At 42.7% G+C, this 71,515-nt stretch overlaps 2 protein-coding genes, 1 long non-coding RNA gene, 1 other non-coding gene and 2 pseudogenes across 4 annotated transcripts; 1 reads left to right on the top strand and 5 right to left on the bottom strand.

Moving 5' to 3' along the window:
* Positions 1–818: 818 nt before the first annotated feature.
* LOC110147643 (mitochondrial carrier homolog 1 pseudogene) lies at positions 819–3,497 on the bottom strand (annotated as a pseudogene).
* Positions 3,498–4,191: 694 nt separating this feature from the next.
* On the bottom strand, positions 4,192–6,302 carry LOC139032243 (high mobility group protein B1 pseudogene; annotated as a pseudogene).
* Positions 6,303–14,463: 8,161 nt separating this feature from the next.
* Positions 14,464–32,567, bottom strand: PPP1R8 (protein phosphatase 1 regulatory subunit 8). Its single transcript, XM_020909121.2, has 7 exons — positions 32,430–32,567; positions 30,412–30,472; positions 25,237–25,390; positions 23,728–23,948; positions 22,043–22,187; positions 17,131–17,195; positions 14,464–15,910 (listed from the first exon to the last, which is right to left on the bottom strand). Exons 1-7 carry the CDS (start codon positions 32,483–32,485, stop codon positions 15,557–15,559), a joined length of 1,056 nt encoding a protein of 351 aa, XP_020764780.1. The 5' UTR covers positions 32,486–32,567; the 3' UTR covers positions 14,464–15,556.
* LOC139032267 (small Cajal body-specific RNA 1) lies at positions 28,676–28,841 on the bottom strand. The gene has a single exon (XR_011484804.1). It is a non-coding gene; the product is annotated as a small Cajal body-specific RNA 1 (non-coding RNA).
* Positions 31,932–40,375, top strand: LOC139032242 (uncharacterized). The gene is made up of 2 exons (XR_011484776.1): positions 31,932–32,145; positions 39,928–40,375. It is a non-coding gene; the product is annotated as an uncharacterized lncRNA (long non-coding RNA).
* STX12 (syntaxin 12) lies at positions 37,259–68,917 on the bottom strand. Its single transcript, XM_020909127.2, has 9 exons — positions 68,668–68,917; positions 57,173–57,242; positions 55,177–55,276; positions 49,749–49,886; positions 47,020–47,063; positions 45,311–45,416; positions 40,863–40,935; positions 40,097–40,179; positions 37,259–38,786 (listed from the first exon to the last, which is right to left on the bottom strand). The coding sequence occupies exons 1-9, from the start codon at positions 68,783–68,785 to the stop codon at positions 38,694–38,696; spliced, it is 825 nt and encodes a 274-aa protein (XP_020764786.1). The 5' UTR covers positions 68,786–68,917; the 3' UTR covers positions 37,259–38,693.
* Between the last annotated feature and the right edge of the window lie 2,598 nt (positions 68,918–71,515).

The raw sequence follows: 71,515 nt of genomic DNA, 5'->3' as shown, positions 1-71,515 counted from the left end.
TTTCTTTTTTTTCCCCAAATCACCACCAATGCATTTATTTGCAGGAGAAAGGGTCAGATCTTATTAGGTACTTTAAACTGGATACAACTAGAGACATTGATCGGTCTAACATCTGAGTGTTCATGATTGCACAGACAACCATATCCCGCACGCGAGGCATCACCATTAAACTGAGGAGCCTCTTTTTTTAAACTGAGGAGCCTTTGACTTGACCAGGGTGGGGTAGGGGCGAGGGGGGGAATACCTTCTGAGCAGTCACACGATTTCCCATTTAGAAGGTGCTGTCTTCTCAGACAAGTAGTGTTGAGAAAAACAAAGATAACCTCCTAGCCAAGGCCTGGACGTGACGGTGGCCTGGTGAAAGGGGATCACAACCTATTTACAAAGCAAGAGTGCGAAACTCCCAGCTGAGCTGCGTGATGCCAGCAGGGGGTAACTTGAAGGGTGTGAGTGGGGGGTGGGACCTGAACTCATGAGCCTCTGCCCATGCAACGTGGGCCTCCACAAGCCCATCTCTGGCTCCCTGCACGAGGCAGACTCAGGAAATCTGCAGAGTAAGGGGATTGAGACCCCGTTCCCCAGCTCCACCCCACCTTCCCCGGGTCTAAGAGTGCCCAGTCCACCGGACGCAGCCTCACCCCCACCCAGTCCCTGCTTCTGGACAGATGTATGGGAAATATGTAAACTGATGTCCAGCCGTGCTAGAGCACCTGGAGGTGATGCTGGGGTGGTTGTCTGACAGGAGCCCCGAGATGATCAGGCTTCACTCGCGGTGGCCAGGCTGAGACAGCGTGGTTTGTTTTTTCAGGTGATTCGACTTACTCCAGGGCAAACCACGCTCCTGATGACACCCGGTGGAAAAGCGGTCTGGAGCCTCGGAAGAGCTGGCCCTGCACACTCAGGTTCTTCCAGCAGTGGATCCAAGATTTGAACACTGGAGACTAAGGAGGGAGCCCGGCCTGCAGCCCACAGTCATTCACAGCCAAGAAATCACTGACCAGCAGGAAGGAGGAGGTGAGCAGGCTCATCTCAATCCCCATCACAAATTTGGTGTCGGCCCGGATGACCAGCGCCTGACTAAACTGGGAACCTAGATTCTGGTCGTTCCCCATCCTGGGGCATCACTCACGCTGTCATCTACCAGGCAGGCATTGATGAAGTGGGCCAGCAGGTTACAGCCCCACAAGAAAATCTCCCAGGAGGTGGGGGGTTAAGCCCATAAAGAATCCCAGCAGGCCCTCTTCTTTGAAAATCTTCCCAATGGAGGTCAACACACCTCTGGACTTGGCTTCCCATCCCACAAACTGGACCGTGCTGCGTGCTGAGATGACTTGCCGGGGGAGGGCCAGCATGCGCGACCACCCATGGCATCATCATCACGTAGGAGGTCTCCTTCACCACCTTCATCAGAGACGTCTTCATGTCATCCTTGTTGGAAACCTGCTGGATCTCATCTGGTACCTTCTTCCTGCTGCCCTGGGTCACCGTGGAGAGGGCATTGGACGCCAGCCTGGGGGCTCAGGCTTGGAGCAGCCCTGTCTGTCCGTCCACTCGCATCGTGCTTGGCGTGCGAGGTAGAGGACCTTCCTCCCCAGCACTTTGGTCCCAGTGCGGGGGTGGAGGGGGGGCCTCATCTCATGACCCACCTGGGTGAGCAGCAGTCACGCTCAGTGGTGACTGAGCCCCATCACTCCTGCACCCAGAGCTACGAAAAGAGCCTCAGTGGTCAGGGCGCTGTCCCCGGAGCCCAAGCCCTCAGAGGCGCCATCCATCCTGCGGGCGGAGGGCTGCGCTGCAGGCTGAGGGCGGCACGGAGGTGCAGGCAGTGGATCTCCGAGCTGGGGCCTCAACTCCCTCCACGGGCTCGGGCTCCAGCTGTGGCTCTTGCCCTCCCCGCAGCACCGCTGGGAGTTATTCTTTGACTAAGTTATTCTTTGACTAATTTTTCCACAGACAAAAGGCAGGCCAAGGACCTGGGGGAGGACCATAGCATCCAGGTGCCTTTCAGTGATTATCCTGGCTCAAATGATCAGTTAAAGTAGCCAGCTGCCATCCCAGTCTTAAGTCGGAAATTTAAAAGCTACTTGCACAGAATGTTGAACAATCTGAAGCCTGGCTGTCTTTTAAGACTGCAAAGAGCTCTTCCCAGGACTGATGTGCATGAACAGAGCTAACACACTTCTCATGCATAGCCCCACAGTCTCTCCAGCTCAGTTCAGTCGCTCAGTCGTGTCTGACTCTTTGCAACCCCACGGACCGCAGCACGCCAGGCCTCCCTGTCCATCACCAACTCCCCAAGTTTGCTCAAACTCACGTCCATCAGGTCGGTGATGCCATCCAACCATCTCATCCTCTGTCCTTCCTTTCTCCTCTTGCCTTCAATCTTTCTAAGACATTGGACAGGAAAACAATTTGGACATGCTCATGAAATTTCTTGCTTTCACCTTTATCATGTCTGATCCTTAAATTCATTTTTATGATGGAGTATAGTAAGTATTTCTGTTTCTACAGGTACTTCAGGGGAGAAAAGACAGGTCCTCCCCATCTTTCTGAGGCTTGTTTTTATAGAAGTTGAGATTTTCATTCTTAGAGCCAGGCACTGGAATTTTGTTAGTTAATGCAGTGAGAAAGAGCAAGGCTGAGGAGGCTGAATTCTAAAGCTAGAGAAAAAAAAAATTGTTTAATAACTATTATTTAACCATACTGGAATCTAGAGTATTTGGTTGTTTTCTACAATATTTTAGTTTGAGGTCAGAAATATCTTCTTAGAAGATGGAGTTCTTATTTCTTGTTCTCCTTAGTGTGTGTGGGTGTGTGTGTGTGTGTTGGGGGGCAGGGGGATTTTCAAGAAGAAAAGGGGAAGAAGATGTCTTCAACCCACTAACTTGAAAAGACAAACTTGGAGCACTTCCTCCCACCACAGGACTTTGCATATACCACTCCCTCTGCCTGGAATACACTCCACGCTCTTGCCTGGATAACCGTGTCGGGAAAAGCCCTATCTTCCTAGGGAATTTCCCCCATGCCAAGTAATTCTCTGTGATCCCAACTAGAATTGTGCCCTAGAATTCAACTGCATTGTGACACTATCACCCCAGAGATATAATCAGACTCTACAGGTTAAGGGCTCAGTCCCATAAGACTGCCCATCTCCACACACTTCAGAGGCTAGTCTGACCAGCCGTCTACACCTCAACAGTTTCAATGACCCCCTCCTAGGGTTCGATCCATTTGTTAGAGTGACTCACAGAACTCAGGGAAGCACTTACTTACCTTTAGTAGGTTATTAAAGGTTACGACAAAGGATGCAGATGAACAACCGGATGAAGAGACACATAGCGCGCGATCTGGAAAGGTCTCTAGCACCGGAGCCTCTGCCCCGTGGCACTGGGCTGAGCCACCCTCCCACAGTGTGGATGTGTTGGCTCATCTAGAAGCTGCCCAGAACCCATGCTCTGGGGATCTTTATGTGGACATAACCAACTACTAACCTCCATTTCCAGCCCTCTCCCTGGAGAAGTTGGCATGGGGTGTGTATGTGTGTGTGTGAAAATTCCAAGCTTACAATCACGGCTAGTCTTCCTGGTGACCAGCCCCCAGCCAGGATCCCAGCCCCCCACTCCCAACAAGTGACTACAGTAAAATGAAAGATGCTCCTAGTGTTCACATCAGTCAGGAAATTACAAGCTTATAGGAACTCTGTGCCAGGAGCCAGGGGTGGATATCAATATCGATATATAATTATTATCTCACAATGACCTTTTTCTTTTTTTTAAATAAAAAAAAATGTATTTACTTAGAAGCATTCAGAATGTCAACAAAACAGCTGCAACTTTTTTTCTTTTTCTTTTGCAATTACAGAGTGGTATTCAGTTAACAGAACAACAATTATTCGTATAAGCTGTATCAGAGACAACTGAAGATGAAAAAACTACCGTCCCCATATATAACTAATTTGTGCTGTGCACCAACAAGAACCTGCTCTAAATTTCCATGCCAAAAAAAAAAAAAAAAATTTCCATGCCAATTTAAAACCCCCATACTGTACCAGGCAAGGTTAGTGGCTATTGAAAATACCACCAGGACAGGGCTATCTGAAGACACATTCGGTAGTGTGTTAACTATACAAAAAAAGACACTCTACAGTTTATTTTATTTTTTTTTATTTTTTTCACTCTACAGTTTAAAAACAAATCTTACGCAGCCTTACATTTCAATTCTTTTTCTTTAAAAGGAGTGAGTTGTGTACAGGGGGGTTAAATGCTTTATAGACAAGAAAAAAAAACTGCGCTAGAACCAACTTATTCATCATCATCATCTTCTTCCTCCTCCTCCTCTTCATCTTCCTCATCTTCCTCCTCTTCCTTCTTTTTCTTGCTTTTTTCGGCCTTGACAACTCCCTTTTTTGCTGCATCAGGCTTCCCTTTAGCTCGGTACGCAGCAATATCCTTTTCATACTTTTCCTTCAGCTTAGCAGCCTTCTTCTCGTAAGGCTGCTTGTCATCCACAGCAGTGTTATTCCACATCTCTCCCAGTTTCTTTGCAACATCACCAATGGACAGGCCAGGATGTTCGCCTTTGATTTTGGACGATACTCAGAAAAAAAACAAGAAAAAGGCCAAAGGAGGCCTCTTGGGTGCATTGGGATCCTTAAACTTCTTTTTTGTTTCCCCTTTAGGAGGGATATAAGTTTTCATTTCTCCTTCATAACGGACTTTGTCCGCCTTTGCCATGTCTTCAAATTTGCCTTTCTCTTTAGCAGACCTGCTCTTCCACCTCTCTGAGCACTTCTTAGAAAACTCTGAGAAGCTGACTGAAGCATCCGGGTGCTTCTTCTTGTGCTTCTCCCGGCAAGTTTGCACAAAGAATGCATATGATGACATTTTGCCTCTCAGCTTCTTAGGATCTCCTTTGCCCATGTTTAATTATTTTTCCTCCGCGAAGCACAGAGTCGCCCAGTGCCCGTCTGGCTCTCACTTGCCCCGGCGCTGTCTCTATGGAGCTCAATGTACTGCAATGGCTGTGAGAGCGGGAGCCACACAATGACCTTTTTCATCCTGAGTTTCAACTTAAGAATCACATCCTCAAAAGACCTTCCTGATCCCACAGAGGGTGCATCCTCCCTAGCTACACTCCTGCACACATCCATGAAATCCTTCTCCACAGCCCTCTTTACAGTCACACTGTAATATTTACTTGTGATTTCTTTTCTTAGCATCTCTTCCCTAGTTGGCTATATGCTCCCTGAGAGCTGGCTGTGTCTATATCTCTCCTGTTTTCACAGAACCTGGTGTTTGTTGAGCGGATGATGGGAAGATGCGGGAATGTGGGATCTACCCTCACTCCCTGACCTCACTGGGGTAGAAAAAAGGGTCCCAGGGAGTTGGCAGCCCTGAGTCCCTGGCTTGTCACAACCTTTCTTGTGACCTTTGCCTTATTTATCTGTTTATTTTGGGCCGTGCTGGGTCTTTGTTGCTGCGTGTGGGTTTTCTCTAGTGCCGGTGAGCTGGAGCTACTCTTCGTTGTGGTGTGCGGGCTTCTCTTTGCGGTGTCTTTTCATGGCAAGCACAGGCTCTAAGGTACATGGGCTTCAGTGGCCGTGGATGCATGGGCTTAGTTGCTCCGCAGCATGTGGAATCTTCGTGGACTAGGGATCAAACCCATGTCTCCTGCATTAGCAGATGGATACTTAGCCACTGGACCACCAGGAAAGTCCTTTCTTGTGATCTCGAGCCAAATAATTGTCTGCGTCTAAAGCATGTGCCCTCAAAGCCTACATTCAGTGAGGCAGGTTCAGGAGAACTGCAGTACCAACCTTGGCTCCAGGTAACACTCCGACAGCAACTCCTACCACCTCTCAGCCTCAGTTTCCCCAGCTGCGATGACAGGGTGTTGAAGGAGGCCACAGGTCCCCCCGCTTCCTTCTGTTAGGATTTTCAGATCTTCCTCAGCCCTGGGGCGCTGTCCCATATCCCCTAGTCAACACATCTGCCCTGATGTCCTCTGTCCCCTCTGCTGGGTCTGGCTCAGCCATCCTCGGCCTGGATGCGGCACACACATGAATTTTCATGCGCAGGAAGGTGATGGGAAGGCCTGGGAAGGAGAACTTGGCTTCCCATGCACCAGGCGCCGTGCCAAAGGCTCTTGGTGCATGACTTCGCTCAGCTTACCATTCCCAAGACAGCGTTATCTGGTGCTTTCTATTTTGCAGGGGAAAGGTAAGCAGTGTGCCTGAGGTCTGCTGCTAGGAAGGGATGCAACCAGGTTCCCAGGATCCAGCAGCTCCTCTGCTGTTCGCTCTTCCAGGCAGGAAGCCCCAGGCAAGTTTCCTTTCTCAGGGGCCCTCTGGAGCTCTCCCACAGAAACTCTCGGTCTATCTCATTACCCTCACTTCCTCTAACGGACTGGGAACTTTGATGAAACGTGACTTCAGTTGCTGGTGTCTCCTCCCAATACCCTGCCAGGTCACAGAGTTCAGGGCTGAGACCCTCCGGGTGGCACTGGAGGGGTGGCAGTCTCTGGACTTGGCTGCCGCTTGTTGCTGGCATGTAGGGTAACACCGCCTGCTGACCCGATCTAGTGGGGAAGGACCCAAGGATCTGGGGAGGGGAGAAGGTGGAAGCACTTCATGATACATTTTCGTTCAATGCCATCCCTATTGGCTGGCCAACTGTGGGTTTGCTGGGAAACTGTGGTCAATACCACAGACCCAGACTCTGCCTTCCAGAAACCCTGGTGGAAAAAACCCAGATAATGAAGTTTATTCAAGCTGACCTTCCTCCAGCAACCTGGGGACCAAAGAAGGTCATTCAGAGGAAGTGATGCAAGCCAAGGGTGAGTGGGAAACGAAGTGGGAGGGCACGAGGGAAGATGCACACTGAGGAACTGACTATAAAAATGTGTCAAGTGGGAGCCTGGGAGGCCCCAGGAGAGTTTGGTCTCTGATCCAAAAGCTTTGGGGACAAGTCCCTGCTTGAGGGACATCAGAATGAGGAGTGATGTGCTGTGAACTGTATTTTGAGAAGACCCCAGAGGAGGTGTGGAACATGGCTTGGTAGGCAGGGAGGGCCACTCAGGGCTGCAGATGCTGGTGCTCCAGGAGGTAGGAGGGAAGACCTGCCCCGCTGGTGGGCAGATGGCAGGGGGAGGCAGAAGGAAGTGGGATGGAGCCTAGGGAGCCTGGGTTAAGCCTTTCCATCTGAACAAGTCTGCCTTCAGCTCTAGTCAGAGTCTCGGGGGCAGGGGGCTGGGGCCGTTGGGGTGGGAAGGGAGTGTGCCAGCCTGTGCCAGACTTGCCTCCCAGCCCTGCTGTCTGGGAGCTGCTGACGGTGCCGTTGCGCCCAGACTGCCTCTGCTTGACCCCTGACGTGGCCCCACTTCTGAACTTTCCCAGAATAATGAGGGCTTGAGTCCCAGGGCGGTCCGGGCTGCCATCTCCGCCCCCAGGAGGAGCTTTGGTTCCAGAGCAGCTACTGCTTCGGCGGTGGCCATGTGTGCTGTGTCCCACACAGAGCCTCTCCCATTCCCTCCTAAACAAGCCAGGGACGGTGAATTATTAGGAGAGATTCTTCTGTCCTAGCAAGTGATTCCAGGCATGGGGGCCAGGGGGCTCCAGGGAGCAAAGTGAGACCTAGAGACCCCCAGAGAGAGTGGAAAAGGGGTGGGGGTGTGGGTCTGCGTCCACCTTTCCTGACAGCCTGCCTGCCCTGAGCCCCCGGGGCTGCGGCTCCTCAGGCAGAAGTCTTCAGAAATCTCCACCAAGGCTTCAGTCCCACTGCGGCCGTCTTCCAAGCTGGAGTCTCCAGTCCGACCTTGAGCTCCAGGTATACAACAGCCCACCTGACTTCTCCCCTGATGTTCCCCTGAAGGCGGTCACACTCAGCCCCTTCCCGAAACCCGTTCCTCCATGCCCCCCTCCACAGTGAATGGCACCTCTGAACGGCCGGATGCCCAGGCCAAGGGTCTTCCTTCTCCCAGGACTCCACCCCCTCTCTGCAGCTGCCACTTCGACCCAGGTGGTGTTATCTCACCTTCCTTCAGTCTTGTCACACTGGTCTTCCCACCTCCAGCCTCACCTCTTTGTCAGCACCGTCCTGCCATCTGCCCTTTAAATGCTGCCTTCTGGACTTCTCTGGTAGTCCAGATTAAGAATACACCTGCCAGTTCAGGGGACATGGGTTGATCCCTGGTTCAGGAAGATTCCACGTGCTGCGGAGCAGCTAAGCTCGTGCACCACAACTACTGAGGCCGCGCTCCAGAGCCCACGTGCCTCACCAAGCGGAGGCCCTGCTCCCTGTGACCCTCAGGGTGAAGTCTGAGCTCCCAATGATCCAGCTCTTCTGGCCCCTGACAACTTTGCAACCTCATCTCTTGCCCTCCCCTTCTAGAACTCCCCCTTCAGCCTTTGAAGCGCTTGCACTCCATCAGTCCTGAAATACCCCCTCACTTCCCCAGGCCTTTTGCACCTGCTGGGAAAGCTCCTCCCCACTTTCATGCAAGATCACCTTTATTCCCCCATCAGATCCCAGCCTTCACACCCCATTTCCAGGGAAGCCTTCCTGATGGCCAAGTTGGTTAGGAGTGCCTGTCCTAGCAATGGTTCTTTCATTCAACAAATATTTACTGCTTGTTTAGATGAGCTAATCCCTGTCCCAGCCATTTTGAATACATCCGGAAACAATCCCGACAACCATCCATGCCCCTAGTGGAGATCACATTCAAATGGGGTTGGGGATGGGTGAGACAGGCCATAAACAATACAAAGTGAATAAGCAATTGATCCAGTGTGGGTGAAGGCAATGGGTGCCGCAAAGAAAATGGAGCAAGGGAAGCGGGAGGTAGAAGAGAGGTGGGGCGACTGCAGTCTTCACTGGAGATGGTAACCTTTGGGTGAAGACATTGTCAACAACCTCCAGCCAAAGACCAGCAGGAAGACAGGGATAGTTATCACTGTCTGACTCGTAGTAAGGGACAGCACCCTCCGTGGGGCCCATGAGGACCGTGGGGCCACTCAGAGAGTGTTAGAAAGGACTTACTCTAGGATTTGGACTCGGGTTAGATGATTTAGGAGGGCTTCAGGAAGCAGGACTTTCCTCTGGATTGGATGATGTCAAGAGGGGGCAATTCTATGACTGGGGATCTTAATGAACCTTAATGAGGAGGGAAGACCAGATCCAGGTTACTGCTATCATTAGCATGACACAAGTTTTCCTTATGAACCATAGGGGGATGGCCATACCAGATTACCACAAACTTGGTGGCTTAACAGAAATTTACTCTCACGGTTCCAGAGGCCAGAAGTTTGCAATCAAGATGTTGGCAGGGTTGGTTCCTTCTGGAGGCTATTTCATGCCTCACTCCTCACTTTTGGTGGCTGATGGCAGCCCTTGGTGTTCCTGGGCTTCTAGATGCAACATTCCAGTCTCTGCCCGCTTCTTCAAAAATTTCCCCTCTGTGTCTTGATGTCTTTCCCTGTCTCTTACAAGGACAATTATCATTGGACCTAGGGCCCACTCTTATCTAAGATGATTGCATTTCAAGATGCTTACCGTAATTATATCTTATTATTTAGAATAAGATATATTTAGAATTATATATATATATAGAATTATATATATTTAGAATTAGATATATCTTATTCTAAATAAGGTCACATTCTGAAGTTACAAGTGGATGTACCTTTTGGGGTCACGACTAGTCAACCCACTACAGGGATGGCTGGTCCTTTTTGCGGTTCGGATGCCTTGTCCTGAAAATACCAATTAAATCTAACCATTCTATTCTATCATTTAGGATCTCTGTTGCCTTACTGATTTTCTGTCTAGAAGATCTGTCCACTGATGTGAGGTGTTAAAGTCTCTTACCATCATTGTTTTCCCATCAGTTTCAACCTTTAGGTCTTAGTATTTGTTTTAGATATTTGGGTGCTTCCGTATTAGGTGCCTATATGTTGATGAGTGTAAAATCCTTTTCTTGTATTGTTCCTTTTACCATTATACACTGTCCTTCCTTATCTTTCCTTAATAGCCTTTGCTTTAAAGTCTATTTTGTCTGACTCGAGTATTGCAACTCCAGCTTTCATTTGTTTCCATGAAATATCCTTTTCCATCCCCTCACTTTCAATCTGTGTGGGTCCTTTGCCCTAAGGTGGGTCTCCTGTAGGTAGCATATTCCTAGGCTCTTGTTTTTTCATCCTGTCTGCCACTCTGTCTTTTGATTGGAGCATTCAGTCCATTGACATTTAAGGTAATTATTCCTTTTTGTAGTTTGGATAATGTTCACGTTTTGTCTGTGTTCAGACATGACTGTCTTGACCCATCATGGTTAGAGTGGTCTTGTCTGGACACTGATGTTCTGTGAAACTGTTTATGTGCAGGAGGAGAATATCAAGGCCTAGCTGTGGGAGCCAGGCCAGCCACTGGAGGCCAGGGCCTGCTGTCCTCTTCAACTTGAAGGCAATGAGGAAGAGAGCCATCTTGGGGAAGAGTTCCAGCCACAAGGGCAGGATGGGAGTGTGCCTTGAAGGGCCAGCTAGTCCCTAGGGTGGCTGCGGCAGAGGGAGCAAGGGGGAGAGGGGCTGGGGGACAGAGAGGCAATGGGAGGTGGTGCAGAGCAGTATACCCACTGCAGGAAGTAAGGGGCCTCGGGAATGCTCTGAGCAGAGCAGTGAACGCCAGGACTGGAGTCATCAGCAGGCATGGTTTTGTTGGAGCGTTAGGACAAAAGCCTGACTGAAGTGGATTTGAGTGCGTGTGGAGGAGAGTGAAGGCACAAGATGAGACAACTCTTTCCAGAAGTTGTACTGAAAAGTGGAGCAGAGAAACAGGAAGTGGCTGGTGAGAAAGTGGAATCAAGAGAAGGTTTTTTGCTTTGTTTCTCTTTGAAAGCAGTGATGGTGCATCTGAACGCTGCTGGGAAAAGTCTGGAGGAGAATCCGTCTTGACGGTGTCAGCTGGAGCAGGCATAACCGGAGGGAAGGGAAGACAGGCTCCAAGGGCAGGTGGTGGCCTGGCTGTGGAAGAAGACCAGGGTAATGAGGACAGGGGTGGATTGGGGCTGCTGAGGCAGGCCGGCTGGCTGGAGACTTCGTCAGCAGAGGCTCTCTGTGGAAAGCCTCCCTCCACATCTCAGCTGCACTTCCTGTCAGTAACCTTGCCCCCAGGCCACGAGTATAGTAATAGTGTCTGCAGGGACCTTTAGACATCCCCACCTGGCCCAGCTGTGGAGACAGCACTTGAAGCTCCATAGACCCCAAAGGGGACCAGAGACGGAGACAGAAGGGTAGGAAACTGAGAAAGAGAAAAACCAGAGAGGGATCAAAATTCAGCCCAGTCTCCCACAGACCCCAGGCACAGGCAGGGGCCGCAACCTGAGTCAGGAGCTACCCTGTGCTGTTCAGAGCCCTAAGCATCCGGGCCAGGTTTGAATTGCTAAGAAATTCACTTGCCAAGCTGAGCATTTTCTGCGAGCCTCAAGTTCCCAGTTATAAAGGGGGGAACACCACCAACCTCCTCTTGGGTCTTCTGGGAGAATTTAGGGGTTATAAAACACATAAAAGTACCATCAGGGTGCCCGACAAGGAGCCAGATTTTTTTTCCTTCTCCCCTCTCATCTCCCACCCTGGGGGGCCGTCCTACGTCTTCACACCGGTTCCTACAGCAGCTCCGAGAATGGAAGCAGGGCCCCGCCTGCTGGCTGACTCTGGAACTGCTCCTCTGCCCCGGTTCAGAGGCAGAGACTGCACATCCAATTCTTCCAGCAATTTCACTCCATGGCAGCAGATACCATGCAACTTCGGTAGGTGAGCACGCAGGCCTTCTTACCACCCCCACCACCACGGGGCAGGGGCTTTAATCCACCCTGACCCCCTCTACTCTTGCAGCTGCCCCTGCCTGGAGTGCCCCCACCTCCATCTGGAAATGTCAAAGGTCTGAGGCTTTCCACGACCCTCACCTCTTAGCGCCCTCTCACTCTCAAGAGAGAGTTAGTGGGGAACTCTCCCCCATTCTCTCAACATTTGGGCTTAACCTCTGGATTGGCTAAACCGTGTGGAGAGAACTGAAACACCTGTCTCCCCTGCTCTGAGACTCACCTGAGGGCAGGAACTGCCCCATTCATCTAACACCAGAATCCCACCAATCACTGCCCTGCCGGAAACCTCCCCAAGGATGTCTCCCCACTCTGGGTGAGGAGGCTGCGTGTCTCTATGTGCGATGTGTATGTCTCTAGATTTTTCCCATATTTATGTCTTCACACATTTTTTTTTTTAAGGGAAAAAAAATCCTTCATTGGCTTCCTTATACCTTCAAATTCCCCAGCAAAGCTCACAGCATGGGACCTGGCCTCTGTCTTCCTGATTCCTCCCTCCTGCCGAGTAGTGATCCCCTCATCCATCTTCCATGCATCTCACTGGTTCCTCTCCCTGGAGAACCACAGCTCACTCTACTCCATGCAGCAAATCCCTTCTTGATCATCAATGCTCAGCGCAAATGTCATCTCCCTAGAGGCCTCCCTGACGCCCTGGTCTCGCTCATCTCTGCTGTCCTCATCCCGTCTATCCCTGTTGAAGCTCTCGGCATCTGAGCAGCAGCACCGAAAGTGTGCCTGTTTTCCTCTACAAGGCAGGCCTCTAGTGGGCAGGGTAGTGCCCTTCTGTACACCCAACTCACACATGTTCAATCCGTGTTAGCTGAAAGTCCCCACTGCCATCGTTTGCTCACAGGCAAAATGAGGGATCCAGCCAGGATCTCACAAACCTTTCTGACTCTAAAAATTCTGAGTTGATACCGACAAGCATGTTTTAGGCAAGCAGTTACCAAACAGTTGCTCTTCAGCTGTGATCAACCTGTTGTTTTCAGCCAAAAGGTCCTTCTCCATGGGGTTCACCACCCTTTCCCATCCTGGGGAGGTAAACAGGAAGTCATCCCCTCCCTCCTCAGCAGAGGGCCCATTGGGGCCTAGGACGCTGGGGAATCAACAGTTGCTTCTCATCTCTGCATCCCTCAGCAGCGCTGTGCTCACCTGAGCAATGGAGACCGTCTGCCGATCCTGGTGGTGAACAGGAGGGGTTTACCTCCCCACAGTCATCGGCTAGAGCTGTGTTAGGGGCGAGAGGCAGCTAAGCCGCTTCCTGCAGTATTCCCCTTAGAGGGGCACTAAAACAGGATTGGAATAAATCAGAAATCTGGGTGCCAGGGAAGCCAGGTTTCCATACACGTGCCTCTATTTGCTGTGTAACCACCAAATTCAGCCATTCCAGCTTCCATTAAAGTCAAACGGACCTTTGAAAAGAAAGGGCTTTTGCAGGCTTGGATATTCTCTACTGAGCCTTCTTTGAGATACAAATTCAAGTTTTACTCTGCAACTCAAATTCTGAAACGAAATAACAAATGGCATGATCTTTCACCAGAAGGATTTTATTATCTAAAATACATCTAAATCCTTTATTATACCTTCTAGTAAGTTGTCCAGTTTGGGAAAAACTTGACTTTCCATTTCCAAACATCTAGCTCCAGTCTACATAGCCTGATGGCAAGCCAACTACGGCTCATACACCCTTCCCCTTACCTCATCCCGGAGGCCGTGTTAACCTGTGCTCAGGCTCTGGAGTCAGAATCCAGTTCCAATCCTGATTTCACTATATGAAATCATAGGGAAGTTTACTTTATCTCTGAACCTGTTTTCTCATCTGTAAAATAGGGATAAAAACAGTATTCCTTAGGGCTATGAAAATTAAATAAATGCTGTAGATGGTCGCTTGACAGTAGTCTGGTGCTCAATGAATGATTTTTAACCAGGACTAATAGTAACCTTTGCTATGATGACAGGAAGGTATCCTCATAAGATGAGGACAGACTTCGTTACAGAAGCCGGCAGAGAAGTTAAACTTCTGTCTAGCTGTGATTTTATAGATCTCTGTTCCTTTCACCAGGCTGCTCCTGCTGTGAGTCCACACTCTCAACCTAAGGGGTTTGGAACCTAGTCAGCATTTCCACCACAGTCACATACGTTGTCTCAACATACACAAAGTACACTTCCTGCACACACTGTTCTAGTATACAAGACACATCCATCCAGGTCAAACTCCACTGAAATCCCTCCTAAACGTCCTCACCTTTGCTGCTCTCATCCCCGTGCTTCCTGAGCTGTGGCTCCAACGCACACAGCTGCAGCCAGAGGGTGGTGGTCACACCGGGACAAGGGCGCCAGTCTCCCTGTCAGGCTGAGGCTCTGCCTGCTGATGAAGGGCAGCAGGCACCTCTTAACCCACTTTGCTCAGTGAGGCTTCACCAGGGGACTGGAATCTCTAATTAGAACTTCCAATTTGTCAGGGGGCACCTTTATTTGTGGTAATAAAACGGGGACACAGCGTCACCTCCCAAGCCTGACAGCTGTACCTCTGACAAATACTCCCGTGTGGCAGTGGAAGTAGGTGATGGCAACTGAATCACAACTGCACCCGAATGACAAAAGTTACGTTTAATTTACAATGTAATAAAGGTTACAGGTAAAAAGCTACACATAAAGCGTGAAAAGGCCTATTACACAAATGTACAAATCTCTGTACAAAGCTCTTATCAATGTGTCCTACCTTCGTCTCCTATGTTTGTTAGCCAGGTCTTCTAGTCTTGGAGCTCTGGGTCGAATGGGGGAAAGAGCCTCCGAACCATCATCTAAAAATGTCCTCTTAGAGACATCCGTTACTTCAAATTAAAAAATCTTTTCCTTTTTAATTAGAATTGCTCTAACTGATCATATCCTTTAAAAATTGCCTTCATAACACACTCAAAAGGGAAAGTAATACCTTAGAGAGTAGAGGACAGTACCCTGAAATCAAGTGAGAAATTTCCACAAGTACTCAGATTTGACAAGAAAAACAGGTAAAGTTCAAACAATACTGTAAGTTTAAAACTATCAACCTGTGTCTATGGCACTGGTCACAGATGAAGAAAAATCAAAATGTTCTCATTCTAACAGAAAGGACAAAAGAGAAAAGTCTAACTACTGGACCTCAAAACCACTAACCCAGGAAAACACTTTTGAGTTTAAATCTTAGCTTAACTGGAGAATTTTAAACCCTCTTGTTAAGCAACCTGGAATCCGTGGCAACCCTTCTGCTACCTGGACTTGCAGGGATAGTAGGTATAAATTAGGCCACTGGACCGACAAGGCTGGTGGGGCTTCTGTCACCCCCACAGCTCTGGATTCAACCTGAGGGCCTAGAGTTTCTCCCTGGGGTATGTGACCTTAAATAAAAATGACCTAGAAAGAGGGAGAAAAGAAAAAAGGAGAAAAGGAAAGCCTGGGGGAAAGCCATGGCAATCTATTTAAAAGGATGTATGAAACATTTCTCTGCAATGAAAGTGTTCTGAAGACAGGTCTTTCTGGGATATTTCAACTTCACCCTCCGTTTTAATAGTACATGGTTAGGACCCCAGGAGACATTCTGAAAGACGATACTGCACACATGAAGTTTTTCTCCCTAGTTCATTAGCTCCCCCCATCACCCTTCCACCCCATTCCCACCCTATCCCACCCTCCTCCATGACCAAAAATATCAAATCAGTAAGGAAGGTGTAGGCTTCTTGCCCGGCCACGCCTCTTTTGCGTATTTCTTCTTCTTGGGTTCGTTGACAGCTTCGGGGTTATAGACAGCAGGGTTTGGTGCAGGGTTCATGTTCACTGCTGACGGCACAACAGGAGTCAAGTCCACATCAGGAGCGAGGTTCGGATATGGCATGGGCAAGCCACCAATGAGTGCTGTCCCATGGATGCCGTGTGGCTGGGAGCCAGCTTCACTGTGTGTGGGGGGCAGGCCCCCGTAGAGTCCTCCACTGAAGGCAAAGTTCTGCATGCGCCTGCTTCCTGACTCCTCCAGGCCCAGGGAGCCAGGGCCCTCCACCCGCTTCTTCTGTGGTTTACAGAGGAGATAGAAGTGAGACAGAAGAGTGCTGTTAGGTTCTTCTACTGCAGTCTGAGAAAAACTGGGAAAGGCCCCTGAACCTCTAACTCATTTGTTTCCATCTCACTGTCCTGAAATCTCAGGGTCTGAAGAGACCTTACAGTGGTCATCTAACATGTGGCTCCTAAACACTGCTCCAAACAAAGCATTCACCATCTTATGTCAAACAGAGAAAAATGAGGCCAGTGTATGAACTTTTCATAAAGTAAGACTTATCCAGTTTAAGTGACCATTCTTTACCCTAAGGTCATGCTTCTCTCTTTTTTTTTTTTTATGTTAAAATACCCTTTTAGGAAACAAAGGTGATTAATAGATGGTTGCAAGTATTCTAATTTTTATTTTTTGGGGAAATAAACAGCAGAAAATTCCAAAGGAAGAAGAAAGAAGAGAAAGGTGCTCAAGGGGAAATGTGACACAAACTCTACGGAGTTGTATGAAAAATTTCATCTTGTAGTTTTTCACATCGGACTAAAGTTCAATGAAAGATCTTCCTGAAACAAAGACTAACCAGAAACTTGACACATTTCTCGAAATAATATATTCTGAAGATTAGAGAGAAAAAAAACAACTCTCTCTAGCAGCTCTGATCAGCATCTCCTAATCACCATTTGAACACCTCTGCCAACAGGGATCTGCTTCCAGGCACCATTTGCTCCCTTTTGGAGCCCTAGCTGTCAGGTGGTTCTCCATGTATTGAGCACTCAGAACATCTCTGTAGCTTCCACCTCTTGGTTCTTCAATAGAGCTATCTTTAAACCTAACCCAACATGGGCTGGCTTTCCAATCTGTGCCACTCTTGTTCACAAAATAAAGCCATGGCAAAAGCCAGAGGTGCCATGCAGAAGGCAACTATGCCTCCTCTTTGCCTAACAGCTTACTCCAAGTTAAGAAGGGAAGACTAAAGAAAGGTGGGTCTCTCTGCACCCTACCCTGCTGAGAGGTAAATTTACAGACTTCCATCACATTATAATTTACATGCAGCATTAAGCTGGCTCGTCACCTGCAGTTTCTCTATGGCACTCCAGGATCCAGACACACAGATGGGGTAAAAGTATTCCCAAAGTATGAAAAACAAGAAAGGGGCAGAGAAGGTATTTTAAAATTAAGCCTACACATCGAAGAGTGGGTTTTTAACCCAGATTATGTAACATTTTAAACATGCTTCCTACCTTGACTGGGACCACTGCAGTCTGCACCATGTTCCGAAAGCGACCGACTGAAGGATCCACATCCTCTGCAAAAAGACATGAGGGCAGGGTTAATTCAGTAATCAACTGGGAGGATTAATGTCACATGGCTCAGTGTGAACAAAGCCATCACAATAACTCATATTAAAACAGTAAAATACAGCTAACCCTTCAGGTGTTTACTGGGTATGTGTTCAATCCTCATAACAACCTCATGAGCTAGGTACCACTAGAGCAAACATGTAATAGATGAGAAAACAAACTCAGGCTTGGAGGAGGAAAATGATGGACCCAGTCATCTCACTGGAGAGGAGCCAGGATATAAATCTCAGCAGCCAGAAACAGGCCTGTGCTCTAGACCACTTTCCCATTCCACATACTTCCCTCTTTCGAGGGGAGATTTAAAAAAAAAGTAGACATCATCAATCTCATGTTAGTAATAAAAGAGGGACACCTCTTTTATTACTCACCTCAAGAGGTCACACACTTTGCCTTTTGAGCTGAACACCTGTATACAGGCATACCTCACTTTACTGTGTTTCACTTTACTGTGCTTTGCAGATATTGAAGGGTTTAAAAAAAAAAAAATTGAAGGTTGGTGGCAACCTTGCACTGTCAGATGATAGTTTGCATTTTTAGCAATAAAGTAGTTAATTAAAGCATTGTAAAGAAACAAGGACACGGGTTTTTTAAAGATATAATGCTATTTTTTAGACATAATGCTATTACACACTTGTAAATGTAACTTATATATGCACTGGCAAACCAAACAAATCTGCGTGACTTGCTTTGACATTCGCTTTATTGAAGTGGTCTGGAATGGAACCCATAATATCTCCAATGCATGCCTATACAAGGAAGACTCACTAAAGGATCTGAAGCCCCTGCCCAAGCAGGGTGCGAGAGCTTTTCACAGCTTAGACACACACTACTGCACCCTCCAAAGCTTCTAGCTTCATTCATTCACTCTGCCAGGAGAAAGCACTAAGATCAATTTAAGGGACATGCTTGCAATCAGTCTCTCGTTTATTGGACAGAAGGCATGGAAATGAAGAGCAAGACACTGTCCTGCCTTTAAGGAGCTCAGAGCTATAAAGCCAGATGGATCACAATACAATGGAGGTGCTTCAAGAGAAGTATGAAAGTAGTGATCTTGGAGCACAGAGGGGAGACTGGGTTGGATGACCTACAATGAACAGTTTTCTCACTGAAGACGAAGTGTGGGGAAACAGGCAAGCACAGACTAGAACATTACTAGAAAACCAGAAAACACAACTCCCTGGCCCTTTTATCTTAATACAGTGGTAGGAAAGGAGTTGTTTCCCTAGCAGACATTGTACACCTTATTTTAATGCACTGAAGGTGTTTGCTATTTAAAGAAACACTCCTGTGAGTCCCTTTGGGATATAAAGTATTCCTTATTTAATTGAAGAGCCCCTGATTTACTTAAGTCTGTCTTTTCACATATTACTGCTACTGCTAAGTCACTTCAGTCGTGTCCGACTCTGTGCAACCCCATCCCTGGGATTCTCCAGGCAAGAACACTGGAGTGGGTTGCCATTTCCTTCTCCAATGCATAAAAGTGAAAAATGAAAGTGAAGTCGCTCAGTCATGTCTGACTCTTCGAGACCCCATGGACTGCAGCCTACTAGGCTCCTCCGTCCATGGTATTTCCAGGCAAGAGTGCTGGAGTGGGGTGCCACTGCCTTCTCCGTTTCACATATCAGGATGCCTCTAAAGGATACATCCTGGAATTACATACACAAACAATTGTTCAATGAATGAATGAATGAACAGCTTCTATACGGAAAAAGAAAGAGGAAAAGGTACCAGGCTCATCAGGAAGGAGACAAGGTCTCTAAAAAATGGCACCCTTATTTTCTCTCATTACCATAGGAGCCCTGTTCCAATCATCCCTTCAGGAAAGCTAAATGAAGTGCAAGAGCAACTGGAGCCCAAGAAGCATGGCTAACAGGGTATGTGCCCCACGAACAACACAGGCCTGTGGAAGTGAGGACACGGCCACCGAGGAGACCCTGTCCTGTGCTGGCTGAACAGTGTGCGGGCCTCTCGCCCTTTCCTCACTCTCGAGCCATTCAACTCCTGGAGACAGAGTCTACCTACTGCAGGAAATCTCTGCTCCTGGAAGATCTACCAAGAGGTTCCTTGCCAGGTCTACTTCTGGTATAGGAAAGTCTACACAGGTAAATGCAAAAGGGCTGGCAGATGACTGGGATAATGGCTAACATTTATCAAGAGCTACTGAGTGCCTGGGTGAAGCACAAATTGGAATCAAGATTGCCAGGAGAAATATCAATAACCTCAGATATGCAGATAATACCACGTTACGGCAGAAAGCAAAGAGAAACTAAACAGCCTCTTGACGAAAGTGAAAGAGGAGAGTGAAAAAGCTGGATTTAAAACTCTACATTCAAAAAAGGAAGATCATGGCATCTGGTCCCTTCACTTCATGGCAAATAGATGGGGAAACAATGGAAACCGTTGACAGACTTTATTTTCTTGGGCTCCAAAATCACTGCAGATGGCAACTGCAGCCATGAAATTAAAAGACACTGCTCCTTGGAAGAAAAGCCATGACAAACTTAGAGAGCATATTAAAAAGCAGAGACATTTACTTTACCAACAGAAGTCAAAGCTATGGTTTTTCCAGTAGTCATGTATGGATGTGAGAGCTGGACTATAAAGAAAGCTGAGCGCTGAAGAATTGATGCTTTTGAACTGTGGTGTTGGAGAAGACTCTTGAGAGTCCCTTGGACTGCAAGATCAAACCAGTCCATCCTAAAGGAAATCAGTCCTGAATATTCATTGGAAGGACTGATGCTAAAGCTGAAGCTCCAATACTTTGGCCACCTGGCGGGCAGAACTGACTCACTGAGAAAGATCCTGATCCTGGGAAAAATTGAAGTCAGGAGAAGGGGATGATCCAGGATGAGATGGTTGGATGGCATCATCAACTCAATGGACCTAAGTCTGAGCAAGCTCTGGGAGTTGGTGACGGACAGGAAAGCCTAGTGTGCTGCAGTTCATGGGATCGAAAAGAGTCAGACATGACTGAGTGACTGAACTGAACTGAGTGCCAAGCACAGATCTGAGGTATTTTCCACGTAATCATTTAATCTCCCCACCAATCCTGTGGGGCCAGAAGTCTGACAAGTCACTTGGCCAGAGGGTCACAGAACTACCAAGCAGAGACATGAATTTCATACCCAGGCCCTCTGATCAGAGCCCATGCTCTTAAACACTCTGCCATACTCTCCCTAAACATACTGCCTTCATAAAGTTCCAGGACAATAATTTTCTTCTTCTTCTTTTTAGCTGCATCATGTGGCATGTGGAATCCTAGTTTCCTGACCAGATACTGAACCCACGCCCCCTGCATTAGGAGCACAGAGAACCACTGGACCACCAGAGAAGTTCCATAATAATTTTCAAGAGAAAAAACAGAACATATCAGACCCTAGGTCTTGAAGGAGACTTAATGAATTATCTAGATCAGTCATTCCCATACTGTTGGCTGTTCATCAGTACAAATAAGAGCTTATTAAAACTACAGATTTCTATGTCCAATGTCTAGAAACTCTTATCTGGCATCCAGAAATAAACTTTCTAGATTAGTCATCCAGCTCCTGACTAAACATTTCCCTTGGGCATTCACTACTTTGGCAAGTAATTCATTTCACTTCACACATCATCAGAAAGTGAACAAAAGTCACTAGAATGAATGCTCCAATCTCTTTCACAGGAATTCTTTTAATTCTTCTTCTAAATATAAGGATTTGTTGTTGCTTTTTATGCCGAGCTAAATACTTGCTACTCTCAGGCTCTGGTTTCGTCTACTCATTCCTCGCGAAGGTCAGCCTTGCAAACATCCACCCTCAGGGTGCCTCCCCCCAATCTACTCTCCTTCATGCACATTTCCCAGCATTCAGGGACCACTGTCTATAGCTGGGAGTCTCCTTCCCCCTTAAGACTACAAAACACATTTAGTATTTTAGTAGAAGTTATAGCCTTAAAGAGGCAAGTCTTCAATTCAGTTAATAGTGGCAGAAAGTTCTCCAATTTTAAGAGTTACCAGTCATACACAGAACCCCATGAAGACAACAGTGTCTGCTCTAACCTATACTTAAACTCCAGTATGATACAGACATGTTGCATCAGCAAAGGAGAACTACAGCCATGCTCTGTATACTGAATTTTAAGGGCCCTTCCTCTAGCTACTTCTTTCACACTGCAACTGGATGCTTGAGTGTTCAGGGCGCTCCATCAATGAAAAGGTATAGCTTGTTTTATTGTGCTTCACAGACATTGAGTTTTTTATATCGATAAATTTGAAGGTTTGTGACAACACTGCATCAAGTAAGTATTTCAGTGCAATTTTCCCATTCACTCACTTCCTAGCTCTGTGTTACATTTTGATCATTCTCACATGTTTCAAACTTTTTCATTATTATTACAGTAGTTATAGTGACCTATGACCAGTGATCCTTGTTGTCACTATTGTAAAAAGATTACAACTTGCGGAAGGTTCAGATGATGGCTGGCATTTTTTAGTAATAAAGTATTTTTTAATTAAGGTATGTACGTTGTCTTTTTAGACATGATGCTATCGCACACTTAACAGACTACAGCATAGTATAAACGTAACTTTCACGTGTACTGGGAAACCAAAGAATGTCTGTGACTTGCTTTACTGAAATTCTTGAACCAAACCCACAATATCTCCAAAGTATGCCTGTACTGTACAAAAATATCTCCCCTCAATATAGCACCTGTTATTCTAAACCTTGTTGAGAAACAACTGACCTAAAGGTTGTGTAAACTACTCTCTAGGATCACAGCCTTTTCATCAGAAAAAACTTGGAAGATACCTCACCTGGGTTGATGATCTCATCATCCTCACTAAAGGTCACCCGTGAGTTCTTCCTCTTCCTCTTTGGTCTCTGAATGTCCAGATTCCCCTCCTCAATGGTGAGAGTGGAAATCCGCTTGTTGTGGGCAGTGTTGAATTCTGTCAGGTTCTGGGCCAGAGTTCACACAGGAAAGATAGGAATAAGTACACAAGGAATTTGAAGGAGAATATTACCAAACAAAGAGCAGGAAGGTATTAGGAGCTAACCTTGACCTCTTCACACAAATGAAATTCTCTTCTGCATTCAGAAAAGATTCATTATTGTCCCCAAAGAGCTAATACCAGCAAGCCTCATTTGACAGAATACGGAACATCTTCAGTGACCAGTGAGGCAGTGATATTCAAAAGGGGCTGAGGGACCTTGAGCTGAAAACAAGTCACCTGTGCAAAAACCCTTGAGTTGACGTTTGGGGGTTTTTTGAAGAAGGTTATCATGTCTTCATGCTGAGAATTAAATGAATGTGATTGGAAAGAAATTCAAGAACTGTTTTTAAGTAACAAAACAGATGAGAAAGAAAAACTGATAGTTTCTTTCCCAGTAGCTCTCTCCTTTAAAACTAGTAAGGACGCTGCCAGTGCACTCAATATTTGGTATTAATATTTTGTCACTCCCCATCCCTGTCTGGCCCCATTTCTATTCATAACTATCCATCCATCTCAGTGACTAACTTGGCCTCAGCACTGCTGCCTGCCTCTTTTCAATCCCTTGGACTTATTTCAATCTGCACTGCAGTTTGAGACATCCCAAATGTCTTGAGAACAAGACCGAGAGATGACAGGAGGAGGCATGGAAGCAGCCTGGAAAAGAATGGGCAAGAGGGACTGCCAGCCAGGACCCTGGCTATGAGGCTACTTATTTCCAACCAACTAACTTCTGAGTTGTAAGATTTCTACTGTGCTTTTTTCTTCCTAACATCTGGGAAACTGCCTCTGTATACAAGAAGAGTAAATCTATGTGGGTGGTTAAGGACAGGCTGGCATTTGATTTACCTGGACAGACCAGTCACACCAATGCAGTGACAGGCATGTGAAGACAAAAGCTACACCACAAACTACTGGGGTCAACTCTAGACAAGGAAAACCTTAACACATTTAAGTTAAATGTTGTAAAATTCAGGGCAGCCAGGTCCAGACAAAAGCAGTCTAGTTCTACTCAGAAGATTCTTGGGCTGATGGATGGTATCAAAAAAAGCTACAGAAATGAATGAAAGCTTCAATCTCTGTAAGCCAGTGCTGTTCAAACAAACTTTCTGGATGACAGAAATGTTTTCTATCAGAGCTATTTAGTATGGTTAGTCACTAGCCACATGTGACTACTGAGTACTTTGAATGTGGTTAGTGGCTACTGCATTGGATAGTGTAGCTCTTAAGAAATGGAATTCCCAGCCTTGGCTTCTAACACGCAGCAAAGGTGCACAAGACAACCATAAGGGTCTACTGGCTAGTCAGCCCTGGTTATATATAACCAAACCCACACAATGCAGATTTCCAAGGGCCATACCACACTGCCAAAGTGGCAAAGGCTTATCTCTCTGTTCAAGAAAAACTCCAGCTGCTAAGTCACTGGCATTTCAAGCTACATAGAACAGCTACATACTGCAAAAACCAGAGTCTCCAAGACATAACAATGACACAGACAATAGAATTACATCAAGTTCTGTTTCCTCCTCTGGAAGCCCCAGTAAGCCCTTGAGTTCATCATCCTCTCCACCCATCTTCTCGTCTCCTTTCACAGCTGATGGCAATGTCTGAGGCTTCTCACGTAGAGTGTATGCCCTTGTGGATGCACCAAATGAGACCGTGGAGTCGATGGGAATTTGCTGAGGCTTGTGAGGCTCCAACCGAATGTGACCCAAGTAAGTGCCGTGTGCTGGGAATAACCAAATCAGAAATATAAGAGAGGAAAGGAAAAAAACAAACAAAAACCAAACCTGAGTTGCAAAAGAGAAGTTTCTGCCAGCATATCAGTTTTGCTTTTTAAAACAGAAATGGCATTGGGTCCACTCTGCATCCCTTGTCATGAGTCACAATGAAAAGGAAAACTCCTTCACTGAGTCCTGAATCACTACAGTGGATTTCTGACACACCTTCAGACCTGCTGCTACCCCACATAAAAGTGCCTCTGCAGCCAGACTGGCTCCATTCTGGGTCCAGCAGGAAAGGCTCCGATCCAGCAAAAGCCATGCCCCGCAAAGAGGAGGACAGGAACTGCTGTGGTCTGACCTCTCCAGCCCCAAGCCTAAGGAATATAGGAACTGCTGGACGGGTAACAGTTATACTTGGGGTTTCCCCAGGCTAAGAAATGAGGCTGGCTGAAACAGGTGCAATACCAATGGCAAGGTAGGCCAAAAATCCTACTGGAGAGTCTGGATATTTTTCCATGTCTACATTCTGCATATTATGAAATGGAGAGAAAAGATGAGATAAATTTGCAAGTACGTACTTATGAGACAAGGCTCTCCAAAACCATCATATAACCATACTGGGGTAATGTGTGCATGTGTATGGGGAGGGGGGAAAGGAGTAAAACACGATCAACCCAGGAAGGAGATCCTTTACATTCCATGCTGCAATTAATTATACACAGGTGAAAATGAACAAACTTCAAGGCCCCATGTAGTCAAGTTTCAACTGCATTTCTGAGATTATCTCTGACAAACTGGAAAATCTTATAGTTGGAGTGTGCTCATAGAATTAAAATTGATATTAGTAGTAGTAGTCAAAGCAAAATGTAGCTGAGATAAAGAACCTATTATAAAAAATGAACTTGCTCAAAATAAGGATTCTTTTTATAATGTCCTGTACCCACAACTCTACTACATTAATGGAACTAACCACAACTTCTGCTTAAACTGGATCACAATCTCTCAAGGGCCTATGAACACATTCCCTAGTTCTTAGGTGTTTTTTTTGTTCTCCCTATATACCTATTACTCTCCTCAGGAAAGCACTCCCTAATATCTTCTTCTCTTTCTACTCATCAATTATTTCAGTAAAATAGGAAAGACCACAGGAATGGAGAAGGACTGATTCAAAAACCAAAGATAAACTTCCTTGATGAGCAATAAAACACAATTTAAAATCTGAAGAACCCAAAGAGCATCTCCACACTGCCCAAAAGGGAATGTATAAAATGGGATGGGATATGAGTTACTTACTACTGTTGAGATCTATTAAGAAAACTCTCTTCAGATGCTTGTGGTAGACCAAGGCAGCGTGGACCCGAGAGCAAGACTGGTGGTCAATTGTGAAGTCACACAAATCAGGGTTTCGCCCAAATAAGTAATACTTCTTCTCATCGATAATCAGTTTCTAAATAAATATAAAATACTAAAAGTTTGTTTCAACAGGGTTTAGCAAAAATTCTTCCAATAAAAGTAGAGCATATTAAGGTAAAATTCCTTGTCAAACTAAAAATATATACATATATAGATGTATATATATTTCCTATTATTTTTCAAGATAAAGAGCTCAGAAAAATTTACTAACATTTCTGGGGGTTGGCAATTATTCTCCCAAAATACAGTGGTCAAATGTTGAGTGCTGATATGAAAAGAACTTTCCCTAATCCTATTAGATGTAAATGGCCTGCAAGAGAGGCTGTCTTCTTTTCATTATAAATTTAAGATTTCACTTAACTTTATGTTGAGCAGGAAATAAAAACATTAGCCATGCCTATAAAGGAATAAGACGTCTTTTCAGAAAAATATATATTCAAATGAAGATTATCTACTGGTTCACAAAGGAAGGGAGGTATAAACACTTACCTATATTCTAATCATGCTGCCAGAGCCCCAACTTATTTTTGGAAACCCCTTGAAATCAGAATTACACTAGACATCACTGTATGAGCCTCTAGATCTAATTTTATGGTCCCATTACATTTTGGCCACAAAAAAGCATTACTCAGAGTTAACTCTAAATGCGTACTTGCTGTGTCCAAATATGGTATGACCTCACAGGGCAAAGATTTTCCAGGTTTGAGGGAAGAGAATGTAGAGATTCACATTTATTGAAGGGCTATTTTTGGCTAGGCATTTTAAGCATTATCTCATCTAATCATCAAAACAAGTCTGTAAACTAAACATCACCTTTATTATAGAAAGTGAACGTGTTAGTTGCTCAGTTTGTCCGACTCTTTGCAACCTCATGGACTTTAAACCCGCCAGGCTCCTCTGTCCATGGAATTCTCCAGGCAAGAATACTGGAGTGGGTTGCCATTACCCGCTTCAGGGAATCTTCCCAACCCAGGGATCGAACTGCAGTCTCCTACACTGCAGGCAGATTCTTTACCGTCTGAGCCACCAGAGAAGCCTATCACCTTTATTATTTAAACATAAGAAAATAAATTCAGAGAAATGAATCTAGTCATTCAAGGCAGTCAGGCTGGTTAAGTAGCAGATGTGGGATTTAAATTCAGGTATGAATAACTTGCAATGCTAATATTCTAAACAACAGTGCCATGGGTCTGAAATAATTCTGAGAAGAACTCCAAAATGTTTCTAACCACTCCTGTGAAACTGGAAAAAATAGAACTATATAATGTCTCAATATAATAGCAGAAAAGAGGATTTTGCAGAGTAGCAAACTGTTACTTTAAAAATTGTAGGGGCTGACGTAGCGCTATTAACTTTTATTTAACCAAAAAAGAACTTTCTTTTACAAATGTCACCGATCATTTTATAAAAGAAAGGTCATTTTAACAAAAAAGCAGGGAGGACAAGGATAAAGGGCCACTCTTTGAGTTGAATTTAGCTTTATGAAAAACTCACTACACTGTCTTTTTCTTTTAATCCTAGATCAGTAAAGCTTTTGCCACATATTGGTTGTGGACTGGGCTGTCACAGATGAAGGACTCTAGGTTAAATTTTTGCTAACACTTCGTTCAGTTCTTAAGGTCTACAATTTGAGCCTTTGAAGAATAACCCCCATTCATACACATTATGTTGTTCCTTTACAGTTTTTATTTTTATCTGCACCACGTGGCTTGTAGGATCTTAGTTCCCAGATCAGTGACTGAACCCATGCCCTTGGCAGTGAAAGCGCCGATCCCTAACCACTGGAATGCCAAGGGAATTCCCTGTTTTTTTTTCCTTTAAACAGATTGTCTCACTAAGCTCTAGTTCACATTTCACACTATGCTCCTTCTAAAATCCCTGAGAGAAGACAGCACAAAGTTGAGTAAGGAAGTACAGTCAAATTAAGATGATACCAGGCTAGGAATCAAGAGGCTTATTTTTCGTTCCTGGCTATGTCACTGAACTCACAGTGGGCTACTATTCTCCCCTATGCTTCAGTGTTCTTACAAAACCAGAAATGTACCTCACATACTGGTAACAGTTAACAACTGCTGAGTACTTAAGTGCACACATTGTGCTGTGAGATTTATGCTATGTCATTTCATCTTTACAGCCACTCTGTGAGGTAAGTAGGTACTATTATTCCTATTTTTATAGATAGGAACAGTGAGGCATAAAGAAATTAATATATGAAAGTTCACACTGCTAGATATTTATAAACTGGATTAGAAATTCAGGTCTGCCGTCACAGAGTCTAAGCTTTTATAACCACTATATATTTTATTCACTCTTCCTGCATCAAAAAATCCACCATATGGCAAAAAACATTTAAGGAGTGAACAAGTAGTATAGGTCACACTCTTAATTTTTTTTTTAACACTTACCCAGTTCCTTGCCAGCTTATACTTTAAGGATCAAAGGGACAGGGGTCACTTTTGGGAAACTCTGTCCAGCAGCGCCCACTTGCTGCTGGCAGAGCTTGTCTCAGGCCCCTAGTGTTAGGGGGCACCAAGATTCAAAAACACGATCCCACAATCATCCCACGCCTGCTTAGACCCAAATATTAAGACTTGGGTTAAAAATAAGATATTGTTTTAAAATTGAGAGAGCCCTAACATGTCAAGATGTTATTTTCTCTAGGTAATATCTATGCAAGTTGAATCTCACAGATGCCATTTCCCATTCGTATCTATTTGCACATACATAATGTCTTCACAAACTTAAATTTGGTAACCACAGAGCTCATAGGCTGGACTTAAACAGTCATAAGACCACCAGCTTTTGGGTTCTAATACAAAATTGATCACCTTCTATGATTCCAGGCTTCCCTGGTGGCTCAGTGGTAAAGAATCCACCTATCAATGCAGGAGACACAAGTCTGATCCCTGGGTTGGGAAGATCGCTGGAGAAGGAAATGGCAACCCACTCCAGTATTCTTGCCTGTGAAATGCCAAGGACACAGGAACCTGGTGGGCTACAATCCACCGGGTCACAAAAGAGTTGGATACAACTTAGCAACTAAACACCACCACAAGGTGAAAATACCAGAGATTTAGGTGTTTAGAGAAGGAAAAAAAGAAAAGGCCTCCAAATTAAATATGCACATTCACAATTAAAGGTATCTCAATTACAGAAGTGTGAAAATGTAGAGAAAAAAACAGTATGCCTCAGAAGCAAAAAAATGAGTGAATTCTTAGACAATTTGCTTCTTCTGTCCAAGTGAATGAAATAATGCACTGGCCCTTCAGTAGTCACTAAACCACAATTGCTTAAATAGCTACGGCTAATACCATTATCCAGTTGTGCCTCTGAGTTATAACTCAGAGTGTAGCTTTACACCCTGGGCTTAAAAGACTCATGGCTTTTGTTTTAATATTGCACTTCTTAAACCCAGCTATCACAACACATCACAGGCCTCTGAAATAAGGCTTGGACATAGATAGCTCGGTTAGTATCAAGTGCTGCCTAAATCCTTAAATAATAAGCAGATTTGGAGTCTATTTCTCTCAGAAACAACACAGTGATGGCTACGGATTGTAACATGACACCTCTGTGGCAACTCAGCACACCTAAGAGCACTGAAAGACATTACCAGTTAATGGAAACCAGTAATCAGAGGGATGTTTGACAAGTTAAGAGTGCTTTGAAAATATAAATTATTTCTTAAAAAAAAAAAGAAAATATAAATTATTTCTGAAAAGAATTATGATATTATCATTAAAGCTAGGCTCCTTATATGTTTCTCCCTATTGCAAATTAAAGATTTATTAAATTCTGGTTAAAAAAGTAGATTCCTATATGTCTACCGAGCAACATTTTGTATGTGTGGAACAGTTTATAGTTTAAAAAAAAAAAAAAGACATTTTAGCTAAATTATTCCCTTGAATAATCCTGATATTTTATAACCTTTAAGATAGAAGAACCCATGACAAAGTGGTTCTAAGTGACTGGCTCAGGGCTTGATAAATTCATCATAACTTCTGCCTTAATGTTTTGCAAAATACATGTATCACTACAACATCCTGAAAGTGAAAACAATGTATTTATAGAACATCCTTCAGGAGATCTCACAGACAGTTTTCATTACAGAGTGCAATGTTTTTATTATATACACCAAAGAAAAATAATTGCACTCAATAATAGAGCCTTTAACTTAAATATATGAGCAAGCAAACATAAAATTGGTTGAATACACGAAGACTCACAACTAGATGGCCACAATGGGCTTAATCCCCATTTCTTGGTAAATAAATGGCAACAAAAGAATTAAAAAAAAAAAAATCCACGCAACCTAAGAGCAAATCAAAATTCGTGTTCCCTTGCAGTTCTATGTGGTTTTCATTCTAGAGACTTGGAGAAAAGCTAGACTGCTGCTACACTTGTTCTTTATAGTACTTACATCAATTATAATCATGTAAATTTTTGTATGGTTCTGTGTTTCCCACCAGATGATTTCTTTGAAGACAGGAACCATGTTCATTTTGTTCACTGCTGTATTCCCTATGCCGAGCACAAAGACTGGCACATAGTAAGCACTCAGTAAATGTTTTAAATGAATGAATGAATTTCATCACCATTTCCATTCTCTTTTTTGAACATGTGTCTTAGTTTACTATCTTCTATGAAGGGCTTTAGCTTGAATCTCATAAAAGCAATTTAAAAGCTGAATTCAATCTATATCATTCACTTTCTTCTTCAATTATTGCAGACCTTGCAACTTCCACACAACTCCACATACTCAGAGAGAAGGAATTCACCAAGTTATAGGGCATCCAGTTTCACTGAGGCCTACAGGCCCACGATCTATTAAAACCTTTCATTTGGAAGGTGAGAGAAGTCACAAAAAAGCACAGTATCAGTGAAGATACACATTGGCATGTGTTTTATCACTATGTGCTTTTAATAGAAAAAAATCAGGATGAACAAAAGTAGCATTGCTGGAAAACAAAGCACAGGAGAGGGGGTGGAAAAGTGAGTCACTGGCAAGAATCTTTCGTGTGGTGGGGAAAAAAGGGAAGACGTGTATTTCCATACCTCAATTAGCTTGTCTCCTTTGACTACATCCAGATGTAAACCAGGAGGGGGTTTACCTGCCCTGAAAAGTAACAGTGAAAAAATATTTTCAGGATGAGTTTGCAAATGCCATCTACAATCATTATCCCATTCAACACTGCAGCTCTCCTACCAGCCTATAATTAGTTCATGTTCAAGCAGAAATGTCATCTACTTTACAGTTATTATAGTTCCTTTCTGCATTTGACACTTACCTCCCCAGTGATTCAACTACTCTAAAACATATTTCAGGGGATCTATATTTAGAGCAGCACCAAAGAAACCTGTATTTTAACACTGAATTATCTACCTTGGAGAGAAAGCAGCACAGAGAATGCAAGTACTATAGTTAGGGTTGTCTGGTCACTTGGAGTTTGATTCTAAGATTGCCACTACCAATAATACCATACAAAGGTAGAATAAATCAGTTGGTGTCTGGGGCTGATCAAGGTAGACTTATCACAGAATAAACAGAGGGTACTGTCCTGAGCTCTGAGGTCAAACCAGACACATAATTTAGGCAGTTAGGGCAATCCAAAACTATGCCATGAAACCAGGTACCAATAAATAAAAAAGATATCTATTACCCTGAACAGGTCATTCTACAATGGCATGTATAAGGGAATTTTTCTCTATACTCCTATAACCATACCATCCAAGGGAGACACATATATGTCAAAGCACCTAACACAGTGTCTGGTGCACACCAGAAGTTAAGGAAATGGTAAGTGATCTTATACAGTCTCTTCTAACTATAAATTTACTATCCTGGCCCAGTAAACTTATAGTTAGAAGACATAAGTAAACATTCTGAAATCAATGCGGCAAGGAACCAAAATGGACACAATTTGCAGACTGGAGCAACTGTGTGTTGCAGAAGTGCAAAGGGACTCAGAAAATAGCTACACATTCACTTGTTTCCTGTGTTTGCGCCTCTGAAGTTTGAAGGAAGAACAATCTTGCCAGATCCCCAAAATCTACGCACACGCGCGCGTGCACACACACTAAACACAAATGCATTCATTTACATCTAACTGAAGATACAACACAGTCATCTCACAAGTCTGACCCAACTCCTCTATGGTGGTTGCTGGGAGGACAGTGCATTGGACAAAAGCCCATTTTGTCTGGAAAACAGGGAAAGCCAAGTTACATCCAAAATATGCTTTCTGAACTCCTACTATGTGTCTGGCTCAGGCCTAGGAACTGTGACTATAAAGATGCATTAGGCAGCCCTTGCCCTTGAGGGGTTCAATATAACGGAGCCAGAGAGTAACACACACATAACAATACACACTGTGATGAGCAGAAATAGCTCTAACTCGGATGAGTCGCCTTGCCAGGCAATTCATATAATTCTTCGTGTACTCCACTCAAAGACTAAAATTATTCCATTATTCCCAAGAACTTGTGAAGGGAAGAAAGGGGTTCTTCCTAACAAGCAAGGATGCCCTCTGGTGCCCGAATTCGCGCCAGTGGTTGAGAGCGCAGAGGTAGGTCAGAGCCGTTCCGGCCCTCAGGGAGCTCCTAGTCAGCGAGACACAGGCAAGGATCGCACCAGGCTGCAGTTAACAACCGCGGGATGCGAGGTTCCGAGCGGGGATCGGGGCCAGGAAGCTAGCTCGCGCGCGCTCGGGACAAGAGAGCGGGGGGCAGGTACCGGGCTCCACAAGAGCACCAGGCACTCAGTCAGCAGGCACTCAGTCAGGAGTTGGGGTAAGTTCGAGGCCAAGGCCCCGAAGCGCCCCGGCAACCGGCTGACTGCCCGAGGGGCTGCCTAAGCCAGCGCCTCAGAGCCCCCAACTCTGGGTTTCCTCAGTTTCTGGGCCCGGGCTCCGAGCTCCAGGTTCCTCCACACGCCGCCCGGCCCGACGGACAGTTCTCCCTCAGTCAGTCCCAAGATGTCTGGGCCGTTCGGCTCGCTGCGAGAAATCAGCCGCCTGGCCGGCACAGGCCAGCGCAGGCCAGGCCACTTCAGTGCTGGTCGCCCCGCCACTCACCAGGTCGGGCAGTCGAATAGCGGGAGGCTGGAGCCGGAGTTCGCGGCTGCCGCCATCTTGCGTCTCCCCCTCCCATTTGGCGGGCCCTAAGCACGCTGGGAAACTGGAAGACCCAGAAGGGAAGAGGCGGCTTCCCAGCGGCCTGTGCGTCTGCGCGCGCACACACACACCCACGCACGCACGGACGCACCGACGCACAGCGCGTTGTAGTAGCGGTGGAGACTGGGGTCCTGCTTAGGGGTGTTTTTCAGGGTTTGAGAGTTGACTTTCTCTGGAGGCCAGGGCTTCTCTCGGTCGGCAGTTTTCTGAGGAAAATGGGCTCGTAGGGAAGGGTTCGGTTTCCCTCTACGTTCTTTTTTCAAACACGCTTCCAGGCTCTAAAGTCTTGTGATGCCACCCTTGCTCTGGGCTCGCACCGTCAGCCTTTTTACTCCCAAGACGGAGAGAAGTTAAGAGGGTATAGGGCTTAGGGATTGGAAAAACACCAGTCTCTTGTTTCTCCTCTAACGGTCCTGAGAAGCTACCTTTCGGGATCGTGTAAACTCTAGACAAACAGGAGCCAGGGACGGATCCAACCAGATGGCAGGCGTCCAGATCATCAAAATGCATGAATGAAAAGCTTATTTAATCAAGTGGAGGCCTCTTTGGATTTTAAAATTTTGGTCATAGTGACTAGATTGTAAAGGAAGACTTAGGATTCAGGAGTGCGTTTGTCCAACAGCTGAGTGAACGATCATCAGCAGGGCTTCTGGTTGTAATGGCTTATGTCTACTGAGTGCTTATTTGGGCTAGAATGTAGTTTATGTGGATCATCTCATTTAATCCTCAAAACTCTCTTTGAAATAGGTATTATGATCCCCGAGGGGAGGCTCAGAGAGACTGAGTTGCCCAGCCTCACTCTAGAACGAGTGGGATTCAAACCTAAATCTGTATGAGGCCAAAGCCCATGCTCTTGAATCATCACTCTGTCTCATACTTTGATGTTGGTACGGTCATATTTATTATTAGCATGCAACTGAAGCCCAACACTTTTTCAGTTTTGTAGAAAACATGAGAGGATTATCCAGCCTGTTTTTTTCTTTTAAGGAAACCAAATGCAAAATTACTGTTCACCTATAAAGAGGCATTGCACAGCAAATTATCTCTTTCTCTGGTGGAGTTCTTGTCCTGATTCCCTACTACTGGTCCTCTAGATTTTAAATCGAACATCAACCTGTTCAAAAGATTTTGCCCTGGGTGACATCTCCAGGCATCAAGATTTAACTGTAGCATAATATTAACTTAGAATTTAAACTGATCAACTCTTAGGAGAATACCATTTTCCACTGGTCTTCAAAAGCACAATAAACTCATCCAGCAAGGATATTAACTGGTCAGATCACTTTTTTTTTTTTTTGGCTGCATCCGTGGCTTTCAGGATCTTAGTTTCCTCACCAGGGATTGAACCTGGGCCACAACAGTGAAAGCACCAAGTCCTAACCACTGGACTGCTAGGGAATTCCCTCAGATCACTTATCAAATGAACAGGTTAATATACCCCCTTTTCCAGCCCTGCGATTCCAAAGATAGACTAGGCCAATAGTTCTAAACTTGGTTTCAGGAAAACAGGCTATAGCTCCCTCCTTTGAGCACAATGACTTGATTCTTAAAAAGAATTAAATAGTCTCAAGTGTTTTCAGTGTAACAGAAAAAGAGAAGGTACTTTTTATCTGGAGAGATTGTGTGGGCCTTTGAGGTCCTATGCCCTTTTCTGGCATGAGGTGGTACTGAAGCCATTTCTAGCTGTCAGTGACCTTAAGAACATGTCAGCTTTGTCTTTCAATTTCTCAGCTTCCATGGGTGGTCCCTTATTTAATCCCTTATAATGCTGAATATACACCCAAGAAACCTAAAACTACATTCTTACCCTTATAATTCTTTATTCCTCGGCCATTTTCCCTGTTTTCAGCACAGCTAATATTCACACTGACTGCTGATGTGATGTAATGGCACATTTACCTAGGCCTTATAAAGCAAAATGCTCTTTGTTTGGGCACCAATGATGTCAGTACAGATATGCAAACTAGAGGACAGCAGTCTAGGAGGTGAACCTTTTGAAATGTAAAGACTGATGGACTAGCTGCCAATGGGTTTTGGTATCTCAAAAAAGAGTAATTCTTAGACTTTGAGACTTCCTTAGAATAGAATCTAAAGACATAAGGAACATACTGATATCAAAAAAACTTCCTTAGAACATCTTTGATATGATCAAATGGAGACACTGAAAAAAATGTTTGTATACAGATGGTACATCAGGAAACTTCATTTAGCCGGGTGGTGAACAAAAAATTTACAAAGTGCTAAGAAAAGATGTTCATGAAAAGTGAATAGAAATTGCCATTACTCCAGATTGTTAAAGCTTTGTGAAAGAGGTGGTGGGCAGGACAGTTTGTATTAGTGATGAACGGAGACAGTGTATAGTGTCTAAAGGTATGGTTTTAAAGTCTGTATGCTTGAGATCAAATCCTGGCTCCACTGCTCCTAAACTGTGTGCCCTTGGCCAGGTCACTTACTATGCCTCAGTTTCCTAATCCATAAAAAGAGGACAAGAAAAATAATCTCTTCAATGATTATGTGGCTATAAGATGATAAATGTAAAATGTTTAACATAGTGAACTGTTTGTAGTAAGGGCTTCAATATCACCCCACAAGTGACCAATGAGAGCGCTCCCACAAGCCTTTAAATTCCTGTAGCAGACCACCATCCTTGGCCTCAGCTTCTTCGGCTGTAAAGCGATGGGTCTAGTCTAGATGAGTGATTCAGACATTAGAGGTGTCTTGGACTAGGCGAAAAAGAAAATACTACAGTCTCAACTTTTATTTTGCCAACTAAATGAAGACTGTGACCTAACATCACCACCTTTTCATTTTCATAATCTTTTTAAAAAGTGAGGGAGCCATTAGCTCAAAGATGGCACTTTAAAAAGCCCACTAACATTATTTTTCTCATTTCTCCATGGACTGTAAAAATTTGGTCCTCAATCAGAGTCTCACATTAAAAGTTCTATTATTTCAAGTTTATCTCTTTTAAAAATTAAGAACTATTTTGTCAATCAAATTTCATTTTGGATAAGGATTCAAATGAACTTCTCAGTTGACCTAAAAGCAGATCAAGGGTTAGAATCAAAATCTTTCAAGCTATTCCCTGGCAAGGTGGAGATTCTGAAGTAGTTGTAATTCATAGTACTGGAAAGCAATACTGAAAAATTCTTTGATACCTAGGGATATCCTAAACATGCTTAGAAAAGCAGGGATGAAGCAGGTGATTCCTACTCCTAGAAACATGATAGAATTGGGTTCTATTTAACACTGAGTTGGGTTCTGGTCTGCATTTAGTGACCAAAAGTGAAAGTTTCATTCCCATGGCTGAGAACTGCCTCTGAACAGAAGAAGGGGGAAAAAAAAAAAACCCAAAAAACAAAAACTGAATGGAGGAGGCTCAAGGTGTTTTAATTTGCACTGACTGAAGCATAATTTCATTTTGATATTTTTGCCAGTGGTACAAGGGAGTGTATCTCCACTCCTTAACAAAACAAAACCTGTTCAGGGAGCACAGATCTAGCAGCTAGCAAGTTCTTGTTCTCGAATATTCACAGAGGAAGTGGCCCGCAGGACACTTCTACTCTACCCTATACTACAGTGCTACAATTTTAATTCACTTGAAGAGAAAACATTCCATAAAGAAAGGAGAAAGGGAGAAAGAGAAAAGGAAAGGAATACAGAGACAAACAGAATCTGTATGTTCAGACTAAACTCTTGTGATCTTTATAATCAGAGAATTTAAAGCTATAAAAGAGTAACTGAGAACACGTGGGGCCTATGGGTTAAGAAACTTGTTCAAATACCTACAGTGAGTAAACGAGAGAGTTAAGATTCTCCAGGCCTTCTGTACCCCAGTCTAGTTTTTGACCTCCAAACCAATGGTTTTCAGCCATGGTTATACCTGAGAATTATCTGGAGCTTTAAAAGTCCCTATATCTAAGCTATAACCCCCACTAACTAAATTAGAATCTTGTGGCAGGGGGTACCAAGATATCAGTATTTTTTTTGTTTCTAATGTGAAGCCATAGTTAAGAACATCACTGCCCTAAACCATGGTGCCCTCAAGGTGGACGAAGCACAGATAAGGATGATTCTGTGAACAGGTTTCTTAGGCCCATTTAGCAGAAGCTCTTGGTAACTACTACAAGTTCCAGGCCATTGCAATTCTAGTCCAAGGTCATATTTGCGACCAAAGATTACTATTACCACACCACCATGGGATTACATAGTATTATAGAACAGAACTATGGTGGCTTCATTTAACCCAAACTGAAAAGTGTTTTGTTTTGTTTTTTACAATCAAGCCTTTTTTTTCTTGCCTGGAGTGTTATAAATGATGTATTCAGGTCCAACTATAATTTAGAGCTGAAGGGGCAGTGATTGTAGAACCAATGAATTAGCTCCGAAGCTGCTGCCGGGGCCTCTGTGACACCCCAACAGCTCTATTCTGTTCTTCAAGGAAAGGGCCTCTTTCCCCCCGCCCCAACCAGTCCTCACCTGATCCCCAGTTTTCTTTTTTTTTTTTTTCTTTTTTTTTTTTTTTTATTAGTTGGAGGCTAATTACTTTACATCATTACAGTAGTTTTTGTTATACATTGATATGAATTAGCCATGGATTTACATGTATTCCCCATCCCAGTCCCCCCTCCCATGATCCCCAGTTTTCTTGCAGGTCTCAGTTTTTCTCTGGACAGCACATCATCTGGCATCTACTGCATTAGGATGTTAACGCATAGAAACTTGTAATAGAAGCTTTTAAAATGTTTATTTGTATTACGACGGTGAAATGGTGCAAGAGTGCAAAGAAACTATTTAGCCCTTGTTTCCCTGCTGTTCACATTATTTTAGTAAAAGAAGATTAAGTAACATTAAAAGGAATGGAAGAAGTAAATATAAATATACCCAGCCAAATCCTCTAATTCACTAAAGGATGAACTGAAATTGTTGGCCCAATTCATAGTTATTGAGAACCTAAAAAAATTACTTCCCCTGTAACTTCCCTAGACTTGTGAAAAAGGGGAGTGGACAACATTTATATTACAAGACAGCAATCTTTTATTGAAACATTTTTTGTGTGTCTAAAACTATGCATGGAGAGATTAACCTCTTGTTCATAAATTAGGGTAATTCTAACATCACTATTCCAAACCAATATTATTTACAAAAAAAGAAACCTTTCTTTGCTTTCTTGCCAGTTCACAGGACTAAATTTTAAACCAACTTCAGTCTAGCTTTTAAAATTTCCCTGCCATCATATGCCCAGCAAACCTTATTAGGGTAGGGGGCAGCCTTTTGATGGCAACAATCATCATTTACCAGGAATGTAGAACCACAACTGAGCAACAACAACAAAAGATTAAATCATTCCAAACAATTCCTATTTGCTTTCCAAAAGCATGCTTTGTCTAATTCTCCCATTCTATACAGACAGGTGGGAGAGGAACGCCACAGAGCATCGTAATGTTAATTAAATTAACCTCTTCAAAAAGTGGACAAGATGGTTTAGCGTATACATGGATGAACTGCAGTCAATGACACTGACAAGTAATAAACTTTAAACCTAGATGAACACATATCCCCAATAGCTGGCCAGCTCAAATCATTACTTCTCATTTAATCTGGATCGCATGTGCAATTTTTCACTCTCTAGTTAAATACATTGCCAAAATTTTTCAAAGCATATAGGGAACAGACTTCTTAGAAATTCAAATTACAATGTTAAATAATAAAAACTGCTGGCTTATTATACAGTTTCTGACAAACTCCAATGTGCTGGGTGACAGAAAGTAATTCTATCTCAGTTGCTAGTAAAAAGGTAAATCTTGTATATACATAAAAAGACAATATTACAAGACTGTAGTGTTAACCTACTAAAACAAGAATATCTAGAAGGGAATTTTCAGTAAACACTTGGGATGATGAGCAATCAGAATACAAGAGAAAAGAAAATCCACATAAATTAATTCTTAATTTGAGAAATCAATAAAATGTATACACAAACTGATAAATACTGTCTCCATAGGTCACTAATTCCAAGGACTAGTTAGTAGTTAGTTTCTAACTAAATTATTACAAGACATTCTGGTGTATTCTCTCTTCTTATGATCAGTTTGTTCTGGCAAGACTCCAACAAGCACTTGCCCTTGAAAACAGCTCAGCGGGAGAAGGCTGGAGGCAATCACTTCATTTATTAACTATCCACAAAATAAATCCCAAGATTACAATAATCACTGTCAGGACAAGCACCAGGATACAGATCTTCTTGCGAGATTTTTTCTGAGGAGAAAAATATGTAAAGAAGACACTCATGAAACAAGTAAAAAATGTTTATAAGACTCAAAGAGTGCTTCATCAATCAGCCTCCTGGTAATGCAAAATGAAACTCTGTGTATGATTATGCAGACACCGTCTCAAAAATCTCAAGGTACCAGTGCTAGACAGCAATACAAGTTCTCATTCAATGCTCCCAAATACAATTTTGCAAAGGAACTGTTTATGTTGCAAGGTGTTATTTGCCATAAAACAAGTTATTTGTACATGTGTATTTGAATAAAGGTTTTATACCTATTATAAAATTTTATGTTCACTGTAAAAAATACAGACAAGCAGAAGAGAAAATAATCACCCACAGATAAAACAGCTGACATTTTAATTGTATTTCCTTCTGATCTTTTATCCAGGCACATTTATCTGACATAATTGGGACCATACTGTATCATGTCTGATGGTTTTCTCACTCAATATTTTAGAATAAAATTTGTGATATTATAAACTCTTCATAAACATCTCTTTTAATTCCCACATAAAATAACATGAAGTGGATGTATATAATTTACTTGACTGTTCTTTACTGTTGGATATTAAAGTCATCACTCAGTTTTTAAAAGGAAACTATTGTTAAATACAAATTTCTTTAAGAACAGTCCCAGGGTAAATACAATTATCTTAGGAACATGGTAAAGGACTAAATGCTATTTGTTTCTAAAAAGCCATGCAACACCAGGTTGAGGAGAAATGAGAAGAACCTCATTCACAACATGTGTAAACTGAGGTGAAGACCTGGATAAAGTTCATAAAACCAGAGTTTCAACTAGTATGTAGAAAAATACCACTTTACAGAAAGTAGAACAATTAACGCCTATTTGTTCACAGCAAAATAACCCCCATATAAGCCCCAATTAATTCATACATAAACAGCAGTCCAAGTTGAGTCTGTCCATTTTCTGTGGCAACAGTCAACATACATTATCTGCAAAGTCCTACTTTGTACCTATATCCTAACTGAAACAAATTTCAGCTGTTTAGGTTAGAAAATTAGCCTTACCCTAAATCAGGTATCATGCTAGCTTACGGGGATAGCTTTGTAGCTAAGAGGCTTCTATGTCAGTTTATTCAAAGTTTGATACTTTTTTTGTAGATCTCTCTGCAAAGGAAAATACTAAAAATGGAGCTGGGATGGCAATTATGACTACCTGCCTTCAGCTTAAGACTAAACAAATGGCTGCAGCTGTTCTCAACGCGTCAGTGACTCTGATGGCCCCCAGAGTCTACAGCACAGAGTGACTTTCTTTTGTACCTGCTTTTACCTGATAGTAAGCAGCTCGCTGTAGCTGGTCAGTGGCTCTTTCTACATGCACCTCTGAGCTTTCCACGTTGGCTTCTATGCTGTCTGCAAAAAAGAAGGGCAGTGGATGTTTTACCACAGTCAGATGTTTCAAGACTGCAAATTGAAGAGAATTCTAATGCTAAGGATCCTGTTCACCACCATCACTCCAACTATCCAGCCATGAGATCAAAAGTTACCAGCCCCATAAGAGAATAGCCCTCTTCTTTGGAAATAAACACTGAAGAATTATTTAGAGGTAGAGGGTTATGAAGTATGCAAATCATCCACAAATAGTTCAGAAAAAAATCAGGTAAATACATAGAAAGAGTGCAAATAAAAAGCAAATGTGGTAGAATGTTAACAAGAAGTAAATCTAAGTAAAGCTTACAAAGGAGTTCCTTGTTATTTTCATTTTTGCAACTTTTTGTGAACTTTAAATTATTTCCAAATAAAAGTTTTTTTAAAAAGGGTTTCGAATCCCATAGTTGTGCAAGTTTCTGAAGATAAAAACTGAGAAGCTGACAGCTATTTCCCTAAACAACCAAAGACTTACCATGAGGCTACGGCAAGTATTCATGGAAGCCTCATTTTAACTTCCACATTTGACAACGTAAGAAAATTGCTAAGAAAATGAATTTAGTGATTTTTAAATGGTATTCCTAGATTCCTAAGACACAGCTTACTGACTTCTTTGCATACAAAAACTATCCACTCACCTTCATGTTAAAGGTATCAATAATACATACCAATGAGATCACCTTGGTCGTGGATCATCATGGCCAAATCTTTAAATATCTGATTGACATCCAAAATATCAGCCTAAGGAACACACACACACAAAAATTAACCAACATTAAGTAACATGTTGGAAGATTCATTTCCTCTACTTACCTAAAGTTCTGGCTACTAACAACACATGTGTTTTTAAAGCTTATAAATCAGGCTTTCTCTATAAACAGAAAATGAAAATGAAGTTAATTTATTAACACTTACTAAATGACTTCTGTATGCAGAGTACTATGCCAGGTAGGTAATTAGAAGCACAGTCTCCTGGAGCCTGACTATCAGTTACAGAGGACTGTTAACCCTCCACAGTCTTGTTCAACCTTAAATTAAGAACTTCTCTGGACCCCCCTACTAAAATGTGGACAATGACAGTACCCATCTCATAGGATTTTCAGAAATACTAAATAAAAAGTTCTTAGAACTATGCAATAACCACTTCGTAAGTGTTAGCTATTACTATTACTTAACTGGTCCTCTGGAGAAGGAAATGGCAACCCACTCCAGAATTCTTGCCTGGAGAATCCTGTGGACAGAGGAGCCTGGTGGGCTGCTGTCCATGGGGTCACACAGAGTCGGACATGACTGAAGCGACTTAGCGTGCGTGCGTGCATGTGTAACTGGTCCTCATGAAAACCCAATAAGACATGTATTATCTCCATTCTACAGAAAAGGAAAGTCAAGGCTCAAAGAGTTTAATGACTTGTCCTAAGGTCTCACAGCTACACGTGGCAAAACTGAGAATTAAAAGTTCATGATGGGCTTTCCTGGTGGTCCAGTGATAAAGACTCCATCTGTCAAGGCAGGGGACACACGTCTGATCCTTGGCCTGCACTCTAGAGCCTGTGCTCTGCAACAAGAGAAGCCACCACAATGAGAAGCCTGCGCACCACAACGAAGAATAGCCCCAGCTCTCTGAACCTAGAGAAAGCCCTCGGGTAGCAATAAAGACCCAGCACAGTCAGAAGTAAATAAATAAATAATCTTTTTAAAAGTTCACAATGTTTGAATTAATCATTCAGTAACTCTTATGAGGTAAATGTCTTCTTTGCGGATAATGAGGCTCAGAGAGGTTATGTAACTTGTCTAGTCACACAATTCATCAGTGAGGAAACTTAAGTTCTGCAGCCAGGATTATATTCCTAAAGCCCACGCTCTTTCAATAAGCAATGTGCTGCCTCTCAGATGCTACAATAAAAAAATGATACCTTCAAAGCAATGACTTCCTAATCACAACTTGGCAAGAACAGTTCCAGCTAGCACCTCCGTTACTTGTTAAGAGTCTACTATAGTTAGGACAGTTGGCTAGTTGCTGTGAATATAAAAGGGCTTAATAATAGTTATCTGGGGGTGGAGGTGGGGTGGAGGGATCAGTATACAATAAGAGAGGTATGAAGAAAGGGTATTATATGTTAAATGACTAATAAATAGTATAGCATTTACCTCAAGCAGAGAAGGAAGATTATGGCAGAAGAAGCAGGACTTAAGAAGCCATATACACAGAAAGGTAACTGGGTTAAAGAACAAACAGCCCAGTTTGGCTATAACATGGGTGTGATATTATGATTCATAATAAGAAATACATATTTGATCTTTGTCCCAATCCCAGCACAGAGCTCCTAAAATTTTTTTCTAAGTGATAAAAGAGATAAAGATGTCCTTTTTTATTCAAAACAAACCCTTTCAACCACTCCTGAGTTTATGTTAATAGCTTGGCTTTTGGAAAACCCCTAAAGATAAGGGCTAGTTGCCAGGGGAACCAACCTGGTGTTTAGTTGGTTGGAACTTTCAGCCCCAGTTCCGACCTCTGGGGAGGGGATGAGGGCTCAAAGTTAGATCAATCACCAAAGGCCAATTATAATCAATCATGCCCATGTAACCAGAAGATCAGAGAGCTTCTTGGTTAGTGAACACATGGAGATATGGGGAGTGAAGTGGGCCTGGAAGCCATGCATGCGTGAGAGCTCAGTCACTTCAGTCATGTCTGACTCTTTGTGACCCTATGAACTGTAGCCCACCAGGCTCCTCTGTGCATGGGATTCTCCAGGCAAGAATACTAGAGTGGGTTGCCATGTCCTCCTCCAGGGGATCTTCCTGACCCAGGGATCGAACCCGCGTCTCCTGAATCTCCTGCACTGCAGGCGGATTCTTTGCCACTGAGCCACTGGGGAAGCCCCATGGAAGCCATGTACCCTGGCCATATACTTTGCCCTATGCATCTCTTCCATCTGGCTCTTCCTGAGCTGTATCCTTTTATAATAAACCAGTAAATGAGTAAACAGTTTTCTTAAGTTCTGTGAGCTGCTCCAGCTAATTAATCAAACCCAAGGAGGGGGTTGTGAGAACTTCCAATTTCCAACCTGTTGGTCAGAAGCACAGGTGATAACCTGGATTTGCGACTGGCACCTCAAGTTGCTGAAAGGGGGTCGGTCTTGTGCGATTGAACTTTCAATCTGTGGGATCTGAGGCTAACTCCAGGAAGACAGTATTAGAACTAAGTTGCACTGTAGCACATCCTGATAATGTGGCAGAATTGCTTGATGTGGGGGAAAAGACACATGTTTGGTGACCAGAGTGTGAAAAGTATAGAGGGGGAGTAGAAGAGAAACACAGGAGTGTGTTGCTGCACTGTTAGAACAGGTTTGCATGTTAGATGCAGGAAATGACTGGATACGAAAAAGCAACGGCTAAGGAATTAGACCTCGATTCTGTTGAATGTGAACTGCCCGTTACACTCCTCTCCTCAGCTCCACACATCTCATTCTACTCTCGGCTAGACAGGATTTCTCATGTTAAAGAATCAATTAGATGATTAGTAGCAACAGATGAAAAAGAAAACACATGACATCTTTGAAGTCAAACTTTGGGCTTTCCCCAGTGGCTCAGCCGGTAAAGAATCCACCTGTAATGCAGGAAACACAGGAGATATGTGTTCGATCCCTGGGTTGGGAAGATCCCCTGAAGTAGGAAATGACAACCCATTCCAGTATTCTTGCTTGGAGAATCCCTTGGACAGAGGCGTCTGGCATGTCCATGGTGTCGCAAAGAGTCAGACATGACTAAGTACAAGCACAAGGATGAACTGTTTCATCAAAAAAGAGAGGGCAACAACAAAATTCTGTAAAGCAATTATCCTCCAATTAAAAAAATAAATTAAAAAAAGAAGTATCAAGGAAAAAAAAACAGAGGACTCTAGGGCAGTGTGTCTCAACCTTGACTGTACTTTGTAATCACCTGGGAAGTTTATAAGATAAAAAATGGCCCCACCCAGGGCTTCCTGTGGATGTTTGCCCATTTTTAACCTATAAAAAATTAAGAAAATCACACGCAGTCCAAACTAGTAATTGGTGGGTGGATGAGAAGAGCTGGGGCATTAAAAAAAAAATCTCCAAGTGATTCTAAAAGTGCAGTCAAGGTTCAGAACCACTGCCACAAATGAAGGTCAAGGAGGAAGTCAAAGTTTCTCCTCTCTACAACCCTCCCTCCCTCACTGCCCCCAAGATGGCAGTCTTCCATCTCCATGGAGAAAAGTACTCAGGTTTAAGGATATTTTACTGGTCATCATGCAAAAAATTAAAGTTGGACACTCAGGTAAGAAAGGCCTTGAGACCTCTCTCTCAACACTCACCTCAAAAATTGTTCATGTTTCTCTGACTCACTGATGAGATACCCACAATTTGGGGTTGGACTTTCAGATGCACAAAAATGGAGCAAATCTTTTGGCCTGTCTTTATTCTGGGTTATTCAGACTAAGCAAAGGACTCTCCATAGAGCCCCACAGAACCTAGAGATTGGCACTGAGGTTTGGGACAATGTCTTAATAAAATATTTGCTGGCCTTGCTCTGTTCTCTGTGGGTATTCTCATGCAGACCATACAAAATATGGTGACTGAGGAGGGGGTCCAGATATCCTCATGCACCATGACCAATACCATCCTAGTGAAGTGTGAAAGTTGCTCAGTCGTGTCTGACTCTTTGTGACCCTGAATTCTCTTTGTGGTCTGAATTCTCCAGGCCAGAATACTAGAATGGGTAGCCGTTCCCTTCTTCTTCAGGGGATCTTCCCAACCCAGGGATTGAACCCAGGTCTCCCGCATTGCAGACAGATTCTTTACCAGCTGAGCCACCAGTAAAGCCCAAGAATACTGGAGTGGGTAGCCTATCCCTTCTCCAGGGGATCTTCCCAACCCACGCTTCAAACCGGGGTCTCCTGTATTGCAGGTGGATTCTTTACCAGCTGAGGTCCCAGGGAATCCTGATATGATCATAAGAGTAGTTCATATTCACCATGATTACACTGAGACATAATATGCAAACCATACAACTCATTTCATCCTTTCTCATAATTACTGAGAGAAAAACCAGATTGCAGATACACTGAGTCAAACAAAAAACATGACCTGGCCCTCACCTCCAGCTGCCGAATTGCCGTCTCCCTCTCCTTAATAAGCTCCAGGTCCTGTTCAGTGATGGCCACCTCATCCTCCTGTCTCTGCATCTGGTTCCATTCCTCATGGCTGCAGAGAGACAAGCACATGGGCTGATTCCTCCCCGCAAAGGTGGTCATAAGACATATTATCTCTGCTGTCAGCAGAGCCTGTTCAAAGACAGTACCAGGCCTCCAACTCCTCTGGTAACAATACAAGTCCCTGGGGGTTACATTCTTCACATCCAGAGGCAAAGAACGGGTAACACCAAGAAAACCAGGTCTCAGCCTTCGTGGGCAAAACCAAGAGGAGGCAGAATCACAAGGGATGGAGCTCCTTGCTGTTTCCATTCAGGAGTACACTCTATAATCTTGCTAGACAAGAAGCGGGCAGAGATGTTAAATCTCTGGCCCATTCTCTCCCAGGGCACTCTCAAAGTGCAAGCTGTGTTGGTATCTCAGGTACTAAATGGGTAGAGAAGAGCAGGTTAAGTGATCTGTCAGTGCTTCACCAATTAGTCTGACAGAATCACATCTCCCAGTTTTCAAGACTCTCTTTGAGGCTGTTAAACATCTCTTAATAGAATACCAAAGTAAAAAAGCTAATGAAATGTTACAACTCTTCTTTTCTGGTACCATATTTCAAAGAAAGGCATATGACATACGAGACATGCACCTTGAAAATTCAGTATTAAGCGCCTTTCCAGTAGTACACATAAATCACATGTCATCTCCACAATACTTAGAGAATTTTCTCCATGTTCTGGAGATAAAAAACAGAGAGAGAGAGCACTCCAGACCTCTGAGGTGCTCATAGTATAGTGGTGGCAAGACAGATGCATACCTGTGACAAGATACTTTATGTTCTGAACTAATACCATCAATACATTTCTATGGAATTAGCTAATTCAGTTTGGAGGAGAAAGGAGATGTTTTGTAGATACAAATCGTTTGCTTTTTCTAGGGTTGCCTCCATTTTAGGGATGAGTAAACAGAAACCCAGGAACTTTGAAGAACTTAAATCTGAATTACACATAAAATTTCAACCCTCCTAGTTTGTAGGTTTTGGGGTTTCTATTTATTCCTCTTGAGCCAAACCCTCTCCTCAACACACAGACATCAGAGATTTCTTGAAAGTTTTTTATTCACTTTGAAATTATCCCTTTCATAATTCAAAGATCATGGAAAAGCCCGTTTTGACTTTTTTAATGTTATGGATTATAAATTACCTACCCCAGGGCTCTTGAGAGTCCCTTGGACTGCAAGGAGATCAAACCAGTCAATCTTAAAGGAAATCAGTCCTGAATATTCATTGGAAGGACTGATGCTGAAGCTGAAGCTACAATACTTCGGCCATCTGATGTGAAGAACTGACTCACTGGAAAAGACCCTGATGCTGGGAAAGATTGAAGGCAGGAGAAGGGGACGATAGAGGATGAGATGGTTGGATGGCATCATCAACTCGATGGACATGAGTTTGAGCAAGCTCTGCGAGTTGGTGATAGACAGGGAAGCCAGGTGTGCTGCAGTCCATTGGGTCGCAAAGAGTCAGACACGACTGAGTGACTAAACTGAACAGATCCCAGGGGTCCCTTTATTTTTCCTCCTTTTTTCCTCACTGATTTTTAAAATTAAAAGTAAGTATAAAGTATAAAATCCCATCTCAACTATTTACTTTAGAATAATTCCTTTACCTGTCAAAGGAGACGAGCTGTTCCTCTCTCTGTCTCTCCTCCGCCTAGAAAGTAGATGGCATTATTGCTGCTGTTATTCACAAACATGTCAAAGACACAGACACACACATACACACAATGGCCTCCTTTAGCTACAGTATAAAGAAGCAACATCCTTTGGCTCTGATAGGATCTATAAGATGACACAGGGCTCTGGCAATCTGTCTTGACTAGGAAATGGGTGTGAAGCAGTCAAAAGCCAATCTGCATTCCACTTTGGGTTCAGAATCAAAACCATACTAAGTAGGATGGAGAGAACATGGTAGGAGAAGGGAATAAAAATTAATAACAGTGATAACTTATTTTAAAATTTGGAGAGAGGTGGATTAAGGGAAAGAACTGAAAACGTGCAAGCAAACAAATTTTCAGAACTTGTAAAGATTCTTTTTTTAAATGGACCTTTAAAGCATATCAGGTTCTAAAGTGACAAACTGACTTCAAAAATCAGTCTAATGATACATTACTTTTGTAATTTAACAACTAAGAAAAAAACTTAAAAGAGCAATCTATTTTTTAAAAAAAACTTCCCTTTTTTATGATCACAGTAACCAAAAAGTTAAGCAAAATATAGAAAATTTCAAAATTCTACCCACCCAGAGGAATACAGTGGATTTTTAAAAATTATTATTAGTTTTCACTCTTTCCCCTGATCAAGAAATGAAACACTGCTCGTGTCCTACAGCCTACCTCTGTGCCCTTCTCCAATAACAACCACCTCTCTCTCCTCCATAGTAACCATTATCCTGACTTTTTGGCCACCATTTTCTTGTATTTTTAAAATATTTATACATATCAATATTTAATATTTTATCTGATTTTGAATTTTACATGAACGGAATTATACTGTTTGTATTCTTTCATGCTTTGATTGGATCACATTAGATTATGCCAGATCCATCCCTGATGCTAAATATAACTATGGTTCATTTTCTCTGTTGTAATATATTATAGTACCACCACGTATTTATCTCTTCTATTGTTAATTGACATTGGAATGTTTCTGATTTTTGGCTACTACAAATATTGTTGCTATGAACACTCCCGTACATATATCTTGGTACAAACACACAGAGTTCTCTGGGGTAGAACAGCTGGGTCATAAGGTGTGCGTGTGTTCTGAGTTACAGCCAAAACGTTTTCCAGTGGTTGTTTCAACTCATACTACCACTGGTCAGGTAGGAAAGCTCCTGCTGCATTGCATCCTTTGTGTACCCTGGGCTGTTCATTACACTGCAAAAATTATTTGCTGGTATTCTTTGGGGGCTAGGATAAAGGTGTCTGAACAGAGCCAATTTGTATTTGCTTTTGTCTGGCACGAAGGTACTCGACCAGACCAGGACTACTGGAAGCTTCAGGCTTTTGGACCATTCAGGTAGTATGAATTTGGGCAGCAAATCTGCCTGAAGGTTACTTTGTGGTACAATTTACTGCCAGGATTTCCCCTCCCTCCTGCCATCCTCTGTGCTAATGCAATTTTCTAGCAGTCTGCTAGGGGAGAAGAGGGCTTACTTTTCATTTTTTTAGGGCCCAGTTTAATTTGAGCAGCACCTTCTTTTACAATATTCACCTTGCATAGACCCATTACTTTGACTTCATGCCATAAGGACATCAAAACTGAATTCATGTTTGCTCTCAGTAAATGTACTCAGTGAAAAAGTAGTTTTTTTCGGTGTTCTGCTTATCTCTATGGGTTCACACTTTCTCTTAGGCTTTGATCTTAATATTTTCATGGCTCTTTGATATTTTTGAGACATTGGGTTGTTAAAATCTAGTATGTTAATTCTTTTCAAAGAGAAGGCTAGTCCAAATAACCTAGCCTGCTACATTCTAGGAAATGGATTTATCTTTTCCTTTTTTTTTTTTTTTTCATAGTGAAAACTTTTATATTTGGAATTAGCCAGCTGGACTCTGTTTAGATGATCCCAATTTTGTTGGCAACATCCAAAGCATCATAGTCAGGAGCCAGTCGAATATATGCCTTCCTCTCTCCATTAGGCCTGATCAGATTATTGACCTTAGCCACGTCAATGTCATAGAGCTTCTTCACAGCCTGTTTAGTTTGGTGCTTCTTGGCCTTGACATCCACAGTGAACACCAGTGTGGTGTTGTCTTCTGTCTTCTTCATGGCTGACTGGGTGGTGAGAGGGAATTTGATGATGGCATAGTGGTCACGTTTGTTTCTCCCAGGGGCGCTCTTCCGAGGATATTTGGGCTGCCTCCTGAGCCGCAGTGTTTTGGGCCACCGGAAGGTGGGTGACATCCGGATCTTCTTTTCCTTGTGGCTATGGACACTGCATTCTTGGCCTTCAAAGCCTTTGCTGTGGCTTCAGCTTTAGGAGGGGCAGGGGCTTCCTTCTTCACCTTCGGCGCCATCTTCATGAAAAGGTTATCCTTTCTTTTTAAAAAGTTTTTAACATAAGATCAATATGACAATGAGAAAGGAAAAAGAAAATTACACATAATTCTATCTATCATTTTTGTAAATCGTTGTGCATATTGCTTTGCAGTCTTTGACCATATGTACACTTTTTTAACAAAGGTCATACTAATCTGACATTTTTATAGCAGCTAATGTCCATGTTTATTATTTAAAGGAATAGTAAGCAAAGACAAATGGTCAAAAATTTTTTTTAAACTTAGGAAAGAACATCCTGAAATTTGCAGAAGTCTTCTTTTGGAAATAAACTCACAGAAAGACGAGATCCAGCTCTTGCTCGGGCAATGCTCTCCTTCTCCTTTTCAGACACCCTTCTCTGCACAGCCTGGAAACTGTTTAAGGCTGCAGAGAAGTCATTCATGAGACGTTCCTTCTGAAGTTTCTGCTGGCGCTGGGAAATTAAACAAGAACTTAAAATTTCATATTAACCCAGAATCATTTGGTTTTAATTCCTTTATTGATTTATTTTTTAAATTCCCTTTAAAAGCAAAAGTATACCCCCTAAAAATTCCCAACTAGGAAAAGAACTGTGAAATAGGCTCTTCCTTAAATGAACGAACTTGCTTTTTTCTAACTCAAATCTCTGGTTAATACTATAGGCCAAGTCAGAGTTTTCCTTCGTTCATTCTGACAAACCTGTGAACTGGGTGTCTTTTACCTTGTAAGGGAATCTCAGAGGGAACCACAGTTCAGAATTTTGGTTCCCAGGAGAATCTAAAAGCAGAATAAACACCTATGGATTTAGACTGGACTCAAACAGAGACTGTTTCCTTGCTAACATGTTAAAAACTGTATTCATCTATAGTTAGTTCACAGCTTACCTAAACACCATAGAATCATTTGCCTTCACACTGTAGTAAGATTCAAAATCTTTGAGAACCTAAAAGCTTATTCTGCAGAGTTACAGGCTATGTTTACTTAGCTTACTGATACTATGTCTCAAAAAGCACATACTGAGAGCACTTGCTATTGTCAATTGGTACTACAGGTTATACAGAGGCAAGTATAATCAGTAAGAATCCAAGTGGTCAAGGCCTCAAGAGGTGGTGGACACTAAGGGAAGAGTAAGGCATGAATAGCAGAGAGAAGGGGAAAGGCAAAGCCATGCAAGGTAACTGTGAGCAAAGGCACGGTGGCAGAAATTTGCAGAGGATTTACAAAAAGGTAGTTTGACTGGAACCAAAGGTTTTTTTCATGAGAATAGCTAAAAGATAAAATTGAAAAAATAGGGAAGGGGCTGAGCACTGCAAGTTTTATTTTTCTTTTTTAAAGATTTGCTTACTTGGCCACACCAGGTCTCAGTGGCACATGCAGGATTTTTGATCTTCATTGTGGCATGTAGGGCTTCCCAGGTGGCGCTAGTGATAAAGAACTTGCTTGCCAATGCAGGAGACTAAGAGACAAGGGTTCCACTCCTAGTCTGGAAGATCCCCTGGAGCAGGGCACGGCAATCCACTCCAGTATTCTTGCCTGGAGAATCCCATGAACAGAGAAGCCTGCCAGACTACAGTCCATAAGGTTGCAAAGAGTCAGATATGATGGGAGCGACTTAGCACGGATGCACTCAGGTATGCTGGTTCTTTAGTTGTGGCCTGGGGAGTTTTAGTTGTGGAATGTGAACTCTTAGTTGTGGCATGTAGGATTTAGTTTCCTAAGGATCGAACTTGGGCCCCCTGCATTGGGATGGCAGAGTCTTGGCCACTGGACCACTAGGGAAGTCCCCACAGCAGGTTTTATTTTATTTTTTTTTAATTTCTTTTTGGCTGTCCAAGTCTTTGTTGCTTCACACTGGCCTTCTCTAGAGCAGGGGTTACACTTTGTTGCAGTGCGAAGGCTTCTCAATGCAGTGACTTCTCTTATTGCGGACCACAGGCTTTATAGCTCAGGCTTAGTAGTTGTGGCTCACAGACTTAGTTGCTCTGTGGCATGCAGGATCTTCCCAGATGAGGGACTGAACCCATGTCCTCTGCATTGGCAGGCAGATTCTTAAACACTGGACCACTAAGGAAGTCCACCCACTGCAGGTTTTAAATGCCAAGCTAATAAGTTTGGGATTCAACCTCTAAATAACCAAAAGCAATGAAGATTTCTATGAGGGGAACATGATGTGTACAAAATGATAACTTAGAAAAATGAGTCCATCATGGTGAACACAATGGAATGGAAAAATGAAATAAGTCAAAAAGATGACCACAATAATCAAGATTTAAGGTTAGGAAGACATGGTATCAGTAATGAGAACATAAAGAAATGAGTCTAAAAAACATTATGCGCCTGGCTGTGGGGAAAGGAGGATAATTTCAAAGGATGACTCACATTTCACACCTGGGAGAGAGATGGTAACACTGAAAGCAAATTTAGATGAGGGACTTTTTATCCAGAGATTTTAATTTTTACATAAACATTAAATAACAGAGGGGGAAAAAACATCATCCCCCAATCTCACTATCCAAAAATATTATCTTTGAAGTATATCATAAGCATTTTCCATGTTAACATACTCTTCACAACTTGGTCTTTGCTATATAATATTCCACTAAGTTGATCTAGTAAATTTTACATAAGCATCCCTTCTAGATTGTTCTATTTTTAACTATTATAAATAAACAAAGCTAAAGCCCTATTGTAACAGCTAATATTTATACAGTTCTTATCACATATCATATTGTTATAACTACTTTATATAATAACCCATTTAATCCATATATCTACCTATACTATTAAAGTACCTATTTGACAGATCTGGAAAATGAGGCAGAGAGGTTAAGCAATTTGCCTAGGATCATATAATAAATGGCAGGGGTAGAATTTAAATCCAGGAAACCTGGCTCCAGAGTGTACAGCTGGCTTTTTTTTCTTAGAACTTAGAAACATTTGCATGAGTGGAAATATTAGGCCAAAAGGCACAAACATTTTTTTATGACAATAAGTACTGTCAGTCAGCTTAGTGAGGGGTTTGGGTGAAACAGGAGGGGTTCATTAGCATATCAAAGAGGAGATGTCAGAGCAGGAATTAGCAATATGGGCCAAGAACTTAGAGGTGCAGGGGCAAGGGATTGAAAAAGATTTGGGGACCATGGTCATAAAAGTCACAGGAAGCTCATAAAAGTAGAAAAGACTCCTGGGGGAGAAAGCACAAAATAACAAAATTACAGGATCACTGGTAGCGCCTTGGGGCACACCCACTTCTAGGAGGACACACAGTCAGAGAAAGACGCTAAGACTCAACCTGGGGTAAGAGAGACAAAAGGCCAGAAAGGGGTCACCAGAGTTGGGGAACATGAAAACTATTTTGTCATCTTTACTATGGAAATCATGGGAAGAAGAAGGAAGTTTCAGTAAAGACAGGATGAACAGGAGGATCAAATAAAACAAAAAGAAATGAATAAAAACTCAAAAAAAGTCCATTGGATTTGGCAATTAGAAGATCACTGATAATAGTGCATAAGTATGAAAGAAATGTGAAAGTAGGATGTATGGTTTGATAGTCCAGTAGCAAAAAGATGAGTGACAGGGGTAAGATTAATTAGATAAAGAAACAGTTGAAAAGGAAAAGAATATTCAGCACAATAGGAGGAAGGGAATCCAGGATTTATATTTCACCAGAGATAATACCTCTGTGGATTTATTTCATGTTCTTAATGATCCAAACTTTGCCAACAAATGTCCATCTAGTCAAGGCTATGGTAGTAGTCATGTATGGATGTGAAGTTGGACTATAAAGAAAGCTGAGTGCCAAAGAATTGATGCTTTTGAACTGCGGTGTTGGAGAAGACTCTTGAGAGTCCCTTGGACTGCAAGGAGATCCAACCAGTCCATCCTAAAGGAGATCAGTCCTGAATATTCATTGGAAGGACTAATGTTGAAGCTAAAACTCCAATACTTTGGCCACCTGATGCAAAGAGCTAACTCATTTGAAAAGACCCTGAAACTGGGAAAGATAGAAGGCGGGAGAAGGGGACAACAGAGGATGAGATGGTTGGATGGCATCACTGACTCAATGGACATGAGTTTGAGTAAACTCCGGAAGTTGGTGACAGACAGGGAGGCCAGGCATGCTGCAGTCCATGGGGTCGCAAAGAGTTGGATACGACTGAGCAACTGAACTGAACTGAATGATTCAAGATAATGGAAGGAAACAAGAAGATGCATAATCCAAAAATAATTTCTATTTGATTTTGGAATACATTAGTTTTTTTTTTTAAGTAGATTGAACTTTCTGTTTTGCTTAGGCTACTATTTAACACTTTGCTGTTGCTCAGTCGCTCAGTTGTATCTGACTCTTTGAGACCCTGTGGACTGCAGCACATTCTGTTGACATATCAGACTAAGAGATTCCCTTTTTTTACTGCTAAAACTATCTACAAGTGTGTATTCCCTATGTGCACAGCTGGGAGGAGGAAAGGGGTGATTTGGGAATAATTTCAAAGAATGAATGGCAAGGGGAACTGGTCCAGTGTGAGAAACAGCCAACACAAATAGCACACAGAGGCAGAGTCAAAGGGTGATTATGTTAAGGTTACTACTTTGTAGCAGGATGACAAAGTACCTAGTTTCGGTTCTTTTCTTTTGGGCAAGGGGATGCCAAAAATCCAAAGACTGAACACATACTTCATTAAATGCCTTGCCAGGAATGAGTTAAACTGATGATTTTCAAACTTTTTTGATGGAGATCCAGAATAAGAATGTGACATCTTGACCTAGCATCATATACACACATATGTGTGAAACAAAAGTTTCATGTAACAGTATTTCCCTCAATTACATGGTTACACACTCTGATATTTCTATTCTGTTTCATTTCTTTTAAATGGTGATCACAACACACTAAAATTATTTTATGTTCCAACAGTTACAATTCATAGACAATCCGGGAAGGGGAGTGGTAGGCTTCATCTTTAGAGCCATCAGAGACAAAATATCATCATTTAAAAAATTCACTAATAAAAAACAACATAAGTTAAGTGCCCCCATGAATGGTATAGAAACTAAAGCAAAATAAAATCACAATAGTCTAAGATAGAGAAGATTTTTGTCCTGGAAGAGACAGGATGTAAGGCAGACCATGAACAGGAGGTTAAAAAGTCAAGCTACAATGGAGGGGACACATTTGACTTTAAGAACAAGTGAAGTAAAGGCATGGCATATCAAGGGAACAATGAATTCCAGCAGAAACTGTGTCTTTAAAGGATTTAAATGGTCAGTGAAGAAAATGACTTGAGTAGAGAAATCTATTTCTCAGAGCATTTCCTTAATTGGAAACCTAGAAATGACTTGATGTGACATGAAAGTGACTGCAAAGTGAAAAAGACGTTTGCTTAAAATTTATAGATACTGGATACAAGCCAACGAGAATCAAGCCAGAAAGCATAAAGCTGCAAATCAAATCCCAACAAGATGCAAACACTGAGATTCTTCTTCAGTTAAACCCATTTTTACTAATATATTAATATATTACTGCTAATTGTCACAGCAGCTACCCATATTGAGTACCTACTAATACCTTGCAAGATCTGGTACATGCATTCTTTCTGTTGTCACAATAGACACATCCATTTTATGGATAAGGAAACTGAGGTTCAGTGTGAAGGCCAAGTTTGTTTCACATACCGCCTCTTCAAAAAAAAAACAGTATTTTTCTTATTCAAAATAAACAAATCAAAACCCCAGAAAATACCAACCTGTTCTGAAGTAGATAAAGGAAGGGGCAAGGACCCCAGTTCCTTCAGTAATTCATTTGTTTCCTTGGCAAGCTGATTTGTAGAGTGTTGTAACTGTTGCCTAAGAGAGAAAAGATATGTTTTAGGATATTCTCATTTCTTGAGAGCTGTTAGCATCAGCCTGTTCTCAGAGTATCTCATGATGCAGGGAATGAAAGGGCAACTGAAGGAATGGGTTCCCAGATGCTCAGGTTCACAACAAAATTCCAAAAGTACCACCCAGTCAAACTAAATTCAAGTTGTCTTCACGTTAACAAGTAGAAAGAACCTACCTCAATGAAAACTGCTGATTAGGTATTTTAATTCTTTGGGGAGAAAAGAAAAGCATTCTCAGCAGTTCTGATAGAAATACAAGAACAGGGACCTCCCTGGCGGTCCAGAGGTTAAGACTTCACCTTCCAGTGCAGGGGGTGCAGGTTCGGTCCCTGGTCAGGGAGCTAAGATCCCACATGCCTCTTGGCCAAAAAAAACCAAAGCATAAAACAGAAGCATTATTGTAACAAATTCAATAAAGGCTGAAAAAAAATGGTCCACATTTAAAAAAAAAAAAAAAAAAGAAATACAAGAACAGCTGCCCCTACACCTCAATCTAATAGTTTTAACATGTTGAACTCTCCAAAACTTCTCACAGTGATTTGCCCAAGAGTTCTGCATGGTTACTGTCTGTCACAGTCCACTGACTAGTGACAGAATCCACGCACTGGGGGTTGGATGAAAGGTGCATTAGAAGCACAGATTCTACCAGAGGGAACAACCTCCAAAGATCAACTCCCACGTTTGTGCTTAAAGCTGGTGCTTTTTCAGCTTTATCTTTGGCTCCCTACCTATGCTTTATGCTAGACTTTCTAGCTCTTTCCTCCAAAACAAAGAAGCCCTATATTGTATTAAAAAAAAAAAAAAAAAAAAAGGAAGGAGCAGAGGGGGAAGGAAATTAAAGAGGGAAAATTGTGTGGGATTGAAAGGTACTAGAAATACAAAAAAGATTCCTTTCAGTCATGGTTTCTTCTACTATCTGGCCATTTCTGCAAAGGTTTTAAGGGAGGACAGAGAAACCACACTACTAATTACTAATATTTTTTCACTGCAAAGGGATCTCCAAGATAGAAGGAAAAAAAAAAAAAGCAAAACAAAACAAACAACAACAACAACAAAAATGAGAGTCAAAACCAGGGGGAGTCAAAAAAACAAAAAACAAAAATGGGAATTTCCTGGTGGTTCAGTGGTTCCCCCTTCCACCCAAGAGGACACTGGATCAATCCCTGCTTGGTGAACTAAGATCCAACCAGCCATATGGTACAGCAAAAAAATAACAAAACAAAACAAAAAAGCCCCCCGAAAGAGTCAATCAGAAGCCTGAGCATCACAGACAGTACTAACATACCCACAGCTACCTCACGTCTCCCTCAAAAAAGCTCAAAATACTAACAATAAGTCATCCTCTCACTTCCCAATGTCTAGGACAGGAAACAAAAATATTGTTAAAGATGAAAACTAGAACTTCTAACAGCAGAGGCGGAGTCAAGAAGGACGTAATAAAAAGAATCTATTCCACTATTCTCTCCTCGGGTCATTCCGAATACACTTTTCTAATATTATATATAGTTGGAAATCCAACAGATTAGGTGAGCACTGTAGATCATCAGGAGGCCTGTGCCAACAAAGCTCATGGAGGCAGAACGCAGAGTGGTAGGGATTCCCCCTCTACTTCCCTAAATTGTTCTGCTAAGCTGTCCAAGGGAGGAAGAAAGGCAGAGTCCAAGGACTCTGAGAGGCAGGGGAGATCACAACCCATTAATGTATTTTGTTGCTCCTCTTCTAGATCCATCTATGACCTCATGTCCCACTGCCTCTCATGCTGAATTCACAGGCCTGAAACCTAAGCCACCAAGCAGCAAGAGCATTAGGTGTGTCCCCAAAAGGCCCTCACAAATCCCAACCTTGTTAGGAAGCTACTCACAGATTCTCCTGTAGCTTGCTTGAATCCTGCTTAGTTCCTAGTTGGCTCATCAAGTTCTTTATCTGAGCGGCTGGGGAGAGGAGAAAAACAAATTTATTAAAAAGAAAAATACATTCATCACAAGCACCCTGGGGAGGGGGGAAGGGATAAATTGGGAGACTGAGATTGATGTATACATACTACTATATATAAAGTAGATACCTAATAAGGACCTATTGTATAGCACAGGGAATGCTACTCAATACTCTGCAATGGTCTATAAGGAAAAAGAAACTAAAAAAGAGAGTGTGTGTATATATATATATATATATATGTGTGTGTGTGTGTGTGTGTGTGATTCACTGTGCTATACACCTAAAACTAACACAACACTGTAAATCAATTATACGTCAATAAAAATTTTTTTAAAAAACAAGCACCCTAATTCTCAGATCACTGGTCTCTCCTCATATTCTGAATAAGTATGTACAACCAATAGAAAGCATGCTATGATCAAGACCCTGGTTTTGATTTTCTATTCTCTTCTAAATCTACCTGTGAGATCTACCTTTCTCCTAGAGAGTAAATATGCCACTAAGCAGAAGATGGTGGTTCTGTTGTCACTCCCAAAGAACTTCCACATTCTGCCAGATTTTCAGTGGCACTGGTTAAAATGTTTCTCTCTTTTGGAATGGCCTTGATACCAAGTATCAATTCACAACAATAAAAATTTAAATTCATGAATACAAAACAATTTTCTACAGCCAACATTTTTGGAAAGACAATGTACATTTATTATTGATAGTAAGTTACCACTAATTGAGCACTTCTATGTGCCAAGTACTATATTAGGAGCTTTGTATACACAATCTTATTCATTTTCATAGCAACAGTCTGAAGTGGATGTATCTTCATTTTGCAGATGAAGAAATAGATTTAGAGAAGTTAAATATCTTATGTAAGTGCACACACAAAAAGAAGTAGGGCAAAACATTCAACCCCAGGGACATCATACTCCAATGCCTATGTTCCTTTAACTATGCTGTCTGTAGACAAATAGTACATTGCTTTGTTCGGATTACTCCACCAAGATACTGCACTAAGATTAGGAATGGTCATATTTGAATCCTAGATGTTTAAGCCCCTAGCCCTGGACTAGGAAAGCAGAGCTCTGGAGGAATTGATAGTCTATCAATAAGCAGAAACAGACTGCCTGGGAATCTGAACACCCTCGTCGCTCACTGACTTCTACAACAGGAATAGAGCCCCTGATTTCCTATGTCCTACTTTCTATTCTCTTTATCTGTTGGCAGAGAAGACAGGGGAGATTCATTCATTCATTCATTTATAGAGCTTGAAATTTTATTGTACGACTTTTTTGTTTGTTTGCATGCTTGCATTTTAAAAGCATTCACTGTCTTCTATAGGGCTTCCCAGATCACTGTGCCATCATGGGTGTTGCAAAGCAAAAGTTTCCACAGTCCAGAATATATATGTATGTAACACTTCAAATCATGATTTTATCTTAAGACCATCTTTTAAGCAAAAATATAACTCCAATTTTATAACAGAAATATAAATGATTAAAGCGCTTAAATGATTAAAAATGATTAAAATTCACATGATTAAAAAGTTGCCTTTTGACAAACTTTCCTAAAATATAACTATTCTATTAAATGAGGGTTTTTTAGTTTAACGGTTCCATAGGAAAATGTAAAGCACTATAAAAGATTGCATTCTGCTAAAAAAGCATTATGTAAGATATAAATAACCATTTTTCATCACTAAGATGTATAATGTCCTTCTTACCTAAGTCTAATGGGAATTAGAATCAAAGATATCAACTGGCTGGCCAAACAATTTAAGAAAAAGGACAGACATTAGCATCTACAGAGCGTTCACCATGTGCCAGACACTGGGCTATGTACTTGATGTGGTATAAAAAAAAGTGTATTTGGTCTTTGTCCTCAGTTCCTGGCAAAGAGTTCCTAAAAGCCTTGAAATTTCCTGAGTGATAGGAGTGTCTTTCGTTATTCATAAAGGGCTCCTTTGGAGCATACAGAGCTTACCTATTGAGGTGACCTAAGCCCTGATAGCCTCAGGATGGGTAGGGTTTGTCACCAGAAAGACCAAATAATTAGCAGGTTGGAAATTTCAGTTCCACCCGCCAACCTCTGAGAAGGGAAACTAGAGGTAGGGAGAGGAAGTACAGATTAAACTCTAAATTCTTGAACTAGATTTGAATAAGCTTCCAGATTGGTGGGCTCCCCAGGTAGTTCACTGGTAAAGAACCCACCTGCCAATGCAGGAGACTCAGGAGACACGGGTCCGATTCCTGGGTCGGAAGATCCCCTGGAGGAGGGCATGCCAACCCACTCCAGTATTCTTGCCTGGGAAATCCCATGGACAGAGGAGCCTGGCATAGTCCATGGGGTCGAAGAATCAGACACGACTGAGTGACCACACACACACAGGCACAGACTGGTGACCACATGCAGATGCAGGGAGGGTGTCAGTGCCCAGAGAGAGCATGGAGATTCTGAGCTTTTCCTACATACCTTGTTCTAGGAATCTCTTCTATCTGGCTGCTCCTGAATTATATCCTTTTATAATAAACCAGTAAGTGAATGTTCTCCTGAGTTACGTGAGCTGGACTAGCAAACTAGCTGAACCTGAAGAGGGGCTCATGGGAACACCTCGAACACAGCTCACTGAGCAGAAGGACAGATAAGAACCCAGACTTACAATTGGCATCTGAAGGGTGGGGGTGTCGGGGGAGCCTTGTGGGACTAAGCCCTTAATTTGTGGAATCTGATGCTAACTCCAGGTAGTGTCAGAATTGAATTAAATTGTAAGACACCCAACTTAAGTCCAGAGAGACTGACCACTGGCGTGCGGTAAACCCACACATCTGTGTCAGAAGTATTGAGAGTGGAGGAAACATCAGAAGAGTGCTTTTCCTTCGCTCCTCATAAGCATTATCTCACCATTGTTGCTGTGCTAGTTGCTCAGTCGTGTCCGACTCTTTGTGACCCCACGGACCGTAGCCTGCTAGGTTCCTCCGTCCATGGGATTCTCCAGGCAAGAATACTGGAGTGGGTTACCATTCCCCTCTTCAGGGGATCTTCCCAACCCAGGGACTGAATCCCGGTCTCTCACATTGCAGGCAGATTCTTTACCGGCTGTCCCACCAGGGAAGCCCCTTATCTTATTATGTAAGCATTATTACAGGTGGGGATACTGAGCTCACGCTGTTACAAAACTCATTCCTTCACTCGGAATACCTATTCTCCAGTTATGTGCTCTGGAAGATACTGCTCTCAAGAAGCTTCCACTTTTAGGAGAAGAGATAATAAGCATGTATCAGGTAGTGATAAGTGCTATAAAGAAAAATAAAATCAGGTACGGGCTGGAATAACAGGGTAGGGAGAGGGGACTAGTTTATACAAGGTAGTCAGAGATGACCTCTCTGATAAGGTGACAGAGCAGAGACCTAAAGGAAGTGAAAGATCAAATCCTGAAGAATATCTGGGGGAAAAGCTTTCTAGCAGAGAGCATGAAGCACAAAGTGCCCAAGGCGAGCACACTTGTGATGGAGAAATGGGGGCCAGTGTGACTATAGAGAGATGACAGAAAGGGGAGCCAAAACACACAGGACCCTGTAAACTAGAGCAAAGCCTTCTCATTTTAATGAAATGGGACGCCACCAGTGGTTTTAAGCAGTGTCATAAAAACCAGAATTCAAATCCAGGGCTAATTCCAATAACTATATTTTTTTATGTCCCAGTAGATTCTCTCACAGGCAGGCAGACCTTTAAAGGAAATACACAGAATATAGTGACTTAGGGCAGGCTTCCATTTGCCAGTGTTGCACTTTGCCCCACCCTGCTTATCTGACAGCTCCCTAACTTAACAGCTCTCTCCCCTCCAGATAGGCTGATGCCCTTGCTCTAACCTGCTCCCTTCCCCAAGGCCTTGCCACCTTTGGGAAGGTTCCTTCGTACTTACTGGAGCCCAGCAGAGTGCCAACACCCAGGGAGCAGTAAGCAATTGCTGATTAATTGAGTTAGCCTCAGTTTTATGTCATGCCACTTTCAAGGCAGAAGATATGAACGAACATGAGGAACATGAGCTAGGAATAATGAGATCTAAACTCTAAGCCAAACAGGACCACTCACTACACGTACGGCACCAGATAAGTCATTTCATGTTGCTGGGTCTCTTTCAGCAATTTTATATGATATTCAGGTTTAACTAACACATATTGAGTACTTATTGTCTGTCACAGTACTTACTATTTGTGTGGGTGGGGCTTTTTTCCTTATTCAATTATTACGACTACATAAGGACTAAATGACCTCTAAGTACTCCCACCACTGCTCAATGATAAAAGTCAACAATAATGAAGAAGCTCTAGTCCCAGAATGATGCTGTGTAACCAAGCAGTTTTTTTTGCAAGCCACAGTTTGGCTGACAGAGACTCTGCCTCTCTGTACAAATGGGACTGGACTGACTATACGCCTCTGGAGAGGAGGGACCACATTCTAACTCATTTTTGTGTTTGCATAACCGCACATGCATACACACTCCTCCAGAAAATAACTGGTTACAGGGTGACACATAAAGGTAAATGTTACTAGTATGTAACATGAATGTTACAGTTCAAGGAAACAGATCTCATCTTATTGACTGTCTTTACATAGAGCATTCTCTTTAGAAACTCTAGAGATTTCAAAATTTCAAGTTGTTAATCACCTATCAAAATGTATTAAATGCCCTAGACAGCAAAGGGGATTTTATAGACTATGGGGGAAAAGTCAATTTAAAATCAGCTGTTCTTGGTTTATCCTCAGCCAAGAACTTTTTTACCTAGTCTTTTCTGACTTCTTTTGTTTGCTGAGATATGTAAATTGGGATGCGGGGATTGGGGTGGGGGGATGGAGGAGGACTTTATAGCGTCACTTGTTAGCTAAGCACCAGAATGAATCCAAGCTTTCATCAATTCTATTCAAATTCCTGAATATTGACATTTTCCTAAAAGTTTCCAGCAAGATGCCCCAAAACTCAAGTGATAAGGACAGTAGCCTCTTTGTTTACTGGAAGTAGAATTCTCTGTATACTGCCCTCCATAACCAACATCAGGGTTTATTTGAAAATAGTGACTCAATGACCCATCTGTTTCACAACCAAGAACTGTATCACTTGAGACTTCCCTGATGGTCAAGTGGATAAGAAACCACCTGCCAATGCAGGGGACATGGGTTTGATCCCTAGTCCGGGAAGATCCCACACGGTGGGGAACAACCTAGCCTGTGTGCCACAACTATTGAGCCTGAGAGCCTAGAACCTGTGCTCTACAACAAGAGAAGCCACCGCAATGAGAAGCCCGCACACCGAAACGAGAGAGTAGCCCCTGCTCTCTGCAACTGGAGAACGTTCACACACAGCAACAAAGACCCAGCCCAGCTATAAAAATAAACAAATAATTCTTTTTTAAAAAAGAAAAGAACTGTATCCCTTAAACCTAAATCACAAAAAGAAATAGTTACATACACACTTATTTTCCCTTGAATGCACTTAAGATATTAAAAAGTAAAGTGATACTTTTTGGAATAATTTTTATCAAAATGGGTTAAATCTGAAAGAGTTTTCTGGTCAGCTTGGTTAGCCTTTTCTAAGCATTCTAGTAAATAAAAGTTTTACTTTTAGATTGATTTGTTACATTTTGGATGAAAATCACTGGGTATCTATCCTCTATGAAATGCTACATAATATGGAAACCAGATGACTAGGCCAAATGTAAACAAAAGTTCTTCAGTTCTGTGTAAGCAATTTTGTTATTTTTAAAACTAGGCCTCAATTTCTCCTATCACTGACCTCTCATGTTTAAAAGCATGTCCCGGCTAAAACTTTTATAAGACTATGAAGCAAACCAATTTATTGCACATTACAGCTAACATCCACACTAGGACCTACTCTAAACTGAACACTCTTCATGGACTTTTAGCTGATATCAGCTTTTAGCAGAATCTGAATCCCAAATGAACCTTAGTCCATATCAAAGTCTAGACACATTGAAAGCAACCACCATAAAGGTAAGCAAGCAAACATATATTCTAAGAAAGAATCGTATTTACATAAAATGAGAATATGATAGCTTATGTTATGACATAAATCATATGACAATGAAGTCATCTCAGTGTTTTACTCTGAAAATTAGGTTTGCAATGTTTTCGCAAAGCTAGAATGAAAATGACCTGACTTTTTAGCTACTATAATAGGAAAGCTCTAAAGGAAACTGAATATGAACACTGAATATCAAAGGAATAATCTTCTATTTACCATACCCATGACAGAATACACAGTGGGTTAAGAACACAGACTCTGAATTAAAACTGCCTGTGTGTTATTCCCAGTTCCACACTTCCTAGTAAAAGGCTCCACTCTTTTGTGCCTCAGTTTCCTCACCTATATAACAAGAGACTCCTCATGTGGTTGTTGTGAGGCTGAATTTAAGATAATATGAAGCTAAATTCAGAACAGTGTCTGGCACTTAAAAGAACTCAATCAAGCATAGCTATTATTATCAAACTCGAGACCAAGAAAAATGTACTTAGCGATGATAAAAATCAATTAAGTACATATTGAATGACAACTATTAATACATATCCACTGCAGTGCCAGGCCCCGTAGCTAAAGAGAGCTGTACAATGCATGGTCGCTAGCCCCACAAAACTAACAGTGATCTCTCAGTTGGAATAACAAGGTCAAAAAACATGAATTAATTACAGAATACAGAATAAAGTAAGTGCTAAGCTTGTGAATTCAAAAAGGAAAACAAAATGACAGTTAATATTTCTTAAACAATGTTGCAGGCCTGCTTCAAGCACTTTACATAAATTTCCTCATTTAATTCTCAGGATCCTATGAAGTAAAGACTGTTATTAACTCCATCTTATAGATGAGGAAACTGAAACAGAGAAGTACAGCAATATGTTTACATAGCGAGTTAGAAGCAGAACTAGGACTCAAACCCAGACAGTCTGACTCCTGAGCCCGCTCACTTAACTACTAAACTATAGTGGAGCAGGGGACTCAACCATTAATATTACCATTTATGGAATGTCTACTATAGGCCGGGCACTATACTAGGCACTTTCAAATATCCCATTTTACCAATAGCATTCATTTTACTGATGGGGTAACAGGCAGAAAGGGGAACTGCTCCAGGCTAATGGTACAACACAGAGGAGCAGGAACTCTGTCACAGATCCGCTGAGCCTAACTCCCAGGCTCCTGTTGACTTCATTCTTTGGAAAAGCAAGGGAAAGTTTAATTTCAAGGGGCAGGATTTAAGCACAACTCAAAGGATTTGTATAATTTAGGTGGCTTGCAAGGTAGGAAACGATTGAAGAAAGGAGGAATAGAATGAGCAAAAACTTGCTGCAAAAACCAGTGTTGAAGGATGTTAAGAAAAATAGCCTGCCTGGAGCAAAGGCTGACAGTAGGAGAAAACATGGCTAATCTGGATTAAGATGACAAAGACAATGGAAGCAAAGTGGAATGCTAAAACCTGATGCAGCAGACAACAGCCAGCCACTGTAGGCTCTTGAGGAGGTAAGAGGGATTTTAGGCACACTGCTGATAGCATTATTGAATGAATTAGAAAGGGAACAGAAACACTAGACTGTGCTGCTGGATACAGATGTTGAGATCATGAAGACTTCACAAAGTGGGCAATGAAATAAACAGCAAAGGGACAATAGGGAAACAATTTTGAAAGAACAGCCCACAGGATTTCACACAACAGTCAATTTCAAAAGTTTAGCTGCTTTTAATATTTTAGTAAACAAAATCATATCAAAATTAGCAACATTAAAGAACAGACATGCTGTTCTTTCATCTCTTCAGAGATAACTTGGAGCCTGTTAGGTTATTTCCCTCTATCTGCCTAGACCCTTCGTTTCACAACAGGCGGAGTCAAGCATTTTTCTTCTGTTGCCCACACATACTGATAACAACCGTTTGTGCCAGGCAGTCAACCTTAGCTGTACCTATAACAACCCACACAGTGGCCTGCCATATTTCAGCCTGACAGGCTCAGCAATTCCAAACCCACAAATGCAGCTAAAAACTTGAGAAAAAAGAATAAGCTATTCTCTCATATTTTCAATAAGTACAGGTCCTTGCAGGACTATATGGATGTGGGCATATGTCTGGGGCGGGGGGGAGGGGGGAATGTCACATCTAGACTGTATACTTAGGTACACTGGCCAAGTTTGGGGGATGGGTACCAGTCTCATAACTGGGTAGAGGCAATGTCACCCTACCAATTTCCCATTCCCAGAGCCTCACTAAACAATCCCAAAGGGAAAATTTCAACTCACACTGCCAAGGGTCATAATATGTGGTAGGAACCACATAGCACAAGGTAAATGAGGCAGGAAGAGTTCCAAAATGGTGGAAAAATCTCATGCATTCAAATCTACTAAATACAATTTACTGAGCATCAAAACCCTAAATAATATGAGCCCTGGCTATCTCCACAGCCTCTTTTCCTACTTCGCTTCCTTCTCTAACTGCAGTCCAGACACATTAGTCTCCCTGCCATTCTTGAAGGCACTGAGGTCTTTGCTCTTGCAATTTCCTCTGCCTAGAATGCCTTCCCTCAGTTACTCACATGGCTCTCTCCCTCACTTCATTCAGATGTCTACTCAGAGAGGCCCTCCTTGACCATCTGGTGTAAGATAAATAGCGCTTCTTCCTCTGGTTACTTTGTGTCTCCTTATCCTGCTTTATTTTTTCTTCCTAGCACTTATTATTTCTCCATGTTAGTTATATATGTGTGTGTATGCATATGTATGTATATACACACATTCATACACATATATATACACACACACTATTAGGACATGGTTTTGTCTATCTTGCTCATCACTCCATCCCCAGTTAATAGCAGGTCCTCAAAGAATATTTATTGAACAGTGAATGAGTGAATCTATCATACAGATAGATCTGAGGTAAGTACTAGAAATATAAAGATAAATAAGTCAGGTCTCATTTCTTTAAAGGAACTAACAATCTAGTAGGAGAGGTAGACAAACCACAAGAGGAGAAAGTTCCACAGCTCAGGTATTCCCCATAGCATCTTATGAAGAGTAAAAAAAAAAAAATCACTTCTAACCTGCTAAAGTGTTAACTGCTACAAAACTGTAATATTAATTAAAAACTATAAAAAGGCTAAATGTTGGTCATAAGAGACAGATATCGTTTCAAATTTCTTAGCCTGTTTCCTAACCCATAAAAAGAAATAATACTGGTAATTACTTCACAGGGTTGTTACAAAATCAAGTTAGATGATGCCTGTAAAGCACTTACATCGCCTCGCACACAGTATGCACCAAAAATGTTAGCTATTAATGCTATTAATGGCTGAATCCAACTATTACTTGACCCTGATGCCTAACCAAGAGCTAAATCTTATGAATTCTATTGCCAAAGACACTTCTCCTATCCTTTCTTTTCATTTTCAGTCCCTAACTGGTGTCTCTGATTCCAGCCTCTCCCTTCCAACTCGATTTACACATTTCTACAGAATTAAATCCAAATCCATTAGGTTAGTACTTAAGGCCCTTCATATCTGAGTCCCAACTTAACCTTTCCAAGCCTACTTTGCACTACGTTCTAGAATCCACCACGTTAGCCAAATTAAACCACTCTACTTTTCTATACACAGCACATGCTTTCCCCCTTGTTCATTTAATTCCCTCCTTAAAATGCCCTTCTCTTATTTATTGTAAAAAGTTCAAATCCGTTCCACCATCTTTCCAGCCAGACCTAACTCAAATGCCATAATGCCTTCCCTGGTCCCTCCCAAATGAAAAAGATGTCTCTCCTGAATACCTATAATTTTATTTTATCTCTTCTATAGCATCAAACCCTTTCAGTTGCTACGTAGGCCACAGGCTCCCTTCCAGTTCTTACACACACTACATGCATGATACTCAAATAAATGCATACAGAATGAACATTTCACAAATAGACATAAAAATTAGATTTGGTCTCAACAATAAATCTTTGGCTTTGAATCAGAATTTTCTGATCTAGCCTGTATTACATTTACCTCACAAAAGGAAACTGGAGCACAAAGTACTATACTTCCTAACTAGTGGTCATATATTTTTAAAATATTTTTATTTTTTGGCTGCATCATGCAGCATGTGGGATCTTGGTTCCCCAACCAGGATTGAACCCGTGTCCCATGCAGTGGAAGCATGGAGTCTTAACTTGCCTGGACCACCAGGAAAGTCCCACCAGCGGTCATATAAAGGTTTGTTTCAAATTTCTAGATTTCACAGATCATATAGTCTTCTTTCCACTTCCAAAGCACCAAGACTCAAATGATTTCCATCAGAAATTTTCCCTCTCTCAAATTCTATGTTACATATTAAATTTAAAAGCTAAGTGGTATTTTTTTCTTTAAAATATAGAACACAATTGTGATTCAGGACCAATTAGTTCTACCTATTAACAGGGTACAGCCAAGCTCACAAAAACACAATAATAAACAACACAGATGATGATACCATTCCTTCCAAGTATTTGCTGCTGCTGCTGACCTCCTGTTTATAAGGCTCTGAGCTGATTTTCAGGCACAAGATTTAACTCATTCATCTACAGTCTCATTTAGACCCTAACAGTGGGGAGGCAGTTTTAAGACAAGCAAATACATTCCGAAAACAACCACCAGCTCTACCATGTCTTACTTGCTATGTGACTGTGGCCATGTCCCTGAGCTTCTCTGTGTATCATGCTTGTTGAAAAGAGTAACTAGATGGGGAAGGAAAACAAAAGACTCATCAGCTTGAAATCCAAAAACACGCAAATCTTCTGCTACAAAAGACAAAATACTGTAAACTGAAGTGTCTTTGGTGAATTCTCTTTATTAAAGTAGAAGTCATCACACCCCTTGAATACAAGTCATTGTAACTGACTTCCAAACATTACAGGAAGAACCGTATTAAAGGCACCAAAACACATGCATTCTCCACTCTGCTTAATTGAAAGCAGCTGACTTTCAAGAAGCTGAGCAAGATGTAAAGTCTAAACCGGTAAACAACTCCCGATCCAAACTGGTCAAAGAGAAGTGGGTGGAGGGAAGCAGATGACAGGAAAAACTCGGCTGACCGCTGCATCAGGTCGACTCACTCACTGCTCTGGAGCAGACAAACACACCCTCCCACCCTGGGGCTGTCAGGACGACTGTCTCAGCCCCAAAACACCTTAAGGGCAGAACTCCTGAGAAGAAACTCGAGCTTCAGTTGAGGCTCCGGACCCTCAGGGTGCCTGGGCCTGGCAGATTCGCGGATGGCAGCCCACCGCTCAGCTCAGCTCGAGCGGAGCGCCCGAGACGGCCTCAGGTGTGGCTTTGGCCGTAGCCCCGGCTGGACTCCGCGGTCCCGACAGCCTTGTCTGGACGGCCCCCGCCCCCCAGCCGCCGCGGTACCCCGGCTCACTGGCTTGGCTGATCCGCTGGATGTTGCCGCTGCACGTCTGGATGATGCTGTTGAAGTCCCGGAGCGGGGGCCCAGAGGCCCCCGGGTTCCGGTACATGTCTAAGGGACCGTAGGACATGACGAGGAGCAGACACCGACTCGCCCTGCACCGCGCTCCTACCGGAAACAGCCGCCAGACCCGACCCGCAGGCTGACAGGGAAACCGGGAAGAGAAAGGGCGGGGACGGGATGAAGCTGCGTGCGCACCAGCCCCGCCCCCTCGCGGCGCGCTCGCGTCCGCCCCGGCTCGACCCGCCCCGCATTTGCGCAGGCGCCGCTGGACCCGGTGGCTGAAAGGTAGCTTAGAGACGCGACGCCCTGGAGCTTGCGAGGCGGGGCGATGACGTCATGCCGTTGGGACTTGGATGGGAGAATGTGGGGTGGCGGTGTTGTTTATTGTCAGGGCGCGGCGACAGAAGGCAAGAATTTTTCGATTAACATAAAATTGTACCAGATGATCTCAGCTCTAACATCCTATCCTGTTCTATTTTGAGAATCCAGGCCCAAATATGGAGAATTCGACAACCTTGAAACCCAGGTCCGTAACCGAACTTCTGAGATGCCTCACTCTGTTTTCATCCCCTAGGGCTTTGGGAGGATTTTTGAAGCACTTATATGGTTTACAAATCACTTTCATTTCTCCCTCCACCCCTTTTCTAGTCTGAGTGCTTAGTCGCTCAATCGTGTCCGACTCTTTGCGACCCTATGGGCTGTAGCCCGCCAGGTTCCTCTGTCTATGGAAGTTTCCAGGCAGAAATATTGGTGTGGGTTGCCATTTCCTTCTCCAGGGGATTTTTCCCCACCCAGGGATCGAACCAGCGTCTCTTGTGTCTCCTGCATTGGCAGGCGGATACTTGATCAGTGCGCCACCTGGGAAGCCTAACAATAAAATAATAATAATGAAAAGATTTTTTAAGCACGTATTAGGTGTGACACTCCCCCCCCCCTCCCCCACTGCAGTTCAGTTTCAGTTGTTCATAAGCTGTTTCACGCCAAGGGACGATGTCCTAACTATTCTTACCTTCAGACCAGATAACAGACAATCGATTTTTAAATGTTGAGGTAAAGTAACAGCAATACTTGTGGCCACCTCATGCTAAGAGTTGACTCATTGGAAAAGACCTTGATGCTGGGAGGGATTGGGGGCAGGAGGAGAAGGGGACGAGAGGATGAGATGGCTGGATGGCATCACCGACTCGATGGGCATGAATTTGAGTAAACTCAGGGAGTTGGTGATGGACAGGGAGGCCTGGTGTGCTGCGATTCATGGGGTCGCAAAGAGTCGGACACGACTGAGCGACTGAACTGAACTGAAATGAAAGTAACAACAGAGCAAGCATCATCATTTTCCCTATTTCAGGTGAGAAAGTTAATGCCACAGAAAGTAATTTGCTTTTCTGAGATTTGATTGCAAAACCCAAGCACTGAGCTAATCGTATTGTCATCTTGCTATGTCCTTAAAATGCATTCTCATATTACCAAATTTGTTCTCTATCTAAATACCCTCCAAATAGCTTCTTCATCTATATCCCAAACTAGGATTTCTTGGAGAACTAGATTCTCAAATTTTTAAAATCATTCCCTTAAGTAACTTGTAATGTATGACCTCAGTGTTTCCACAGAAGACTGCATTTTGTGAGCTTATGGTAAATGGAAAGACAAGGGTAGATTTTGCTTTGGGAGGAGATCAAGATAGACAGAAGTGAGGGCAAACATATAAAACTAAGGATTCTTTAAAAAAAAAAAATGGTTTTAAAAACCAGAATGAGAACCCCCAAATGTCATCTGTCCTTCTCTAAAGAAAAAAAAAAAAATGCTCTTATAAATGCTCCAACAAAAAATAGAGACAGATTTGCTTATAAAAGCTCTAAGGCTGAATGCAGGCTCATTCGCCCATTAAGGGCCCCCTCCCACAGAGGCAAGCAGCTTCCTCTTTTGGTCATTCCCCAGAGATTGCAAAGCAGACTGGAGTGAAGTGGGGTGGAGAAAACGGAAAATAAACATTGCCAGTTTCCCCTCACTTCTGGAGAAGACTCTTTAAAGTCCCTTGGACAGCAAGGAGGTCAAACCAGTCACTCTTAAAGGAAATCAACCCTGAATATTCACTGGAAGGACTGATGCTGAAGCTGAGGCTCTAATACTTTGGCCACCTGACGTGAAGAGCCAACTCATTGGAAAAGACCCTGATGCTGGGAAAGACTGAGGGCAAGAGGAAGCGGGTGACAGAGGATGAGATGGTTGGATGGCATCACCTACTCAATAAACATGAGTTTGAGCAAACTCCAGGAGATAGTGAAGGACAGGGAAGCCTAGTATGCTGCAGTCCGTGGAATCACAGAGTTGGACACAACTTAGCACCTAAACAACAACGGTAGTATTGTATGGGCTTCCCAGGTGGCACTGGTGGTAAAGAACCCCCCTGCCAATGCAGGAAACCTAAGAGATGCCAGTTCGATCCCTGGGTGGGGAAGATCCCCTGGAGGACGGCATGGCAAGCCACTCCAGTATTCTTGCCTGGTGAATCCCATGGACAGAGGAGCCTGGCAAGCTACAGTCCATAGGGTCACAAAAAGTTGGACATGACTGAAGCAACTTAGCACACAGAACACATAGTAGAGTAAATCAGTATTCTTGTCTGGGAGATTCCGAAGACAGAGGAGCCTGGCTGGCTACAGTCCATGACAAGAATTGTACATGACTTAGCAACTGAAACACCACCATAGTAAATCATGTACATTGTACTTTTTACCTAGAAAATAGTCTTGGGAATGTTTTCATTTACATTTGACTGTTTAATGAAGTTAAGTTC

This window comes from Odocoileus virginianus, chromosome 30 (assembly GCF_023699985.2).
Source record: "Odocoileus virginianus isolate 20LAN1187 ecotype Illinois chromosome 30, Ovbor_1.2, whole genome shotgun sequence".
NCBI lineage: Eukaryota > Metazoa > Chordata > Mammalia > Artiodactyla > Cervidae > Odocoileus > Odocoileus virginianus.
This window is presented reverse-complemented; position numbering and strand designations above follow the sequence as displayed.

Excerpts from the sequence above, each read along its gene's own strand:
- PPP1R8 (XM_020909121.2), bottom strand. The coding sequence starts at position 32,485 with ATGGCGGCAGCCGCGAACTCCGGCTCCAGCCTCCCGCTATTCGACTGC. Across the intron at positions 25,391-30,411 it reads AAGGAGACAAGCTAATTGAG|AAACTGATTATCGATGAGAA; the intron begins GTATGGAAATAC and ends ATATTTATTTAG. Across the intron at positions 23,949-25,236 it reads CTTAATAGATCTCAACAGTA|CACACGGCACTTACTTGGGT; the intron begins GTAAGTAACTCA and ends GGTTATTCCCAG.
- STX12 (XM_020909127.2), bottom strand. The coding sequence starts at position 68,785 with ATGTCCTACGGTCCCTTAGACATGTACCGGAACCCGGGGGCCTCTGGG. Across the intron at positions 57,243-68,667 it reads CCAGCGGATCAGCCAAGCCA|CCGCTCAGATAAAGAACTTG; the intron begins GTGAGCCGGGGT and ends TCCTCTCCCCAG. Across the intron at positions 45,417-47,019 it reads CAGCTCGTCTCCTTTGACAG|CCATGAGGAATGGAACCAGA; the intron begins GTAAAGGAATTA and ends GTCTCTCTGCAG.